The sequence below is a fragment of the Chenopodium album genome, chromosome 14, assembly GCF_948465745.1.
Source record: "Chenopodium album chromosome 14, dcCheAlbu1.1, whole genome shotgun sequence".
NCBI lineage: Eukaryota > Viridiplantae > Streptophyta > Magnoliopsida > Caryophyllales > Amaranthaceae > Chenopodium > Chenopodium album.
The window spans coordinates 53,637,591-53,695,493 of NC_137847.1; the positions used below are offsets into that span (position 1 = coordinate 53,637,591).

Consider the following 57,903-nt stretch of genomic DNA (forward strand, 5'->3'; position numbering starts at 1 on the left):
TTTTTTATTTTGAATACAACTAGAATAATGAAAAGCCAACTCAAGCCAAACACGATAGATCATCTAGATCTATTCATGCCATATTGCCATACCTTTGATCATCTCTAACGAGGGGACTTGTATCTCATTTGGAACATAACATCATAAAGGGCAATGATGCAACTAGCTAACAATCTAAAGGGGAAACTTATCCAAAAGTAAACTAAGCATGATGAAATTGATTTTATGAGTTGTGAGGTGAAATTCAAGCCATAAGAAATATTAAGAATTGTCCCAAGTAAAGCAAATTATATTAATGTTAGACCAAAATCAAGAAAGGTAAGGGAACCCACATTATCGTCAAAAAAAAAAAAAAAAAAAAAAAAAATGGAAAGAAAAAAAAACATGTCATGTTCACAAAACATTTACTTGCATTGCATGTGGGATCTATTTCCCATAAATATGGATCTTTCTTGCAACCCATAATTTGTATGATCATAAATCTACTTATTACTTGAGTGGCTAGGGAAGTTACACTGTACCATTATATTGTATATTCAATTTCTTAAAGCCTAATTAATTAGCTAGCTCAAATAAAAACATGAAATATTCATTAATTAAATTATAAGGAATATTACGTCATAAAGCATATTATGCATGATCAAGATTAATTCATGCATATAACCTAAAATTATAGATATCCATTGAATCTGAAGCAGCAGTAATTGATGGAAACATTGATGCATGCAATCCCTGTTGGTAGGACTATTTCTAAATGACAAAGCTAAGTGTTGATATATGACACGTCTACATCAATTTGTCAAGTACGTACTTCATGTTTAAGTTAATTGATAGAGCATAAAACATATTCCTATACCTCAACTATAAGATCGAATATGTTTTATACATACTATATCTTTATCATTAATTTGTGTTGATATAATTACATTAGCTTATAGATGCAAAGTGAAATTATTTTAGTACTTTAGCACGTCACTTTTCTCATCACCAATTACTCAACTAGTAGTGTTACGAATCTTAGGATATGAAGTTTTAATACGGATGGAGTACATGATTTGTTTTCATTATTGCCTTAAACTCTTTATTTTGTCTTCCACCCTTGACATTGGTTCTACTCCGATCCTTTTGTCCTAGTTCAATCCTTAAAGATAACATAAAATATTTAATTTTTTTTTAAAATGTCAATTTGTATTAATGTCACCTCTCGAGATGTGTAGGACAGTGTTTAAAGACATATTCCGTACTATGTACATATATGCTATTTGGGAAGGACTTTTTAGTAATTTTGTAGTTTGCCTCACTGCACCCAGTTCACCGGAGCTTAGCTATGATGACATCTAGATTCGACCAGGGTTGCATACCTGACTTATAGTGGGTGAGTCTCTCAACAAAAGTTTTCAGCATTCGGTGAAGCTCGAACTTGATCGAGACCTCCTTTAAGCAACATCATACAGTTTATCACTTGAGCCAACTCTTGTTGGTTTCTTTTTTAGTAAAATTCTAACAAATCTTTAGCAAAAGGTTGGAGCAATGTTGATTACCTATTTTGGACCAAAGGAAGAACATATAGACATATATACCTTATTCTTCAGTACTTGTGGTTTTTCCTTTGGAGAAACCATTATTCTTTATTAATGCATAACTTTAATTTGTTAAACAACTAAATACTACTATGATTACGTAAGTTGTTATGTTGCATCCAAGTTTAAGAGGTTCAAAAGAAATAAATAATCTTTAAGAATGAGTCACGTACGTCCATTGCATGATCTCAAGTGGAATGATAGAAAGTGACTCATCTAAGACTAGAAATCCAATACCCAAAAAAGAAAAGAAAAAAGAAGAAAAAAAGGAATCCTTGATCTTCAAGGAAACGTCTTTATTTTTTTTTTTTTTTTTGTAACTTTCTTTGTTCAGAAAGCAGATTTTAAACAGTTGATATATTTTCTCAATGCTTTGTCATAATCTTATACGAGTACTATTAACTATTATGAAGTTGTAATGAAACTTCAACTCGGTTGAAAGGGAATGATCAATAGGCATGTAAACGACGCACAATTCTCTTGAACATAACATTTACAAATTTTAGGAATATTGAGGAAGGCAGCTAGATCTATTAATGGATATAACATGGACACGAGTACGAGTATGATACAACTGTGTTTATTTATCTATCTCAATCAAGCCATACATGACAAAATATATATGGTACTCCGCACTTAAACAATTGCCATCAAATTCATACATCAATGCATCTTTTTATAATCAAGGTTTGTTATCGAATTGTCACATTATGTCTTCTTATGAACAATCGTCAACAGGTTATACATGCCAAAATTAGGTCCATATATACTACGTGATTCACAGACATTAGGGTTATGCCAAGCTAAGGTAATATGCCTTGATCTCTACCACATCACAATAGCTTATTAAAACCTAACTCTAGCTATGTACAACATTATTGAAGCATAGATTATCAACCATTGTGAGTACAAATAATTATTGACTCCATTAACTAACTGCTACGAGCTTTATTAAAACTTATGGCGACATCTATGTTTATTACTGGTAGTATCCTTCAATTATACTATATCGACCACAATTATATGAACCTTTTGAGAGTAGTTATACCGTACCATATTACCATGCATAAATTTTCATTTAATCACTTGGATGTATAACAACTATATGAGCATTGAGTCATGAGATTCACCTGTAGACCTGTAGTAAATGTTGAAAAGTACTTAATAGACTAAAATTAAGCACGAAGAGCTAACAGTAAAAATAAGAAAAGTACAAGTGCAAAGAATAAAATGAGACCAAGTATAGCCTGCCATAATAGTGGGTAAAACTTGGATCAAAAGTTTGATTGGTTGGTAAAAAATGTAAAAATTTCTGTCAAGTCAAAGAGGCCCATAGGAATGACCTAATTTTTGGTACAATGACTTCATGATGAAATGCCCATGGTTTTGCAATCCTAACAATTAAAAATAATTAAAACTCTAAATCACTATTTAATTAATTGAATATTCCTTAATTATAATATCAATTGATGATGACATTAAACCAAGATTTTGCAATTACAAGTATTTCTATAATTGAAAGTTCAAATAAAATGTGTGGTATTGAGGGGGAAGAGTATTTAATGATTTAATTATATATTTAGTATTGGTCCCATTGATTTTCATTGTTACAACCATATACAAAAGTATAATAAATCTTTGTCTCAAAAAAAAAAAAAAAAAAAAAAAAAAAAGTATAATAAATCTTGATGCATGCACACAAGAATTATAAATTTCAATGTCGTGAATGGTCTTATATCCATAATGACTTGTTCTCGATCTTCATTTGAAGAACTAAAGTAAAAATATACTAGTTGAAGCTTATAGTAGTATTTCGTTATATTTATTATTGGTTATGACTTACTCTCTTCGTTCTTTTCTATCCCCAACCCATAGTCCAAATAAACCTTTATATACTAGTATAATATTTCGTAATACCAATATTTCTAAACAACATTCAGATAATATAAACTCCTTAATTAGAGTGATTTCTATTGATCAATATTTATAGGGTTACATTGAGAAACCTAATCAAATTAGATGACTATAAGATATGTAAAGATATCATAAAGATAATCTTATACAAAATATATCCTAAACCTAGAGGAGAATATTCTATAATATTCTCTATCACACCCCCGCAGTCGGAGCGGGAGAAAATCGGATGCTCAGACTAGATCTTAATCATGCATCGAATGGTAAGGATAGTATGGTAACCCATGATCAAAAGAGAAGTAGTAGACGTGTGCCGATGATGACGATGAGAAGCAACAACCAAGATCTACGTACAGTAGAGATAAGCGGATGTTAGGTCGGAGGAGAAGGAGAAGAGCCGCGCATAGACTTGGGCCAAGTTGCAGATCTAGAGAATAATAAGCTAAGGGATCAAACCTTCATCGGAGAGAAGACATTTCTCTACTACGGGAAATCACAGTTGAAGAAAAACAAATAAAATTGCTCAAGAAGCTACTAAAATCCCACCACTTAACCACACTTGATACATTTACCTCTAAAAAAATGACCCACATAAGGAGATAAATCCCACCAAAAAAAAAAACCAAAGTTGCAGCTATGCACTTGTGACAAAAAAAAAAAAAAAAAAATGTTGCTAGTGCAAAAATAAACCAACACCTCCTCTTTAAGTTGTTAAACTGTAGTTGAATAAGGCTCAAACCAAAGAATATGACCTCCGCTGGGGAAGGGGGCTCGGAGTAAGCAAGACGACAACTAATTAAGGTGGTGGAGGGCGACTTTGATGGTGGTGTTGTTGTTGCTGAGGAAGATCCTACCAAGAACGACATCGAGAAAAAGACTAACAAAAGGGTAATTCATGAGTCTGGTTCAACCAAGACTACTATAAGTCATTGGAGACGGCAATATGTTATGCAAGCTCGCAATTCACTCACAGATTAGGCTAAAGAAGGACTATGAGTGAGCAAGGTGGCGTATTAGGTGGAGAACCAAGAGGTAGATTGAGGTGGACAAATCTTTTGTGTGTGGTGGGAAGTCGGAGCACAAGAGAGGTTGCCGGGCTGGTCAACCATCGTACTCCATAATTAAATCGCGGAAGCAAAAAAAGTGCGTGTTTTGTATAATTGTTTGTGAATCCCACCGATGGGTTTAATTTTCTCCACTGGCAGGGGAAGAGAAAATTTTAGATAAACCCAAGATCTAACCTAAGCTGTGATACCATGTCAAAGGACCAGTTCAACCAAAAGCTTAAGCTTATGGTTGAGGCCCACAAATATGTTTTATACTCTATCACGCCCCCTTATACGAGAGCCCGTTTGAGCTAGAACTGTGGATGCAGCATGGACCCTCTTCATACCTAAAGCTTTATATTCCACTTGAAAGTGGGGGTGGATGAGATTCGAACCTGTGACCTTTGTGTCACGCTGGCTCTGATACCATGTTAGATAATATAAACTCCTTAATCAGAGTGATTTCTATTGATCAATATTTATAGGCTTACATTGAGAAACCTAATCATATTAGATAACTATAAGATATGTAAAGATATCATAAAGATAATCTTATACAAAATATATCCTAAACCTAGAGGAGAATATTCTATAATATTCTCTATCATACTTATTACTTCATTTTATATCAAACACATAAATAGAAAGATTAAAAAAAGAACGGTATTATTATTGAATGGAAAAAATGATTTTATCTAGCACTTGTGTTTGTATATATAAAGTTACTCATATTTACTAATTGGAATAGATTTATATTGCTATTTAAAACTGATTTTTAGTAAGTATTTTTTTTAATAAAAATCAAGAAGATAGCTTAATTAGTTATTAGGGGATTTGAAATGAAGTTCAAAAGATTAAGAAATTAAATGATGACACACCTAACGCAAAAGGAGGAAATTTCTAAAGCTAAGGGCAATAACATAGAGTTAAGATAACAAATAGGATCCAACTTTTTGATAAATATTGTATTTGGGGTCCAACTTTTTTTTTCATTGTTTTTGGGGTCTAGGTTAGAAATTCTGGTGAGTTAACCTTAGTTTAACTCACCGTTAACCTTAGATAAAAAAGTTAGACTCTTATAAAAAAGTTAGACCCCTTATCTAATAAATTTATACCCTTAATGCATTTTATTATAGAAATAACTAATAAATTTTATACAAAGATTCCAAATTAATAATAAAAGTTAGTACAAAGTGGAATACATATACCACTTTTTCTAATTAATTTGGTTCTCTAAATTACTATGAATAATTTAGACGCTTTTACAAAAATGTTTTTTTTTTTTTAATTTGACAATAACACTTTTTTTTTATGGGTGACAAAAATTATCTGATTTATTTCAAACAATAAAATAATTTTATAATACTTCGTAAGACTTAGTAATTTATAAAAATAAATATTTTTCATAAAAAAAAAATTAATATCATAATTATTTATAAAATAATTTTTAATTTTTTGCTGTATCTGAATTCTCTAAAATAAGGGTGCGATAAAAATCTCCAAAAAAAATTTCACAATAAGGTCCTATTCACATCAGCTAATTCAGTTCTGTTCAGTTCACCTCCTAATTTCCTTTTCTCATAAAATAGTCATTTCAGTTCAGTTCAGTTTAGCTCAGCTCAGTAAATGTGAACAGGCCCTAATACGATATGTCAATTATGCATATTCTTTTTTTATTTAAATTTAAGTTTAATAAATAAGATTCATATTTTATTAAATTGTTTCAAATTTTAGTTATATTAAAAGATTTTACTATTAATTTAATTCTTAGTATTATTATCAATTTTACACTTTTAATTAGTGAAAAATTGTCTTAAAAAATTGTAAAATATAACAAAATTTATTGATTCTCTTCTTATTACATATTTATTGAAATGAAACATGAATTATTATTAAAGAACAAATTAGATAATTATGTATTTTGCTTACACTGCCCAAAAAAAAAAAAAAAAAAAAAAACCTACGTTAAATTATTATCAATAATAAAAAGTATCATATAGGAAATGATATCAGTATAATTAAAAAAAAATACTAGAAGGGTCCAAGTTTTCCAATTATTCTAATTGGTTGTTTTATTTTTTTGAAAAAAAAAAAAGAAAAGAAAGAATTTTTTTTTTATTGGTTAACTAGAAGGGTCCAAGTTTTTTAACTAAGGGTCTAACTTTTTTACACACAATTAATTAAATCTCATCGGAAAAACTATTATAAACCCCAAACACTAAGTAGAAAAAAGTTAAGACCCCAAATACAATATTTTCCAAAAAGTTGGACCCCAACTATGATCTTAACTCCAATAACATATGCTAACAAACTCTTTAACATCACCTTTAAAAAGGTTTTAGAAGTTCTACGAGTTAATTTAACTATTTCGCCGTTCCATTAGTGTACATAAATAGTTGTCCATTATCACACTATATTTAGCAATAACTTCTTTAAAAAAATCTGAAAGTCAAATCTAAGAAATTAACATTTTGTTCATAAATACGTACAAAAAATGAATACCTTAAAGAGGAAGAATAAGAAAATGGAACATATGAAAAAATGAAAACAAATTGATAGCATAAAAAAAGGAAGACAATTCAAAAATATATGAAGAAACATGTATAATGTATATGCATGAAAGTATGAAACAGCTCAAACACGTATATTATGGAAAATTAAATGGCTAGATATTCAACTATATGAAATGAGTTGTTATCCAATAATAACCATCGAGACAACTCAGGTACCAATTAATTACTTAAGATTGGAAATAAATGAGGATAAAACAAAAGTTTATGAAATCCTTACTAGTTTAATCCATTCGATCAAAATATTGTATGATCACACCAATTATAATCTATTAATCTCATTTTCCTATAAATTTAGTAGATTTTGAAAGGATATAATAAAATACAATATAGAAATTACACAAATTAGGAATAAATCAAAGAGAAGTTGAAAGCATTTTTATTTTTTTTTTCAAATAAACTTAAGTAAGACATGAGTCACACCCAACATAATCCTACATACGTAAACTGCTGGTGGTCTACAGTGATTAGGATATTTAAGAAAAATATAAAAATTACGCAATATTTAGGTATATTGATTAATGAAACTTCACTAACACAAAGGTACAAAACACATTTAACCCTATATTGAATACTTGAATGTACTTACAAACCGTACTCGAACTAATCGAATGTAAAGCTGGTGAATATATCGAACAAGAATAATCATTCAACCACCAGATAATCTCAGCCATACAAGTTTTAAGGGAGCCTTACTCCTGCAATAACAAAGACGGTATCTTGTACAAACGGATCAAGATATTGTTTGGTCCACTCCTTAAAAAAACATCAATAATCACATTCAACCATTAATTCCCATCACCTAAAGATGAAGAGAATGGCCCAGAAAGTAAATAGATTATTAAGGTGATGGACCAATATCTCACATTTCTTCCCCAAACAGTTAGCTGTTAAGTCTGTAATCAACTTGTAAAGCATGTAATCAACAAAATCTAACATAAATTTTAAAATACGAATCACTAGATTATCAATATATACTTCATGCTCCTGATGGCTACAAACAAGCACATATACTTTACAGTTATTGGAAGCAAGAATCATATGCTATATGCCTATATTATATGAGCGAAGATAAGGAAAGGAAAAAAAAAACAATGGAACAACAGTAAAAGAAAGACAGATATTGTTCATCTGAAAGATTATTATTTTCCTACATGTTTGTTTTCATCAGATTTATATTCCAAAGATCAGATATTAAGGACAGAAGAGTATGACAGCAGTCGAGTTGCAACTTATCGGTTCAACAATAAGAAGTGCCAAACCAGTATGACTCTGCATCTCACTATGGATATGGGACTTGTTATAATTCTACTTTGTCTAAGATAGCGAGCTCGAGTAACATAGCTTATAACTGACAAAAGGAGCAAGAGAATCAAAGAATCAGAAAATCCATCATAAAGATTTCATTGAATTGGATACCCATGTCTTTTTGTGTATCCTATGTGACTAAATAAAAGGAGAAATAGATATCTAGCATCAATTCGATCCTAATTATCTTTTAAACTAGGAAGGGTATCTTAGGCGGTCTAATTACTACCAAAGCAGCCCACTAAACAAGCAAAAATCCTTAAACAAATGCATTAAGATAGTATATAACTGATATGATGGATGGGAAAGCAGAAGTGGAATTCAACCCAATTATGTAAAGCTCCTAACCTCTGTTTGTCTTTCTACTGTCAAAAGAATAAAATCTAGGAGCCACAGTAATACATACAAGTATGATTGCAGTAATGATATGAATATAAACAAATTATTGACATTAAAGTGCAATTATTCTAACAAAACCAATGAGCAACACTAACCAAGTATAACCACATAAGAGGGAATAATATCAGTACAAGAAAAAAGCAACTTCGAAACAGGATGATAATTTAATAGGTAAAGGAGACTACATACTCCTTTCGTCCCAGAACTAAGTTGACATACTACTTTTGGTAAGTTATTCTCTCTCTTCTTGCCTACACCCACACACACTTTTTTAGTTTTTTCTCTCATACTCCTTGTCACTATTTAATCTCCGGGTCGTCAAGCAATGTTACCTTAGCTCTGGGATGGAGGAAATGATCAACATGATTACTTTTTTTGCAAGTACACAGTCAATTTAAGCAACACAAGCACCAAGTCTAGATAGAGGGGATAATCAGTTGCAGTCAAGTTGTAACACCAAACAAACGAAATTTACCTTACCTCCGGGGGAAGATGAGTTGCATGAACTTTGACAGTCTATGAAGAACCCTTTATACTTTTATAGGTGTACACACCATAATGACTATTCACAAGCAAGCAAAGAACCGAATACAGCAGCATTCAACATCTGAATTCTAGTGAGAGCAAGCATCTTCCTCAAAGTTATCATCTTTAGAAAACAAAGTATCCAGACAATAACAGAATTAAGATCTGAGTAACACATCTAAATACTCGTAGGAAGTAATACTGGCTGACTATTCAACCTGCAACTGCATTGCAGAACATCTGTCTGCCAGCAAATCTTGATTGATGAAATGGCGAGCTTGGCACTCATCATCAACAAACTCACCACAGTTATTTAAACACAATGCAACATTATTTTGTTGGCATGTTTGTCCTGCAATGAGTCATTCAAGAATCCTCAAAGCTATTAGCTTTATGTCTCCACTCACGTCGAAATCCAATAGGGTCAATACACTCAAAACTCAGTCAATAGGATACCATCTTTGAGAGAAAAATCAATACGAGCACCAATGAGATTACCGTCAGCCAATCAGGCACGGTTGCAAGAATCAAGAGAGTTCGGATTTGTAGAGAAACAAATGTGATAATAACACCCCATTACGGCCATGAGCTCAAAACAACATAGAGATGAAACTATATAAGGACTTGTAGCATTAGAACATTACTGAAGCATAAAACCCAAGGACTGAGACATTACGGATATGAAAAGTTTGGCACTCAAAAATTCAATATTAAGTTTAAGCAAGCCAAACAAATGAAGGAAAAAAAATTAATCTATCAATCAGAGGTTCTAACTTATGAAGATAATAACAAAAATGCTACATTTGTGTAACATAAGCATCATAAGCACATGTTATTCTGAAATCATCAACAGCCATCATATACTCTTGCTTTAGTACCCGAGCACCAATATTCGGCCCTGGATTATGCATTTGAAAAGGGGTGTAATCTACCCTGTCTTTACCTTGCTCTATAGGACACCCAGGTGATGATCTCAAGCTAGTGACATTTCTGACTTGCCTGGAAAACTGGAACGCTCATAATATATCTGCTTAAATCACGTTGCCTCAACTTGGACACCTGTTTCAGAAGACACAACTGCATTATCATCTTTCTTCTCCTCTCCTCCAGCTGCATCTCCATTGGAGCAATGATTGCTTGTAACTGTAGAAATGTCAGCTTCTGAAGCTCCTGCTAACTTAAAACGTTCAACAGCAGCATCGAGATTCTTTTTCCAATTGGCAACTTCCAATCTAAATTCAATTTGAGAGCGCTCAAATAGCATATTACCCCAGAAGAGATGAATTTGTGATCTCATTACAACTGCTTGCTCAGCCAATTCCTCAGGAGTAGGCTCACTAGGAATCTTACCTGAGGATTCGCCATCATTTCCTGATTTCTTTCTCCTTTTTAGCAACTCCTCCACCTTACTTGAATTTGGGTCTTTCAGTTCATTGGCTCTCTGCTCCTCTAACTTTTCCCACATTTCAGTAGCAGCTTTCATCTTCTCCTCTGCACTGTCAAAGAGTTCGAATGTCTCTGTTGAGTCCCAGCTTGAAAGATCCTCTTTCTTTGCCAGAGCATAAGACCAGTGAAGCTTTGCCATCTCAAATTGCTGCTGCCCCATAGCAAGTAACCCTTCATAAAAGTCTGGCTTGATCGAAAGTGCCTCCTCATACTTCTTCTTGGCTAAGGAGTACTTTTCCTTAACCCAGTGGTATGCTTTCTGCAGCTGTGCCGCCTTAACCTCCTGAGATGCATTCTCATCCACCGGGATCTTTTTCCTTGCAGCACACATATGAACATTTCCCCAGTTGAAGAAAGCCAATGCAGCAACCTCCTGAAACTTTAGAGCAGCCTTATCAAAGAGAAGTTGTGCCTCTTCACTTGTGACTGTCTCTTCAAGAGCCTCAGAACACAGTTCCATTCCAATCTCGTGCAGATCAACATGAGCATCAGGATCAATACCAACATTGTTTCGGAAAAGCTGAGCAAACTCAAACAACCAATCATCCATCTCCACCTCCTTACATTCTCCTTCTTCAACCTCTGGCTTTCCTTTATGGATTTCTATTGATGTCTTGTCATCTGTCTTGTCTGCCTCAGTCCCGATGGAATCCACTCCACAATCACCAATCGAAGAGTGAGAGCCATCATCTCCCTTGATTTCCTCGCTGTCCATAGGCTTCTCCTCTTCTTCTTCTTCTTCTTCTTCTACTACTGGTGGTTCTTGTTCAGGGTTCACTTCAACAATATGCAATCTTAACATTCCAAATGACTCTAACTTGTCACTTTCTGGATCTTTAGGCACAAGGTTGTCCACATAAGCTTCAGCCAACTTTAGCTCACTGGTACATGTTATAGTCACCAAATCACCATCGGAATCTTTGTACTTGATCAAAACAGATTTTGATGATGGAAATCGTTGCCCCACAATCTCCCTTAAAACTCTGAAGCTGCAATTCAGCGGCATTTGGGCTAGTCTTATATCATGATCATACACAAGCTTCAATTGCCTCCATTGAATGGCGGCCACTTGAGATGGCCGAGGAGCAGACATAGAAGTGGATGGTGCAGGTGCGTGCTCCTTTGAACTGCCCTTCAATTGCTTATCATTGGACTTAAAAGAACCAGTTGCAGGTTTCAAAACAACCTTTGGCATTTGTGTTTTGACATCAGGACCATTTTCTGTTGCTCCAATTTGTGGCTTTTCATTCTTGTTACTCGATGCACCATTGGTTCCCCCACCAACCCCTGCACCCTTCTTAGGTGGAGCCCTAGCAGGCAAACATGGGCCAAGGCCAGCAATAGGTGCACCTCTAACAGCAGAAGCCCCAAGAGCAGCAGGCGATGGGCGGCTCTGGAGATCCTGTTGAGCCTCCTGACGAGACCCAAGAGCCGTCCGAAGCCTACGGGCAATATCTAAAGCATCCCCATGATTAGGATCAGAACCCAAAAGAATTTGCACATCCGCCATAGCCATTTCATACTTCCCCACAGCCTCATAAGCCCGAGCCCTTCGCAGAAGAGCCCGAACAAACCGAGGTTGAACCTGAAGGGCCATAGTGCACTCAGATATGACACTGTCATAATCAATTGGTCTCATTTGCATCAAACAAGCAGCCCTATTGCTATGAAACACGGCCCTATCAGGGTGAGTTTTGGGGATTAGCTTAATAGCACTATCATATTGCTCAAGGGCACCCACATAATCTTTGGCCTGAAATCTCTTATTTCCTTCCTCTTTTAGCTCATGAGCTCTTTTCAGAAACACAGCTGAATCCAAATCTATGTTACCATTACTAGCAATGTTTGCATTGTTAGGAGCAGCATCACTAGCTACACCTTGGTTTCCTGCCCCCTTCTTTCTCCTACCCCCAGACTTCCCCATACAATTTCAAAATTATCCCAGAATTATACAAAAAAAACACTGAATTTCTGACAATTTTATCAAAAAGATTCAATCTTTACAATTATTTGAGCAATTGGGTGTTCTAAATTATGAATTTCGATACAAAAATAGATAATATTAAAGAGAAATAAAGACAACCCACTTACAAATAATGAAAGTTCTGACCTTTGATGATAGATTGGTGTTATCTGATAGCCCAGAAACGCCTTTGAGATAACCCAGAAAAATGGTGGAGATAGATTTGATGGAAATGATAAACACCCCTCGGATGAATGTTCTAGAAAGGGTGGGAGAGGTGTAAGATGGGGTTTATGGAAGAGTTTTCAGAAGAAAGAGAAAAGTGAAACCCTAAAAAAAAAAAAGGTAAAAATTGGGTTCAAGACCAAGTCATGAAGCTCAATCTCTTCTTTTTGCCCATTCCAAAAATGTATTTATCCTTTTTCCCTATTTCTTTTTTGGTACTAAAATATTTATTTTTTATATTCCATCCCCCACCTACTTTGGATTGAGTTGTCGATTAATCTCATTCACAATCTCTAATTTCATTAAGATTTTTGCTCTAAAATATTAAGATGATCTATGATTATATTGAAAATTAATTTTTCTCCCAAAAATAGAATACACCTATGAATGACGATGGGTTAGTCATTTAAGCCACAATGTTTAGATTCATGACGAATTTATATCTTGATTACTATTGACAGATCATTAATTCGATATAGTTTTGTTATACAAAATTACTTCATATAACTGTTGCAATGAACTTGACATCTTTTTACACTTTGACATCACAACTCTGAAATTGTCAATGAAAAGATAATGTGTTAATACTAAGGTCATAAATCTCATTACGTCAATGTTATGGTGGAATTCGAGGCTCTCATAACCATCGTTTTATTTGTTGCATAAAATTAGCTAGACCTTTTTCCTTTTCAAAAAGTAGTCTAATTGTCAATAATTGCATTATTAGTTTAGATTTTAGAAGACTTGTCCTTTTGATTAATCCATATAATAATAAATATACAGAGTACAAGAGAGAAAATAGAATTAAGAGCCAACAAGTTGCATTATTGGCTTTAAGTAAGAATTTGTATCACATACTAGTATTAGGCCCCGTTCTTTAGAGCTGCTCTACTGAAATCTGCTCTACTCTGCTCTGCTTAAAAATAATACTTAATATTGAATTATTATATAATAATTAATATTTAATAATAATAAATAAATTATATTTAATAATAATAATTAATATTGAATTATTATAATAATAATTAATATTTAATAATAATAAATAATTAATATTTAATAATAATAATAATATTAAAAATTAATATTTAATAATAATAATAATAAATAATTAATATTTAATAATAATAATAATATTATTAAAAATTAATATTTAATAATAATAAATAATTAATATTTAATAATTATAATAATAATTAATATTGAATTATAATAATAATTAATATTTAATAATAAATAAATAATATTTAATAATTATAATAATAATAGTAATAATAACAATGATAATAATAGTAATAATAATAAATACTTATTATTAATAATATTAATTATAATAATATTAATTATAATAATAATAATAATTGATTTTTTATAATAAAAATTAATATTTAAAGATAATAACTAATATTTACAGATAATACTAATTATTAATTTTTAATAATAATAATAAAAATAATAATTATTAATATTTAATAATAATAATTAAATAATATTTAATAATAATTAAATAATATTTAATAATAATAATTAATATTTATAATAATAAATAATCAATATTTAATAATAATAATAATTATAATAATAACTAATATTTAATAATAATATTTAATGATTAAAATTAGTAGTTTGCTCTGCTTGGCTCGGCTCAACTTTGCTTTAATCTGCTCTGCTGATAGCTGCTCTGCCTAAAAGCTCAAAAGAACAGGGCCTTAGGGATTTAAGGGTGTATAGTAAACAAAAATAAATGCTCACAAGTCATTGATGATAGGTGAAATCACAATACAAGGGTTGCTAAATTTTGAAAAAGGAATTAAATAAAAGTTAAATCAGTAGCATTAGTTTAACTCAAGATTTGTATAAGATATGTGTATTGGCTTGTATCACGTATGGGTAATAAGAAGCCATTAAGAATAGGTGACAACTGTGATATTTTCTTATAAATAAGAAAATGTCTAATCACAATGTGAAGGTCGTTAAGTCTCAAAATCTATTATGAAGAACCATCTTCTTAATACGGAGTACTCTGTACTTTGTAATGCATAGAACTAATATATTTTTTAATATATATTTTTTAATTTTTTTTTAAAAAAAAAATTCAAGGAATGATGAGGGCATAATAGTAAATAACGCAACACAAACTAGGGTTACAAAACTTAGTAACCGCCTTCCTATAAAACCTGACTTTCAATTTGTATTGTTCCATCTTCACTCATTTTAGCTTCATCGTTTTCATTTTATTAGCAGTAGCATTTCGAATCTCAATCTTCCTTTAATTTAGTTAAAGTTTATTCTAAGTTATGTCAATTTTAATTCCATAAATTTTGGAATTAAGCCTCAATTCGTATAATCAGAGGAAAGATAAATTATAATTATCTTTCATCAATCGAAAAAGAAGGCAAAAATGAAGACGAGCTATCGTTTCAGTCGTCATCTTGTACATTTTTTTATCTATTGACGATTCGATTGTTGACTCGCCTACATATTTAATCTGTTTTCTAGGGTTTATGATTTTTTTTTTTTTTTTTTTTTTTTTTTTTTTTTTTTTTTTATGAAGTTGATGTTAAATTAATGTTAATTAGAGCGCATATGATGGTTCATATAATGCAGAAATTTGACACGAATGGAAAATTTGAATCTTTTCCTTGTGGACAACTTTATTTTGCTGATGCGTTTTTAAGTTATAAGTTTTCGATTTTAAAACTGTTTGTGATTTGATTTGAAATTATTTTGATGAGAATTTTTTCGAAAGATTTGTTGATAAAATTTGTATGATATGTTAGTTATGCTTATATATAAATGGGTTTCTCGAATGATTATTTTTATCCCGACAGATTTGGGGACTGTATTGTTAACTGATTGATCTCGAACTGTATCGGAAATTGATTGTGCTTGAACTACTGATTGAGCTCGAACTGAAAGCTGATCGAACTCAAAACTGTAACGGACACTGATTGAGTTCGAATTACTGATTGAGCTCAAACTGTATCGGAAATAAATTCACCTAAAACTAATGCATATCAACAATTGACTGAATCCGATCTATGGACAAATGTGGATTTATGGAGTTCTTGGAATAATTTGGAAGATTTACAACTATTAAGGATACTTTCAATTGTGCAAAAAAATGTGCATAATTTGATCTTTGTTACTGTCAGAGAGGATACTGCATTACTGCATCACACAAACAATAAAAAAAAAGACTAAACCTGTATCCGGAACGTTATATGGAATTTGTACAGTGACTAGCAGCTGAATGCAACCCTGATATAAGAATGCTGGAGGGATTTGTTATTTACTCTTTGAGCATGAAAATTGCATTGGAGTGTTTTTCAAGCTCGAAATGTCGAATGTCTCCACAAATCTCTGATCGGATATCCTAGATTTCACTCCGGCAAACCTCTGGTACTCGTCAAAGATTGAGGATAGGCACCATTTCTGCAGCTTCCTTAAGCATCCCACAAGACATCCTGTTCGGTGCTGCATACATAACATAGATGGTTTACCTGACTGCTACTGCTTGAAACAATGCGACTGCTATAATATAAAAGCAAGAAACACAGATGAAAATCATACCTTACCACGCTTGCAGTGTATAAGAACAGGCTGGTTTTTTGCATCTGCGTGACACAGGGGAGGAGAAAAGGGTGTAGGACAAGTGAAACTGAAACTGTAATCTGAATGTAAATTTATGGTTTAACATACCTAGAGCAGTTTTCAGAGCTTCACGTACCCTATCTTCAGGAATATTAACAAATGGTTCCTGCATTAATTGTACACAAGATTGAGGGTAAAAAAGATTTACTACATTGATGCCAATCTTCGAGTTCAAACTTTGATGATTACATGTTAGCTAATGCCAACCCATTATGTATATTGTATACACGCTAACAAGTGTAATCAAAGAGTAGTGGTGCATAAAATTGATTAATTAGCTTGCATAAGAGTTGCCCTGATGTCAAATGAGTCTACACTATCAACAGTATCAAAGTTCAAACATAGAGATATCGGAGAATAAAATGAAACAGAGCAAAGACAATATATGCCATGTCTAGAATCAACTTACATAGTCTCTACTCTTAAGGAAAGCAGCAGTCTCTAGTTGGGCTATCAAGAAGACTAACACGAGCTATATCTAACAAACAAAACTCACAAATCATGTTTATATATCTAGTGATTTTAAAAGCTAGCTCTAAGCCTCCAACAAGGTGAAAACCTTCAAATCCTGAAAACACTCAATTTGCCAAACATCAACTTCATAGTACCCCTATGAAGTTCAGGGCACCAACAACCCTTTTATTTCCCTGCAATCCAAAACAAGGTTGCTCATGGCACATGAGAATATGGACAGAATGATAACGTAGCTTGTACAATGCAAATAGTGGTTCCAAACCCTCATTTATCATTTCCTCTTAACACATTTTCAGCAGTTTAGTTTGAAAAATTTAGGTGCTCAGTTAACAATATCATCCGAGCAGATAAGAAGAATGATAGATTTCATGCCAGTTAGCAGTGAGCTTAAACATGAATTGAGTTTGAATAACGTTCTCAAAGTAACTTGACAATCACAGTTACCTACTACTCCATTCTATAACACAGAAAACAGCAGCAACAACCATCGCCTCGTGCAGAATCCAATTTCAACAAGTTATCAATTAAAGAGTCCAACTTTATGAAATTCCAAAAGAACATATTTTTACGCCTTCAAAAAGCCGGTTGGTGTACTTGCCATATATCTCATGCAAGTTTAATTCAATAAAAAAAAAAATTCTCCTACAAATTTCTACAATTGTTGCTAAATAATCTTCTTTAGTCTTTATTCTTAATTCCTTATTCTTAAATCTTGATTCTTCTTTTCCACAATAAGCAACTTAATCATTTTTCAGTGAATAGAAACCAAATCCAAGTCAATTCATCCACAAATTCACGATAAGAAGTCCCAAAACCACCAACAAGTGTTTGTATCAACCAAAAGAATCCTTCCTCCTATTAGATTCTAATCCGGCTTAAAGGCTCTAAATAATCAGGTATATTATAAAAAATTTAAAAAGGTGACAAAAATAACTTTAATGAATTTACTTTAATTATATCCATATTAAATTTATATATTTTGCTCACAATGTCACTCCATATTACATTGACTATATGCTTAACATTCATTTGACCAATTCAAATTCAAAGCCTTAAAATAATGATCAAACTTTCCAAAAATCAAACCTTGCTCATCTCAATGCCAAATTGAAAGAGATGAATCCCATTTTCTTTCAAGAACTCCGCGATTGCCTCCGGATATGGCTCTGGACACAAACATCTACAAAATCACATCATTAAAAAATAAAAAAAATAAAAAAATTGAATCAATATTTTTAAAATATAATGTAAAAATCAGTAAAAAAAAAAAAAAAAATTTTAAATTAAAAATTGAGGTGAAAAAAAGAGAGGAGAGAGAATTACATGACTGATCGGAGGCCTAGGGTTTGCAAAAACTGTAAATTAGAAGTGTCGGGAAATCCAGACCTGAAAATGCCATTATCAACCATTGCAAAATTCAATGGCGGAACGTACGACAGCTCTTCGCTGTCGCTGACGCCGCCATTAACGCCGCCGATTGTCGAGAAGAAGGAGAGATACCCGTCGTCTTCTGTAGTTGAACTGTCGTTTTTCATGATTTTCGCGCCAAAAATCGGGAAACAAAAATCGTTGGATTTTTTTATATTATTATAAAAATATAAAATTTAATTTAGTTATTGTTGTTACGATATTTGTTGTTTTTATGGGATTTTTTAATACTGGGAATTTTATGCGGAAGTTGGAGAGGTGGAAGACAAAGAGAATCAGGGAATCATGGAGGATATTTGATGATCTCTACTTTTTATTATGGTTGGATGTATGAAGTGTATTGTGTTGATATTAAAAAACAAGTGTATGTGGAGTCCTGGAGAGCAAGCAATATCAACCAGAATAGTCGAGTAGTCAACTATGTAACCATGTAGGCCGTGTTTGAAACGTGTTCAGAAATAGTTGTGTTGATCTATTATAAATGAAGCTCATGCATGACCCTCGACCCATATTAATGTGTCATGGCCCGACATAATAAATTTAATAGTTTAAGAAACTGAATAAACATAATCAGGTTGATAATATTTTAAATTTGCTTTTCAAAATATTCATATAAATTAATTTCACCTAAAATAAGTAAGTCAAGCAAGAAATGAGCTAAATCAAGCAAAAGTTCAACAAAATTAAGCTAATTACAGCAAAAATAAGTTATATTCTTGTTCTCTTCAGTTTGCGAGTCTGATTAAAGGTTTTCATGCAATACCAGATCTAGCCAATAAATCAACTTCGTAACGAGAGGCCACAGAGCGCAGTTGCAACGCATATATTATTTGCAGACATTAACCCAAATACAGCCAATTGGTAGCACACAAAATTTCAACCACTTCAAAAGATATGAGCAAGTATATAAGAAGCGACTATTCATTGATTATGAGCAAGTAGTGGCAGTCATAGGAAAAGTGTACTAAGCAGTCATGGAAACGACTGTCAAAAGTGCGGGGTGTTGAGAACTAAATCACTGCAGAGTGCAGGCAGCCAACAATGTAAGTAGTATAGGATATAGGATATAGGATATAGCTTGAAGAATATCTCATCATTACCGGTCAACAACCATCAGGCTAGAACTCTAGATAGCCATATAGATTGATTCAAGCTTTTTTCTATGATCATATCTGCTCTCAACCACAAGGAAGGAGCAAATCAAACAGTTACACGATTCCTTTCGATAATGAACTCCTAAAACTGACTATATACACAAAAGGAATCAGCTAGAAAGAAGTTACAAGAACTTTCCATGATATATCTACCTCTGTAACTTGTTTCAGGTAGCAAGAGCAAGTAGTTTGACATTTCCTTGACTGTTAGCAGCCATAATCATGGGGCTGTCACTCTTCCAGCAAACTGCACTGATAAAGTGTGATCCTCGATCATCATCAGCATCATACAGTTCTGATGAATTGAACTTGTACCGAGCAACAGGCTTAGAAATAGCCTGCAAGTGATAGAAAAATTGAATTGACCATAGAATTACAAAAGATATAGCATTTGCAATACAAGTAGTTTCCATGTCCTATTTTCTGTAAGGACTGTATTGATTAATTTAAACACTTTCTATAATCAAATGAGAGGAAGTTACAAGTGTTTGCATTGTCCTATTTTTTTGGGGTCATTTGCATACCTTATGATAAACAAAGACTTCGTTTGATTCACTGCCACAAGCAAGGTATTCGCTATTTGCAGTGAGGCCTACAAAATTCTTTTCATTCGTATGACCTCTATACACCTGAAGCTGCAATGTAGTGGAAAAATAAATGAGCTAACGGATGTGATTGAATAAGCAATCTTTTTGAAAAAATGAACATAATATTTCCAATTAATGTAAATCATGAGCCCCACTTTCAACTAGATTATGAATAAACGAAATACCACCACTCCTGAAACTTAGGTGAGCATAAGCCCCACAAGTAACTAGTTTCTACAGAATAGATACTTTAAATATTACCAACTTATTTTCCTGGACATCCCACAAGCGCAAAGTGCTATCAGTTGATGCAGAAGCAAGTTCGTTGGCAGATAAAAAATGAACATAAGAAACAGCTTTTCTATGACCAGAAAAGACATGAACCGGCTGGCTTGTATTTCTTAAGTCATAATAGTGAACATTATGATCTGCAGAACCCACCTGCGCAAGATAACATCCAGCATGAAAAGTTGAAGTAATCAAAGACGCTGAAGAAGACATAGAATAATACTCTTCTTCCAAAATTAATTCACATTGTCCCAAGCCCTCATAATTAAGGATATGAATTGATTAAACAAAAAAATACCTCTTCCATACTTGGGTCACCACTATGGGCTTAATGATGAATATTTAACCATAAACTAACACTAAATTATGAAAGTGACAACCTTTTTTGGACATCCTAGCCTCCTAGGTGCGTAAATATATATTCTAAACAGAGGGAATACTTCAAAATAGAAAAAGATTCTACAGTGATGCGTACATGACAGTGGGGTGAATACCACAAAAGTTTGAAATAAATTAGAAGAAACAGTCACGTAACTATATCTCACAAGACATCAAAAAATTACAGAATTGAATTTGAAGAAGAGGATTACACTTCACAGAGCATATATTTGCATTCAAGTCAATATTCAGAGCACTCTTTTCCTGTTTGGTGCACCAAACTTTAACCTGTTGAAAAGCACCCAAAATGCAATGGATCCATAATGAGCTGTCAATCTGGAGTGCTTTAAAATATTTCACTAACTAGGATATTAGCCTCCTTTCAAAGACATGCCTGCAACTAATTTCATCACAGATTCCTTCATCCTTTTTCTTTGGTGTGAGTGTGTGGGTTTTGGTTTTGGGGGTGGGGGGTGGCGGCGATCCCCAAGGGATCACCACATATGATAATTTAAATGACTTAGATCAAGTTCACTTCAAGAAACAGTTGTCTAAGTTCCATCTCCCAATTTCTTTCCCATCATAAATTTCTGTTCGCTATTTCTTACTAGTAGAATTCACCATGATCATCAAGTTTATTTCCAGAAACAGTTCTCAATGTTTCATCTCCCATTTTCTTTTCTATCATTTATTACTGTTGTGCTATTTCCTACTAGTAAACCTAAGCTTTTACACTGAGGCCAATCTGAGAAGAGATCTGCCACGAGAGAATTCAAGCTTTTAACATGGTACACCATCACCAGATTCAACACCACTCAATAAGGATATCGCTGCAGGATGGGTCAGTACAGCCCTGCCAGGTGATGACATGTAGCCTCGTCACTTGTACTTATAAGAAAAGATGGTGTTCGTCAATGACAACCTCCAAATAGTTAAACATAAAGACAGGTCCAAAATCATATACCGTAAAAATATGCATTATAAGATATGAGAAGGATGGTTATTCAGTTTGACCTCAAAGAACATATGTATGATCTTCAGGTTAGATAAATCCCACCACTTATCCCTAAAAGCTTTCATTCAATTTCTTGTGAAAAGGGAACCCTATGTATGTAAGATACATATACAGTATCTTGATAAGTATAGCCCAAAAGACGGCTAAGCTCCATATACCTTGCAGTCATCCCCACCAGATACCAACAGCGAAGGTTCAGTACGCGAAAAGTCCACACTCCAAGCCCGTTTTTCATGCTCCTCATATTCTCCAATACTCTAACAAAGGAAGTTAGCATTATTGACATTAGTCAAAGTACAACCAAACCAGTAGCCTAAGAATGTAGAACAAGCTTAATGGAACAAAACAGCTTATTAGTACTATTAATACCACCTGATTAGTAGCAACATCCCAAACATTTACAATCCCCTCATAATCACTGCTGGCAATACAATGCTTGGTATACTTATTCCAACTCAAACAGCTTAGTTTAGATCGTGTAGCAATGTCAACAACAGCACAGTGCACTTCTGCAGGTTCATCAATCACCTGGAGATCAATTTGTTCCCAAGGTTAAGTACTCAAGTAACAATTAGAGCAAAAGATCTTGTGAAAATGAGCGTGAACCCTTCACATTCATTTAAAGTGTTTACTCTCCAAACTTTTAATCATTCATTTTGTTTCTTCTTCATTTATTTTGTGTGTGTGTGTGGGGGGGGGGGGGGGTGCGGTGCTAGGGAAATAAAATACTAAGATGAAAGATGTTGAAGTAGTGTACATCCTTCTCTTGAGCATGAAATGACTTACTGAGGAAAATTCAAAAACTTTAATCCGCTTGGAGACACCAGCAGTAGCAAACAATTCATGATCTCTGTCAAATTCTATGCTGCAAAAGGAGAACCACATATCAAAGGTGGTGAAGAAGCAATTCAGAATAAATCAAGTTGTAACTTGATCGTCAATTAAGGATAAAATAAGATAACAAACAAAAAGATAGAATGAGCAACATGATGCAAAGGTAAAAGCTAGTTCTAATAAAAAAAATCATTCAAATTTAGCCCTCTCTACCACTGAATTGAAGCAAATTTCACGGGCAAATCATACACTAACAAACCATTTACAACCAGGATGACCAGGACTTATTCTAACAAAGGATTATACAGAATGAACTGAACAATTCTAGCTACCACACATAGACTTGCAGATACTACCTCCATTTCATATTATTTCCAACGATTTGACATAAAGTGTGAGTAGAAAATGTCTAATCGTAGCAAATAATATGAAACAGAGGTAGTATATAAGATGCAAGGAAAGTTAAAAAAGGATAGATAGCAAGACACTGAGAAAGTAGCTAGTCCCATTTCTTCAATAAAAGTTTCCATAAGCAGATACACTCTCCACATAGCATAATAGTGCGTCCATAGCATGTCCATCACTAACCAAATTCATAAACATTGTATTTTAGAAGATGTCACTAAACTGTAAAGCCAGCAAAGAATGACACACTGCAGTGAATTTATTAAAACAGAAGAAGCTTCTAGCTTAGTGGCTAATGACCATAATCAAGCAAAATATCTACAACCAATACTAAGCATATAAACAGGTACAAGTGAGCCTCTCATCATAAAAAATTACATATAAAAGTTAACAGTATATCAATGACATGGAGCACAGTCACTCAAAAGAATAAAGATTTTAAAGAAAAGACCCACCTAGAAATGATATTGGCAGAGTGAAAAACGTTGCCAAGCCTCAACTCAGAAATAGGCCTCAACTGGCTGTACAATTCCACCAAAAAAAAAAAACAAAAGAAATTGAACATCTCAATAATCCAACTATGGGAGTTTAAAGCAATAATTGCAAATAACAGATACGATATACACGGATATACCTGTATCGAGTACAGGAAGTAAGCACAGACTGAAAATCCTCAAGTCCTGCATGATAGCCTCTATTTGTATGATTCACATCTCTTCCTTCTGCTGGTTTCTTCTGTTTGGCCCAGTTTCTCCTTTTTTGAAGGTAACACTCTTGCAGTTCAGTGAACTGCAGAAAATTAATTGATAACAAATTAATAAGTTTCAATGCTCAACTGAATCTATTGTAATGAAGCTTCAATTTAGCCAACTTTTTGACCTATTTAACTATATAGCTAAGAGTCATCATGCATAACTTCAATATGCAGCTTAAAAACTACTGACGTACTTCTTTCATATACATGCAGACTTCAACTGAATTCAAGAGAAGGTACTACAGTTAAATAGTTAATTATTAAGCCACCGTCAAGAAGTTGCAAGACCTAACATTATGACATCATATGAAAGCTGAATGTGAATTATGGGTGTATGCTGGTCAGTTAATCTTCACTTAACAAAACATAACAGCTCACAAATGTAAATTATGTAAAGTTTAATAGAAGTGCTTCTGGACTTCTTAAAAAAAACACTACAACATATAAATTACAGCGATTATCAGAATTTTAGAAAATACAACCTGTGTCTCAACCTGCCTTTTTCTTGCTTTAAATTTTTCCGTTGGAACCTTCTGTTGCAATTCTGAGCCTGGACAAACATCATTTTCTAAATGTTCTTGAGAGCATGGAGCACCTAACTTGCCTCCTTTACATTGAAGATTTCCTGTAAATGTCTCTTGCTGTGTACCAGAACCACCAGCCACAGGCATCTGTACTTTATCACAAAAACCTTTTGTATCAAAGTCATCCCCTCTCAGTCTCAATCTAGCTGTATGACTCTTGTTTACATTCCACAATTCTGTTTTGTACTTTTGAACAGCATCTATGTCTTCTTTGATGTACAGGAGATCATTTTGTATCTATACGAACACCATGAGATAGATTTAAAATACTATTTTCTGTTAGAGTTGAAGCTTAATATACTAGGACAGTAAAGAAGTACAACTACATAGGACAATAAAGAAGTACAAATACACCTAAAAAAAGTTATAGATGCAGCTCACATGTGACGAGGAGGAGGGACCGAAGGATGATAAGTCAAAACATAGTATTAGATAAAGTACATCAAACTATAAAAGTATCAAACTAGCTTTAAGAGGAGCCCAAAAAAAAAAGGTAATGCTACAGGTCTAATACAACAGCAGCAGCAGCAGCAGCAACAAAGCCTTAGCCCCAAAATGATTTGGTGTCACTACTGTGTCGGCTAACAAGAATCATCATAAGGAACTCATCCCCAAAGAAAAAAAGTTATAAAGAAAGAAAAGTGATAAAATGAAAGTGAGCAAAAAACATAGTGAGCAAAAAACGGGGCAGTATAGACTCTGTAAAGTAAAAACAAAAAACAGGAAATACAAATAAAATTTGAGAAAGTTTGATTAAAGGGGTCAAGGGGAGATAAAAAGAAAGGAAAAGCATGGAAGTAAAAACACAAGAAAGTTTGAGAAAACCTACTTGGTATATTAAATAAATAAATAAAATAAAAATAAAAACTTGCTAAAAAAATCTAGCAATATAGATATAATTTTGACCTCTTTTTGGCTATACCACCACAATTAATAGATACCCTATAAAGAAGCGATAGAAGTTTTAATCAACCTTGTCACTAAGGGTGTAAAAATGTGTATTTATATATTTTTTTTTTATTCCACAAGCAGTAAGTTAAGATACTTTAATTTACTAAGCATTCAACCAAAGATTTTTCCATCACAACTAAGAAATAAATACGTTTTACCATCAGTAGAGGTCAAAGAAAAACAAGAGCATCCAATAAGGCTTTACATTGTTAACAGAATGACGCAAAGCACACTCAGATGACTTTTATTAGTTTCTTATGCAATACAGGCTATAGATCAAGGGCCTTACAGGATTACACTACCTTTTATTCCAATGCAACCATTTCCTACTCAACTTCAACTGTATAAACAATAATATTAGGATGTATTACCTACAAAGCACTAACTCTTACAGGAGAAATAAAATGCATCAAACATCACACGGATAATTCGAATTTAGTTGAACACACCTGACTAAGCTCTTCCAATTTTCTTTTTCTTAAGCAGACCAAAAACTCAAGAAGAACTTGCAAGTTTGTCTCAGCCTCCTCTTGCTCCATCTTTCTTTTCTTTTCCGCAAGTAGAGACAAAAGGCAGTCAAGATCCTTCACAGACACGTCACAATCCTGTCTACAGGTTATATCAAAGAGTGAATTCCAAATTAAAAAGAATAGGTTATATCAAAGAGTGAATTCCAAATTAAAAAGAATTAAAGCCACAATAAAAGCATACAATTAAGTACATGGAGAAATATTCTAACAATTCGCTTCACTCACGCCAATTTGATTTATTTTAAGAATTCAGACCAATACCAGTGGGAAGGGAAATATTACAGGAATAATCAGTTAAGAAAAAACTTGCCTATGTTTGGTATTATTGTTTGATAAATTTTGTTAGTTTCCGGTGAAAATTTCAATTTATTCACTTCCAAAGCAACATAGGATCATAAACCTTAAATGTAAGATTACATTGGCTAATTATTATTAGATACTTTCTTTATAAGAATATAATGACTAGAATCATATTGAATTCAAAAGATTTTTGGACAAGGGTAAATGATAACATCCTAGCACAATATGATAAAGTCAATTTTGCAGGCTAGAGAGAGGATGAAATAACAGCAATTTATAGCTACTGTTTACGGAAGTCGACTAACCTGCTGCAGTGCTCGGCGAAGTTGTTCACTCGAAGAGGCATTTTTTGCAAATTGATAATCAGACATCCTCTTTAATATCTGTGGAATGAGACACATTGTTTAATTATAGATTGAATTTCAACATAAATTACAAACAGCTTATTTGATTAACTACCATGGAGTGGAGGAAAGGGAAGGAGTCTACTTGCATTATTCCCTCCCAAAGTCCAAATTCCCTAATATAATACTTGTTCGAAGTAAAATATACTGTTCGTGTTAACAATAATACCAAACTGGAGAAAGAGAGAAAGCAAGAGAGGAAACAAAAATACACTATATGCCAATAAAACACCATACACCAATCACAACCCACAATGTCCCCGCATGTGACACACCCGATACCTAAAAAGATAGAGAATTCCTGGTATTCTTCCCATATCACGGCGATTGAGGCTATTAACTACTTAGATTAGATTCATGGAAGACAAGGATAAAACTCGACGCTAATGGTATCCTCATCATATAGCCAGATAACTTGTACTTCAAACTGAGATTCTGCAAAAGTGAGACCCACAACCATTGATTCACATAAACAAGATATGCACCACAAGTTATAAACTTTTGATCACCCTTGCTCCCTCAAAGGACAAGAAAAAGAAAGTAAAACAGAGAAAGATCCCAAAACTTATAATCCTATAACCTGAACTATCTCATAACCACAAATTTATCTCCCAAAATCTCAATTCCTATCAAATTAACACACTCTATAACACTTATTTCACTCAATTATGAAATATTATACACAAGTCTATCAAATTCGACACCGAAAATTACGGAAAAAATCACTTCAACAGCCAAGAACTAAGCTGCTATGTCACGCGCTTATGCTTAAACTCAACATAGACGAATTCTGAATTCATGAAACATTTCTGTCAACCTTAACCTAATAGTACAAAATGATCGCAATTCAACACCAAAAAAACCTACAAAAATCACAGTTATACATCAAAATAATTTGAATTTAGCTCAACATAACACAATTAAACAGCAAAATGCATATAATCAATCTCAAAACTCAAGATACATTGCACTCAAAAACAACGAAAATTCAAAATTAGACAATCAAATTCAACACAAGAAACCTCAAACATAATCAACAAAAACAGAGAGAAGATCAAATTAAAGCGACGAACCTTATCAAGGGCAAAATTAGGGAAAATAAGCTTAGGAGTGAGGAAACGACCACAACAAGGGCAATCAGACTTGTTCAGAAGATGAGTGAAGATACACATATAACAGTAACTATGACCGCAAGCACTGAGAAAAGCGTCTTTGATAATCTGCATGCAAATAGGGCAGAGAAAATCCTTATCGCAGGCGACGGAATCGCCATCGCCGCCGTCAACGGCGGTATCATGCGGAGGAGAATCGGATTTGACATAAGGAACTAAAGCTCCTTCTCCAATGGAGGTTTCCGCCATTGTTGAGGTTTTCCGATTTGTTCGAGGTTTGAAGGAGGAGAGAGAAAGTAGGGGAAGTTTCAGAGAAGAGAGAGAGAGAGAGAGAGAGAGGAGATTGACGTGTCAGAGAAGAAAGGAGAAGGAAATTTAAGAGAGAGAGAAAGAGGGAAGAATGAATATGAGGGTGGAAACTGACCACGTTAATATGGCGGGTGAGTTTGTCCTTTGAAGAACAAGCATTGTATTCAATCATATCAAGATATTTTTTTGAGGGAGGAACCGAGGAAGATAGGAGTTTTGTATTTTCAGGTGCTTTTTATGTGTTTTTGTATTTCATTTTTTTTTTTGGGTATCTTAGCCTTTTATGGTATTATATTTTCTCAGTTTTTACTACGGAGTACTCCCTCCGTTCCTTAATACAAAGTCTCTTTATCTTTATTATGTGAGTAATAAATGCTAAAAAGAGGTTTTGTATTAAGGGACGAAAGGAGTATTATTTTTTAACAGTAAGATACAGTGGTCTAGGGATCCCCGTTATAAGGGTGTGTTCTGTTCATTTTTTTTTATATATTTTTTTTTATTGCAGGTTCAAATAAGTTCAATTCAGGAAAAATAAGTTCTGATAATGATTACAAATTACAACTAAAATAAGTTTTAATAAGTTCCGATAAATGAAAATCAGGTGGATAGAGCACATAATTCCATCATAAGAGGGGAATATGGTATCGTAGATATGTAAAAATGTAGAATGATGGTTTGTATCTTCCTACCTCATCCATCTTGAAAAATTACAATTATTTTGAGAAATATGAACAATCTATTGGATCATTCGAACAATAGAAAAAAAATTGAGGATTTTTTATTTATTTATTTTAAATTTCATTGTTATTTTTATGTGTGATTTTGTATTTCATTTCCGTTGCGGTATTTTAGCTTTATGTGGTATGGTACAAATGCAGAATGATGCTTTGTATCTTCCTACCTCATCCGTCTCGAAAAAGTTACGATTATTGTAAGAAATTTGATGAATAATTTATTGGATCACTCAAAAAATAGAAAAATAATGTAATGATCATAAAAAAATGGAACGAATTTTAATAATCAAGCAGCAAATTCATAAATAATTAAATCAACAAGCTTAGCTTTCATTAAATTTTGGTTTTATATTTGTTGATTTTATTATGAAAATATCGTGTGACTTGATAAATTTGTTAATTTATTTGTGAAAATGCTACTTGATTAACAATTTTTGTTTGTCCCTGATATAAATTGGGGCTTCCTCCTAGAAATAATATGTTATTTATAAAAAATAGTGGATGTAGCTAAAAGGGTAACATATGTTATTTATCGGTAGCCTTCTTTTTGTTTTTTGGGTTTTATTCGATCTATAGGTGATTCAACAAAACATATGTACCTTTCTTGTTCAAACATTCATCACCCCTACAAATCAATCATAGTTTTGATCTCATTTGAAGAAGTAACTCAAGGGCAAGTCATTTTTAAGCTTAGTATGTGTTGTGCAAAGGGTTCAACATTCAAATGACTCTAGTTGCTTATGTTGCTTTAGTTTCTTGTACTATGCAAAATCTTCTTTAAGTTTAATGATGGCTTTATGTCAAAAAAAAACACAAAAGAGAAAAAAAAAAGAGCATGATATGGGTGGGGATGAATGGAAAGGTGGAAAGGGGATTGAACTATTGAAGGAAGAAATTAAAGATCAAAATAGACAAGGAGTGGATATGTTAAATTAAAATCATTTTAGGATGGATTTTTTGACAATTATCACCCACAATCTATCTATAATCTATAATTAATACTAAAGTAGTAACCGCTTACATCATCCTTTTCTAAAACTAGACACATGTCATATTGTCATTAAAAATTTTCCCTCCACAACTATAAATGATGTCATCATGATTTTTTATTTGATTTAATTAAAATTCTGATAAGCTATTTTATTATTAGTATCAATTTTCGAAAATAGTCTATCCATCTAATAATAATAATTTAATTTTTCTTCCTCGCATAGCCCTTTTATTATTCAATTTGTATATGAACTCTAAATTTTATTTTTAATATTTGATGCATTATTTATTTCGGGAATTTTTTTTTTTTTTTGTTTTTACTTTTGGTATGAAAAAATAAACAAATTTTTTTAAAAATTTATTTGTTCCAATCGTGCATCGCACGAGACTAATCTAGTTAATATTAAAATAACAACCGCTGACATTATCTTTTTTTAAAAAAAAAATTATACACGTGTCAGCTTCTCCTTAAATTTTTTCCCGCCTAAACTTTTTTTTTCTCTTCCAATTTTCTTTATTTATTTTATTTTTTATTTAATTTTTATTTATTTTGGAAAAGCTAAATATTGACTGCAAAATACTTTTATCTTAAGTTACATATAGCTAATCTTAAGGAAAACAAATATTCACCCTGTATACATGTGATTACTTCGTCTAATTACAAATTCCACTGAATTTGGTTGTAAACATGAATTTTTTTTTCATTATACAGAGTACTATTTTAATTTTTGTAGTTTGGTCTTGATTAATACAAAGGTTTTACATATTTTGAGTGATAATATGACTTGAAAATGCATGTATACAATTATAAATTCTTTTTATTATATCCGTGCATCACACGGGAGCTAATCTAGTTGTTACTATTTTAGGAATTACCACTTACAATTTTTTTTTTTATTGAAATTTACGACCTACATTTTATGAAAATGATAAAACTTCCCATCATTTTAAAAGGTGACGTCATTGTGGGGCCCACAAATGGTCTTCCTCTTATTTTCCCTTCTTTTCCTTTCTCTCTCTTTCGATACTCAGCCTCTTCTTCATCTCCTTTTAAATTTTTGCACAAATACTAAAATCAAATTGCTAAAACAAAAAATTAGGACTTCAAAATTCATTGTTCTTGCTTCAAATCTTCAAAAATTAGGGTTTCTAGTAATTCAATTTCAAGCTATGCCTCAAGTTAGATGGAAGTAGAAGAAGAGGGAAGCGAGAATCGAGTGAAAAAGAAAGAAAACTAAGGGAAATAGCTTGAATGACATTATCTTTGAGGGGTTGGTGAAAGTGGTAGGAAATTTTAGTGTTTTGGAAAAATATAGGTGGTAAATTTCAATAAAAAAAAACTGTAGGTAGTAATTTCTAAGACAGCTGCAATTATAGGTGGCAATTATCAAAAATTTCTTTTAGGATACATATTATTGATTCTATCTAGAGTGATTTTAAAAAAAAAATCTTCCCATCCACGAAAAAATCTTCCTCTTTGAAAAGTAATGGTTGACACTACATTCGGATATGTATAAAAACTTGTAAATTTAATCATTGAATTAAAAAAACTATGAAATTATCTTTTGAAAAAAAATAGTTAGATCAAATAATCAAATCGGCCAACTCTAATTAAATGCTAGTAAAACTACGAGTAATTCTCATTTTTAGATGGCAATTATTTTTGAACAAAAGGACAAAATTAAAAATAGTTTAAAGTCATATCTCGGATGTTTTTTATGAGCGGGGTAGGATTAGCAATATTTTTGCCTACTAATCATAGAGTATAAGGTTAATGATAATTAATGATAGTTTAATATCCAACCACAAAAGTAGCTTACAATCTCACAATCACTCATTAATTCGTACATTAATGGTTGAATAGACTTGACAATAATAGAGTTAATATCTTCCCATCATCGAGCTCCAACCACCTTTGATACATCCATGGTAGACAATTGAAAGAATAACGGTTGATTGAACATAAATGGTGACTTACTGACTTGACATGCAAGGTTAGTAAGACACAAATCCTTCAAGAAGATGTCAATGATTAAGGTGACAAAATTAGTGAGGTGTGGCTTCCAACCTGTTCATCATCACATTTTTTTTTTCAACGGCAGGGAGAAGGACTTGGATCAAACCTCAACCCTCACAGTTTTTTTTATCATTCATCATCACACTATGTTATGCAAAGTTAATGTAATTTGTTAAGAAACTCCACAATGACTGGAATATGAGTTTGGCATTCCAAATCTTTAGCTTTGGTACCCTCCAATCTCCATTTGTAGGTATATCATCAGGAAAAAAAAAAAAAGGTGTTATCACAATGAGAGTGTCAAAATCAATTCGTTTAGTGACGCCAAGGCATGCACAATATGTGTGGCATGTAAGCATTTCCACTGAGGCCATCTGTATCACGCATTCATGCAGCATGCATGACACTTGACACACACAGAAGTCACAGATGGGCACACCAGATGTTGCCCATTCGCCCAAATGTATTTAGCCAAGGAGTATAACAGCATGTAACTTGAAGTTTCATTATGGATTTGTGGAGCTTGGATCCTTAGGTCTCTGCATTCTTACAATTTGCTAATATGAGTCTTATCAAATATAACAATAAAAAAAGATTGCAGAGGAATTAATCATAGGCCAATTCGAGTTCTTAAAAAAAAAAAATTAACCGGCCACGCCAAGGTGCTTTGTTATACGCCACACTTCAACACGTAAATACGTCTCTAGGCAATATAATCAAGCCAAACCATATTAAACAGACCTAGTACACAAGCATGAAGGTAACACTTCAACTAATCCGTATTTATAAAACTTTATGGAGCACATAAATTTAGCAGTCTCAAACTCTCAAATTTACCTTATACTCTGAAAACACTAGTCCCATTATCATAACTTCGTCACCAATCAAACATTGACACCTCTTGTGAACCACATACAACAGTTTATAGTTAGGGTAACTCAGTTGGTAGCTATCCTATGGTGTTAGTTGTTACGAAGTCGGACCGAGATCGAGTCATGAGAAGGGATAAGGTGTAGGCAGAAAGAGCAAGATACCCCAAAAGGGTTGTTTGCCCAGACTTTGATAACTAATGAGGCCCGCAGTTAACCATCTTAAAAATCCTTAAAAAGGTTTAGTCACTCTCACTCCACTAGTTTTGTGCCCCACTAGTTGGTGAATAGGTGCAAAAGAGATGAGAATAAATCTTGAATCAATGTATTGTACACTCCACTAGAAACTTATCACAAACTAATCTTGATAATATCAGCTATTATGGATGTAGCGATCGACTTCCTCAATTATAATTGAACTTAACAGGAAACACATCCTCCCTGAACCCCCCAAACAATCGAAAGACAGAACCGAACAGTTCAGCTGAAAGTACACACATCAACCATCACATTGTGCCTCCTCTAGGCATCCACTGGCCTGGGTATCCAACAGGCGCAAGCACCATTCATAATGTCCATACTTTCATAACAACTGTTGTCGTCATCTTCATCCACGATTTTTTGTTCACTTTCTCTCTATACTTTGTCCGTCTCTATTAATTTGAGCCCACAAGAAACTTTACATAAGTAGCTGAAAATATCCACTCATGTGGTCCTGTGGAAACCCTTCAACATTCCAAATGATCCCTTATCGACATGCATTGCATTAACATCGGCCACAACCTGGACCAAACGGTTCCTCCAGGAGATCAAAAAGAGCTCCACAGAGGGGATGGAGACAAATAACAACCCACATTGCTTGGCATTATGTGTTATGAGGCTAAATCTCATAACATTCTAGCAAAGTCGAAAATATGCAGTAAACAATGTGCTATGTTATTTCAGTCCAGTAATTTCTAAGCTAGACCTGTATCAATAACATTTACTAATATGACAAATAAATTTTACCAGAGAAACTTGATAATTATTGGAGTTGATCCTTCCACTACAGGACAAACCCAAGAGAAACTGGGACACCGAATATAACACGACTGATGTGTAAGTGTGTGTATAACATAAGTGCACTAGCATGCATGGTCTTATCACATAACACATAAAAAGTAATCATAACTAACAAGCTTAATTGCAAATCACCCAACCACCTAAGCAAGATATGATAGGCTAATATCAACACACTTGCCCAAAGGTGTTGTGACCAGACACATGTAATACCTACAAGGCAGATGCAACGTACCTTCCCTCCAGTCTCCAATTTTTGTTTCGGTAACGAAATTTTTTGTTGCTTTAGCTGTTGTAACTCTTAGTCTTAGATGATTATGCAGTACAAAATACGTCATAAATCATAATAGTACTACTGCTAATAATATTAGCAATCATAAATGTGTTCATGTCTATTAAAATAACAGTATCAATATCTAGCCATCACAAGATTTCAAACAATCACAACACAAAGTATTAATCTATTGTGTGCTCTAGTAGAGGATGCTAAGGGTGTGGCCTTACCACGCCATAAGAAAAAAATATATATACTGCATGCTCTAGTGGACGCAATGTTCAATAGAGAAGCTAACACGTTAAGGATTCGCATAGCAGATTCAATACTGTAGAGTGAGTTTCAAGAAAATAACAGACAACTTAAGAGTGGGACTTGCAAAGAATGATAGATTCATATATTTATGGAAGGGAACTCCATACAAACTACTGAGAAAGGGAAACTTTCTGCCTCAAGGAGAGTGTATATGAGAAGACGGGGGGGAGGGGGGGGGGGGGGGAAATAAGAAATCACTAGAGTCAGAGCAACTATCTGGTCAAGCGGTTTAGGGCGAAATCCAATTTTTTGCTAGTAATAGAATTATAAAAATAAAAAAGACAAGACAGAAAATCCATGAGTAACGGTAAGGTCTGTAACATATAGCACCACAGAGAAGTAATTAAAGCTACCCCTCCATCAAACTGCAACATCCTTCAGATCCCATGATAAGTTTCTGATGCAACCCCAAAGGACCGGAGAAAAAAAAAATGGGTCTACAAAGGACTGCAGTAGATTAACATACTAATGAGCCTGTATTATTATTACATTCTTACGTGCCTGTAACATTTATAGATTTTACCCTAACCATGAAATGCAGGCATCCAAATTCTAGGGTAGATGAAAAATCAAACAGCACTATGCCACAGAAGAAAAAAAAATTCCATTAAAAAAACTTTTTTTATTGCATTAAATGATTTCAGTGGCTAATTTTCTATCACTGTGATAAGTTCTGTTATACATGTATATTATCCTGTGTAATATTTTACTTACTCTTCTCAGGAGAAGTTGTAACTGATTTCTTTATACAATCTACTAGGCCTTCACAATCTTGAGACAAAACACATCCAGAATCATCAATATCTTCTGTAGAGTGAGGAGAGCGGAGGTTCCCATGAGTTTGACAAGCCCTCATTGTCTTACAATGTTCAGCTTCGTCATCTCTGATATTTAGGAACACATCATACAAGTTTTCTGCAATGACAGCCAATAATAAGATAAAGCAGGCTATTATTAATATGCCATGTTGAAAAACTTAAAAGCAGGCTAGAATGAAGAATATGCAATTCAGTTCATATCGTACATAACTGCATACCATAGAAATGCACAAAATTACAATTTTAATTTGCATTTTAGGAATTGGAAGACACAACAACAGGCAATACTGCAGCAACATAGTCATGTTGGGAAATGCTCAATGTCATACTCCTTGAACATCCTCGCTGCCTCCCCAACCCCACTAAAATGGTTTAGCCAAATACAGCCCTTAGGATTACGAAACTCTGGATTAATCATAAGCATTACAAAATCATAAATAATTCCTGAAATGGAAGTTGGAAATTTATGAAACATTATGCATTGTTTAGTCATTTTGGGACTAAGGCTTCCTATCTATAGCCTTTGGGACTGCGTTTATCATTTTAAGATATCAAGAAAAAAACAAAAAATAAAAGAGGGGGGGGGGGGGGGGGGATTGCTCCTGCAAGTAATATTATTCTCAATTTAAAGGGGCTAAAGCCACTTTTGTTTTATAGCAAGACAATAGCAATAAGCAATAACTTCAAACAAGGAATGACTTCCAAAGGATTCTCTAGCAATTAACTTTGTCTAGCTTATTTACTAATTTTCACCAAGAGCGAATTGATACAGCAAAAGGTTGACATTTTCTTCAATTTTAGAAAATAAGCTAATCCCATTTCATTCATAAACTTGCAGCAATATTTATACTATCCACCCGTCTATATAGAAGTTATGACCCATAATACTCGGACTTGGATACAGGTTTCAAACTCGAAACATATCCAAGAGTGTAACATGAAAAAAGCTCAACTGAAGGAGTGGAGGATACTTTTAAAATTGATAGTGTCTAAAAATACTAAATGGTCACGGATACATGGTACACAGTTAATGCCATTAAGATAACCAACCAGTTTTCTAAGGTTTTAATAGAATGATTGTTAAAACTTAAAGTCAAGTATGATGCAAGAAAAAAAGGCAAATCCAGAAATTACCTATTTTTGGTCTTCGAGAACAGGGAACTCTGGAGGTTTGAAATTCGTCTGTGAATATAAATAGCTACAGTGATCAGAATACTATATACTTTGGGCAAAGTAACCTGATATGGAATCAACTGACTTACCAAACAAGTACAAGTCACCTCCGGTATAGTACTTCACAGCCACATCCGGCGCAGGCAACTTCTTCAATTCATCTACACAAGAACAAGAGAATAATATCAACATTTACTACAGAAACAATCAATTGTGAATCAGCATAAGGGAAAATGCATAAACAAGGTCATTCATTGTATAATCACTACAACTTTAGAAACTGCCAAATGAACACAACTAGAGAATAAGATGCAGATGCAGGGAAAAGAGTGGAAAACAATATTTTGCACCAGCCAAACTTAAAAGCAAAAGTTGACTAACTCACCTCCTTGAACCTTGATAAACTTGTCATAAGTTTCAAATGCATGATTCTCGACACATTCAGAGAAATGATCTGCATAAAGTACCCACATTAGATACATAAGTTGTAATAAAAACCAACTTTCAAATAAAGTAAGGTATAAAAGCCCAATGCTTATCACCACAACCTTTATTATTAAGAAGCAACGAGAAGTTAGAGTGATATAGATAAAAGTTAATAATAATGCACCACCGCAGAAGGACCTAAATACTTACAAGCCATTCTCGGGCTGATAATATACATGCCAACCGTCATAAAGTAATAAAAGACAGCGATATGCTGAGCAAGAAAACGGTCAAACCACCAAGCATTTCCCCCCAATTCCTGCATTAACAAAAAAGAATTCCGTAAAAAAGAATATTTCAGATAAAAATTAACTTTCGACAACAAGAACAAGAACAACAACAACAAAAAAGAATTTTTGAAAGAGCCAATAAAGCTTTAAAGACATCAATCAATCTCTCTGAAGGCTTGGACACTAGAGATGACACAAGCATGTCATCCACACTTTTCAAGCCATTTCCCCCTACATTAAATCCAAGAATTTTACTCCAAGCATATGATGGAGTGTAAGCAATCTTTGCGTATTTGGAGGTTAAGTACAAGGATAAAAAATTAAAAAAAATCCAAATTCTACATACAGAACTAGGATACATGCATCAGTTATAATGCACAAATATGGTGTGACTCAAAAGCTTTGATTGAGCTTCCACATGACATCACCAACTACCTTAATGACTGCAACTGAGCAGACACGATTCCAGGCCATTTATGGAAGACCGTAGCACTTTAATATAGTAACACCAACCAGTCGGGATACTATTCATACTACAGTAAGAAGCATATAGACATTCAAGACAACTCTAGCGCACAAACACATATAAGAACAAAACAGAAGAAGACTATTTCTGGTAAGAAGGTCAAACAAAAGCCTGACTGTGAAAGTGAAACTGCTACAATCTCTCCTACATGTTTAAACTATGCAAAAGCCTGAATGTGAAACTGCCACAATTTCTCCTACTACATTAAACACAGGCCATATTAAACGGCCACAATATCTCCTAGTTCTTACAAGTGAAGATAGGCCATGTACCCACAGGCTAGTGCATACAAGTGAAGATAGGCAAGCTAGCAGATGTACAGATATCACAGCCACTCACTGTATGTGTAACCAAGCAAAATCCCAGAAGAACCTACCTCCATGATCAGAAGATGGTGCATTTCATTCCAGCTCTCAGCAAAATGGACTTTCAAGTAATCAGCTCTTCTCCACCAACCAAAGCTTTCATACAGATGAAGCACAGATATAAATGCTGCCAAGAGAACAGTCATTTTTCAAAACGTATAGTGAATTGTAAATAAGTACGAAGTATATGATTGACAATGGGAAAGAGGACTTTTAAAAAAAAATAGGAATGGAGATTTATTAAAGCTTATTTAACCAAAAAGTGTATACAAACAATTTTAAACACAAAAAAAAATCCACCCCCATATCAGGAGAAGAACAGAGCATCACATTTACCAATTTATAAAATAAAAGCTTCAAGGCAACATAGCTTTACTAGATTTTTTTTATTATTATATTGGTACTAATCAATTTCTAAAAATAAGTGAAACAAATTCAATAATAGGGTGTGAAGGCAGTAATTCCTTCAATGGGACAATCAAGTCTCAAAATTAAGTTCCCCTATTTTTACTAGTCTATGCATATATGGTTATTAGGTATACTAAGCATGCTCGGAGTGTTTCACATGAGATAAAAACTTCTCAAGTTTTCTATCATTGATTTGCAATATATTTAGGGAATTATCTTCAAAATATGCAAGAAATGGCCAAGTTGCCTTTCAGATTTGTTCATCACGCTATACTAAGAAAACAGTATGCTTGCAGGATGCACAATCTAAATAATTGATTTCCGTGTAATAAGGCATGTAGAAATAACAGTTACACAAAGAAACGAGAGGCCTCACCGAAATACGGAACTCTTGCAACAGTTTCCAGGACAAAGAACCTTGCATAATCTCTGTCACGATATAAAGCATCTAGTATCTTTATCACTGAATCCTGCAACAATTATAGAATTCAAGTTACAATTAAAAGGAAAAAAGGTTGAACTGTCCTCAACAAAATCCAAAACAATGTCTAATAGGGATTCATTATAGAGCTAAAGAAGCCCTAGTGCAACAACGGGTGGAAGAGTAATCGTAAAACAAAGTTAATAAAAAACCAAAAGAGAGTGGTAAGGGACTCTGGGTAATACTGGCAATGCTGTGCGTTATTGGCATGTAAATATCAGATGACATTCAGTGTGTGTGTGTGTGTGTGTGTGTGTGTGTACAGAGAGAAAGAGAGCCAGTGTGTGTGTGTGTGTGTGTGTGTATACAGAGAGAGAGAGAGAGAGTGTAGAAGACTCTCATCCCAGATGGCAGTAACATAAAAATAAACATGCAGAAAAGAACAGTTTAAAATTGCAATGAAACCTCTTATTCGAAAAGGCAGTTGTATTTTCCTTCAAAAAAAGAAAAGGCAGTAGTATTTAGATAAAACTAACAAGGAAAAAAGGATACCGTGAGGGTGATATTAATAGACTGCTCTAACTTGATGATCCATCTCTCAAAACCATTGGGTGTTGAATCTTTCAACGGCATTGCCTCACTGTTTCCCATCTCTTCATTATCTGCTAAGGTCTTTGGTAGAAAAGACTCCTCTACTTCTACTTTCTCCTCATCATCTTGCAAAATTGTAGCTTGGACGTGTAATTTGGAAAAATTGCTACACATGTCACAAGTAGCATATTAGAGGAGAATGTATAGTTGGAAAGATACTGATCCTACAAGACAGTAATTAAGTAACCAAAAAATAACCCTCCAAAATTTGAATGAATAGCACAAGGGTTTCTTTTACAACTGATAAAAAGATAGACAAATGAATGTAAAGATACTTGAATGAGGATTGCATCCTAAAGTTAAGGATCTCCAACCTTACTTGCCACAAGACTAAGATAAGTTATAAGATTAGGAGCTCCAAACAATTGAGAATAGAACCACAGACAACTTATGTAAAATATCTCAAACTTAAATAAAGACAACCAGGCATAAATAACGGCATGTTGGAAAACTTATGATGCGAAATATAATACTTGGTTCAATCTTCAATTGGAAAAAAATGAAACTGATTTACAATTAAGCAATAACTATAGCCCTAAGGACTAATGCTTTATACCCATTAAACCTTGTACCAGGTACTTCCTAACTGAAGGATTTGCACTTGAACGTAAGTACTTAAGACAGTTCATCTCACTACTCCTAATACAATCATTCTTTGTTCAATAAATTAGTTACTACAAGCATACTAAGCAAAGCTTTTACCCCAACAAACTAAGAAACAAGCTTCCATTCATCATGCTACAAGACCAAGTCATCACTTCGATCACTAAAGGAGAACTTCAGGTAAACTGGTAAACAAAGGAGGTCTCATAGCATATATGATATATGAAATACTACATATGAACTATTAATGAATAATTGGCCACAATGGAAGATAGTGAAATTACAAATCAGGACCCCTATTTTTGGGGTGCGGGACAACCTACTTCAGCATTGAAATACGAAATCCATGGACCAATTTAACCCTTCAGCCCGATTCAATAAGTTCAGCTAAATATTGAAATCTAATTAAATCTTTCATCCAAAGTTAGGACTTTGGACAGGTTTGAATCCGATGTCCAATTAACCAATTATGTAAAATTTTGTTATACTAATAAGAAAACTTCAGAATCCTATGATAATTTCATTTCACATAGGTGCAAGATATTCAATTGAATACCAATATCCCAATAGATCATGTGAAATTTTAGCTTGAAGATGATGGCTTTCAATCAAATTCCATGATGAGTTCATGATCCCACTTAAGTCACCTTGTTTAATACTTTATACCCATTACCATATTTCTGGACACCGACAAAGGTTAGACAAATCTTCTATAGTTGATAAGAAGTATTGGCTCAAAAGTCTAAAAATGTTGGTTGTATAAGCAACTACAGATCCTAGTTGTTAGGCATAGACGCATAGTAGGGAATTACATGTACAAAAGTTCCAGAAAAACCTACCTTAAAGTTCCAATTTTCTAAGTGCACATCGAACAAATGCTTACCAGCTGAAAGTCGGAAAGTGAGAGCTGTCAGCTGTGCATAAAGGTCAATTTAAGCTTCTTCTAAAATTATGTTCCATGTATTATAACATTCTCAGCTGTACACTTTCTTTAGTCTTTACTAATACTATTCCATATAATCTAATCTCTTTAAAGTCCCAATTCTCCCAAACACCTCCTAAATCATTACCTTGCCTACAACTAGACTTCCAGAGTATACAATAACTTTCAATTTACTATCGTCATTTCACGATAAATTTCCTGTAGCCAACACTGTATTCCCTAATGGACTGATGTAGCAAACACTCTCCTTAGTTGCCAATTATCGAAATCAGAACCTTACAAAGCAAACTATGAAAGATGACTGCATCAAAATTATGTTATACTTCGTATCTATTTTTATTTTTATTTTTATTTTTATTTTTTTACCTATTATTAACCTAACAAACTACTAGTACATATAGTATTTACTTAATCCAAAAACATTCAATGATAAGATTTTCCTAAAACAAATAGCTTAATATAACATTTATCATCAATCTAGTAACAACAGAAAATCAAAGTTCATCCAACAAAATCAAAAACAGAAAATTCAACTTCAACTTCTTACATCGTCACACTTGTAACACCAGAAAGTCTAATTTTATCCTTTAAAATCAACAACAAAAAACTGCAACATAAAAATGACAATAACAATTACAAAATCTTACATAATTACACTTTAACCGAAGAAAATTCAAGTTTATCCTTTAAAATCAACTAAAAATTGCAACAACATCCTTCAAAAATTGACAACAGAAAAATTGTGAAACAAAAAATTAAATAAAAATAACGATAAACAATGACAAAATCTTACAGCACAAAATTTGAGTTTGTTAAGAAAAAGTTGCAACACCAAAATAATGACAATAAACGATCACAAAATCAATTTAACATGCAAAATCCACTCAATATTACAAAAATTGAACGCGAAATTAAGAAATACCTAGAAATTAATCGACGAGAAGAAAGACGAGTGGAATTGAGAGAATTAAATCTGCGTAAAGGAATTAAGGAGCTAAAAATGGCGGAATTTCCAGAAATTCTAGATGATTTTACAAAGGTTGTTGCAGAAATTGAAGGAAGAGGGAGAAATGCCGCCATTTCTCTCTCCTCGATGAGATTATTTGAGGAATAAAATAAAAATGGAATGTTTCTGGGTTTTAATTACGGATTAAATAGAAGAAAGGCGGTAAACGACGGTGTTTTGATTGATGATTACTCAATTTGACGTCGTTTTACGGTGGTTTTGGCGGCGTTGTTGAAATTTCCGGTTTTATTTTCGCAAGAAAATTAGTGAGCTACGTGTTTGAATTTGAGATTGTTAGAATATTCTTTTTTTTTTTTAAGGGGTTGGGCCTATGGTTTCGTCATGAAAATTAGGCCTATGCGAAGTATGGGCTCATTTTGGAAGTGGGAATCCAATCGTTATCCAATTTCTTGAGTTTTACTCGTTTACTAAGTTAAATCTCGTCCAATAAATATACTGTTGTTAAATAATTATAATGAATATCAAATTATAAAATTGGTATAATAATATAAGGATTTCACACATCAATTATTCAACTATGAAGTATATAACCACATGTAATAGTCATAATAAATAATTAAATACTTTTGAAAGCTTATTTTAGATTTTATGTAAAACAAATGTCTTAGATACAATACTTAGTTATGGCAAGAATACTTTTTCTTAAGAAAATATTTTTGGAGGAAATTTTTTTAATATGACACTATCAGCTTGTTAGTTGTCCTTCTTTATAAATTCTTAAATGAACGTGGTTCACACTAATTTATTGTGAACCACCAACAGTAGAGACAATATGATTGTTTTATTAATAAAAAAAAAGTCATTATATTAAAATAAAGGTTATTATGTTGAAATAAAAGTTAGTGTGACATTAAAAGTTATAAGAGGTTAATTATCTTAATGAAATTTTTAATATAATGGTTGATATGAATTATAAAGACCACTATGTTAAAATTTGGTCAGGATTCAATATAATGTCATACTTTAAGTTCATAATAACAGTAACGGTCACACAAGTTTTAAAAAAGGAAACTATGTTTAAAATAAGGTTAATATATTAAAATTAGTGGTCATTATGAATATAATGCCAGTTATATGTGTATAAACTTTAAATCCACAATAATATTATTGTGGATCAGGTCCACGCAAGATTTTCCGGTCCTTCTTATTCGCCTTTAATAGTATGTAATAGATAGATTGTAGCTATAAAAATTAAGAAAAAATAAAATCAATGGGAAAACTATTCTGCGTGAATGATTTTATGTTAAGGAGAAAGAGGGGGACAATAAGGGATTAATAAGATACGATGTGTTATTATGATGGCCTCCGCGGGTGGCTCCGCCTTTTTGAGGATTTTAAAGAAACATAAACTACTAAATTTATATGAGGTATTTATCAATAATTACACCTACTTGTTCGTTGCCTATTTTAAGATATACGAAGTGTATTAAGTTTACAAGATTTTGAATTTTGAGAGATGTGTGCAGTTATACCTCTCTTATGCCAGAACCTGACTAAGATGAATCAAACTCTTAAAAATCAAGATTTTGATGTTTCTATATACAATACACTTTAAATACATTTAATTCCTCGATTTTAAAAAAAATATTGTAAGTCTTGGAAAAAAAAAACTTAATATCATAAAGACTTACGCACTTGTCTATTAAAATTGTCACAAAATATTAAGAATTAATGTTTTGACAATGTTAGTATACCACTTTTTTCACGATTTGTTTAAATTTTAAACCGTCTTTTAACAATTTGATTTAATTTAATTTAAGTATCAAACCACCCCAAATTAGATTGCGAACAATCTTAGCCTTGACCAGCGGCTCACGAGATCTCATCAATAGATTTAAAAAAGGTTAGGAAATAGAGAGTGAGGGATAGACTAGCTTAAGTGGTTAAAGCTTCTTTTCCAACTCTAAGAGATTATGGGCTCTTGTGGCTCTATTAAAAAAAAAAAATGTAATTAAATAATAAAACATTGTTATTACAATTGCATTTTAATCATAGGATCTTATTGCCTTAATTTCCTTGGTCTTGATGTGACTTGTGTATTCTACGTTTAAGACACTTGAGTTTTTTTTGTCGTCACAGAATTTTCTACCATCTTTGTGGTTTCTTTGCACTGGATTAAAGTTGCAATTAAATATTTAGATTAAATATAGTAAAAGGGACTAGTTGTACAATTTGCAAAATAAACATCATTAACAACTTGTTTCAACCAACTAAGATTTTAGTCAACCTTTTGTTTTATTTTAATTCTTAGATTAAATAAACTGTTGCACATAAAAAACATAAACGTTTGATTAAACATATTAACATCTTACATACTTCATATTATAGAAGGAATAATATAGAAGTAATATAGTACCAGTACAATAATAATATACTTTAAATCTATCCTATTACAGAATAGTTGTTTAAGTCAGATTTTGTTAAATTCGATGTATGTTTTAACAAACATTTCATTTATTTATATAAGAATTTGTTTCATTCTAATTATCTGATTAAAATTTGGAATTCATCCACAAAAATTTCGATTGTTAATGTATACGGAATTACCGAGTAATATATTGCTGTGGAGTATTATCAGACTACTTGTAGTATCTTACCTGTAGGCTCGTAGCATCCTTAACTAGCATTTGCTGATGTAAAAATAAGTATAAAAAACACATTAATTTTAGCTGACAAAGATTTTTATACCAACTCAATTAATCGATTCTTTCCATTGGATGAATGGTGCAACTAGAATGAAAGAAGACTAGTTTTACAATTTGCAAGCTAAACATCATTAACAACTGGTTCCAAACTTTCAAATACTAAAGTTTTAGTCAACGATTTGTTTTACTACGTACGTACTTTTGTTCTAAATAAACTCATGTAAATAGTATTTGAGGGATCATAGATTGATTTAAAATAAAACGACTATTATTTCATTTTTTAATTTAGAGTGCTCCTATTCTGATCTATTCGACTTATTGTGTTTAATTATTTAAGATTATTTATCCTTATTTATATTTATTTAAAATGAAATGAAAGTTGTAAAATCGATGTCATAATTATTTGTGTAAATTTTTTAAAACTTATTTTGTTTGACATTAGTCAAAATAAATTGAATATAAGAAGGTATTAGAGTGACACAGCATACTATCAACTTTCTTAATTAGAGGCCGCTGGAAGTTCATTTTAATTACCCCGTATTATTATCAATGCATAGGCTTGCACATCCAAAGGAATGTTGTATGCATGTGAGGCATGAGTACACGCAGGCGCGTTGTCGTGCACAGCTTAGGCACACCCAATTGGATATGAAAAAAAAATGTATGCTTAGCTTTACATGCGTTACTCCACTCGTCATTAAGAAAATCCCAGTTGGATTTAATGTAGGATATAGAAAATCGTAAAATAAAAAATCGACAACTTACAAACTTAATTAGCTCAAGATTTAATTTTTTATACATATCATTAAATACTAAAAACTTATGTACGTACTAATTGACATCGACATCTTACATGAACAATTAAACATCCTATTAGATCAGTTTATTATATGCTTCTACTTTCACCACTTGACATTAAGATAATCCCAATAAAAATTAACATCAATATATACAAAATCCGAAAATAAAGACATAGACAGCTACCAAACTTAAAATTAAATATCATGTCATATTATTATTAAAATATTTAAACTTGACATCAACATCTTATATCCTAATATATACTATAGTTAACCATACATGCATGATGCTATCCTTTTTAATTTAGGTAGAACAACTTCTAATCAAAGTACCATGCACTTGAAGTAACACGTTATTTATTAAGGTATATATGAAGCCATCTGTATATCTCAAAGCTTCAACCTTACTTTGTTGAACTTTCACGAGTTATATACACAAATATGGTTGGAATTATAAAGTTTTTACATAAATATTTGGTCATACCTTTTTTCAATAGGTGCCAAGATATAAGTGTAACTAGTACTTCTCAACTTTAGAATTCTACACACCGAAAGCTGTGATTAAGCTGTATAGTATAAATCTCACATGAATTGGCTTGGCTGCTATGTATTCTCATCAACTAATTGACTGCTCAATTAGGTAACACAACATCACCATCGATCGAGAGAGAGCTATCTCATTGAAGAAGCTAGTACGCTTTTCGGTGATGATTTACATCCTCCTTTTATTTATTTTTTTTGAACGGTTATTTGAAGTCTACGTTCACTAATGCATAAATTATACACTCCATAAGTATTATAAATATTATAAGTGGTAAAAGTTGTTTAAAGTTGATATACAAAATATATATATTGAGATAAATTTAATAAAATCTCTAGACTATAATTTTTCTTATTAAAAAGAATTCTTGGGCTAATTAATTTGATTTTCATGTGATGTAGTTCAATCTAAATCAAAAAAATGATTGAAGAAAAAAAATGTAAATATTTTATATCATGGTTGCACTATTTTCAAAGATAATACTCCATACAAGTATTACAACTAAGAGGTTAAGAAGACATATTTTCTCATAAATTGGCCACTTATTATGTTGATTGGGTTATGAAATCATCAAATAGCTAACATTTGTAACCTAGCCAATGATCATGAAGCAAGTATTTTTCAACAATACTATAATATAAATTAGATAAAGCATCTTCAACTCCAATACTTTTGTAACAAGTGTGTCCCTACTTGTGGCTATAAAAACAAGAAATATCATCTTTGTATTTGATTCAAGACATAACTTTTGGCTGTAAAAGAAAAAAAGACATAAAATTAATACGCATGGTTCACATATTGATATGTATTTTTAACAACTAAAGACATCAGATATAGATAGGTCATTAAACTTTACTAAATTACTAATTATAGATTTGCAGTAAAATTTGCCCTCTTACCTCTACCACGTATCAAGCGAGCTAATAGGTCCCACGGTCGTCCAGCTCACGAGAAAGACAACAACAAGGTCAACAGCTTTGTAGTCCATGTACTAAAACATTGCAAAATCTAATATCATATTGGTCTCTTTATGCCGGAATAGTCTGTACCATCTAATATTTTGACATGGATATTAATTAGTTTAATTAATTTTAGTTATTTAAAAAATTATAATATAAACAAATAATAATAATTTTGACGTCAGTTGTTATATTATTGAGAGGCTACTTGAATTGAATTGTTATATTGATGGGTGGCTTATAATATATAGTTATATGCCTTGTTATATTGTTGAAAAATGAATATTAATTTCAACTAAGATTAGTTGTTTTTTTTACTTAAATTAGTTAAGAGTAATATACATAGCTAGCACAAAAACTTTGTTAGCAATACATCCTCCCAAGGCTATTTACAAGATCGATTAATAAACATGATAATACGGAGTACTTTTTAAAATTAATTATTATTCAATATCTCATGTTAATTGATTGATTGCTGGTTAATCAACTTATTTTGACTTATTTCATACAAAATAAGTTTAGATTAATTCAAATAAATTCAATTAGTTTAAAAAGTTCAGATAATATACTAAGTAAGTTAAATCAAATATCACCTAAGTTCCTACTTCATTAGAAGAAGCGAAATATAAAAAGCGAAAACGACACATGTTTTCACCAAAATAAAAAAATTTACATAAACTCTTCGTATAAATACTTCATATGAGTATATAAATAACGTATAAATCTTCAGTATAAGGTGAGTTGATAGCAAATTATCAATCAATTCAGATATCAAACAATGGTATTCTAGTAACTTTCCAAAATCCCATACAGAAATGGAAAACGAAGAGAGAGAAAATCATAACCTTCATCAAAATCAACATATTCTTCATCAAAATCTACTATCACCAAAATCACATAAACAAACCTTACAATATGAAGATGATGAATTAAAAAGTCTAAGACTTTTTCTAACATGGGCTTGTGTTGATCAATCAAACCCTTGGAAAACAAGCCTTTCTTGGTCCGTTTTCTTCTTGTTTTGTATTGGTGTTCCAATTTTGTCCCATTTTGTATTATATTGTTCAACTTGTAAAGATGAAGATCATCTTCAACCCTTTGATTCCATTGTTGAGCTTTCGCTTTCGGCCATTTCTATTCTTTCTTTTCTTAACCTTACCAAATTTGCTAGAAAACTTGGTCTTAGGAGGTTCCTTTTCCTTGATAAGCTCTATGAAGAGAGTGATCGGGTTCGGTTCGGGTACTCCATACAACTTCAGGTACGTTCTCAATCATTTAGTCTTATTAATTCTGTTTAATCCCCTGTTTTTTTGAACAGGGGATTTGAGAATATTTGATATGATATAAAATATACTTTTTTTTTTTAATTACACATGCAAAATAATACAAAGTCGGTATTTATTCTTCATTACACAGATTTTATATTGATATATTAAAGTTGGGGATATGAATATGATCATCATAATTTTTATTCCTTTTTGTCCAAGAATTTTGGTTTTATATTTTTGATCAAATTTAATTTTTGTTTATCACAATATGAATGATAAGAGAGTGTGATTTAAACAAGTGTTTAATTTATATGAAAGTTAATTATTTTTATGTTCTTAAAGATTGTCATGGTTATTGATTAATGCGATATAGTCTTATGATTGATGAATAAGATATTGCAACTGTTTGATTTTTTGATATTATGACTTTGCTTTTGATTAAGATTATATGATCGAAGTTTATCTGAATTTGATACGTGATTATTTTTAATTTTCTACCTGGTGGTCGGTGGTATTCCTCCGAAAACTCTGGGTCTTAAGTTGGAAATCAAAGTTGTTAGTGTGTATTTGAAGGAATTGAGTCATATTTTGCCATTGAAAATTTAGACCGATTGATAACATAGTGACTAATTTTGATTGCATTTCAACCACATAAGATGGTTTTTAGGTAAGGAGAATATCAAGCGATAAAGATTGACACTATTAATAATGAACAAATCCAAATTAACTAGAGTTTCTAATCTAGAGCAATCAAAATTGAGTAATACTTCGTTCGTAATAAAATAATGCATTCAATTTTCATATTATGGAGTATTTTGTTTAAAGTTGATCGAATGCTGCACAAGTTTTGCCACTCATATTTTTTTTTTTATCTATAAATTCGTGGGGACATGGAAGGTCACTTTCAACACCCCTTAAAAGTAAGAGATATTTTAGAGTGAAAAAGGGAAATAGTTTACTCTCTACTCCGTATATTCAATCCGTGTATGCTTCCCCAGATTTCTATAAGATTGAACACAAGTCACATACACTACTCACATGAGGTCACGAGTTCGAGCCCTACTGACTACAATATCCTTGGGAGTGGGAGGATTCCCTTACCTCCCTCCTCTACTCTCAAGCAATGACCTACGGGGCTGAATTGGCTAAATCTATGAGAGGTGCCGGTTCAGTAGGGTCCTTCATACTTGGCCATGTCGGCTTAATGTTTGCATGGACGAGATGTTGTGCGACTTTTTTTTTTTTTTTTTAAATAAAGTTGTGTCACATTATTAGAACGTATACATTCGACTGATTCGAGATCATGTAAGAAATTGCCTTCTTGAGGAGGTAGTAGAAGGATCATGGGTATATAGTAGTTTTCGGCAACTTCAGCGCATTAAAGTAAGGGTTTTTTTTCTAGCAAAAGCAATATGCAAAAGAGTTGAGAACAAAGCATCTTAATTAAATCGTGCCTTTGTCGTTTATGTTTATCATCATTCCATCAATTTCATTGTTTCAATTGATAGCAGGAAATATAGAAATTAAAGAATGCAACTTTTTAATCAAAGTCATTGTCATATCTAGGGGTGCTAATTGAGTTGAGCAGCTCGCGAGCAACTCTTACTCGACTCGGTCAACGCTCGGTCAAAACTCGACTCGAGTTAGCTCGACTCGAATTCGACTCGACTCGAGATGTTAACGAGCACGAGTTGAGCAAGCTCTAACTCGACTCGATAAGCTCGTGAGCAACTCGATAAAATATTATTAATATAAAATTTGCAAACAAAGTTACTATCTTTAAACAAATTTGACACTAATTAAGCCTTAATTTATATCATAAAAAAAGAAAGAGTAAATTTTTATTAATATCTATATATAATAAGGATTACAATATAAATTGAACAAAAAATAAATAAAGACATATAATAATAGAAGTACCAAAATTTTAACGAGCAGATTGTGAGCTACTCGACTCGACTCGAAACTTTAACGAGCACGAGTCGAGCATGTTTTATTTGCTCGAAACTTTAGCGAGCACGAGTTGAGCACATGTAAAAAGTTTTCGAGTTGAGTCGAGCACCCCTCAACTTGTGATCGACTCGCTCGATAAGCACCCCTAGTCATATCCATCCAAAACGAACTACTATTTTGATTAGCTAGGTAGATATTTTTTCTTCTTCTTCTTCTCTTAGGTTTAATAGCTTTTTTTTTTTTCTTTTTCCTTTTAATTTGCTAATTATACTACCTAATGCACTAATTTTATATTACAAATATTAGTTTCTAGTGGTACAATAGTAGTCCGTTTAAAATTAATATTCAAACTTGACACAGTTATAATTGAATCGACTTAATTTGACTCGAGCTACTCGAATGTACTACAAAAGCTTAATGAGTCTAGTTGAGTAAATAGTAAATTTATTTCATCTCAAACATTGTTGTTTTGTTTAATTTCCATATGTCAGCTTCCTACAAAAACGTAAATTTCATTGACACGTAAAAACCATAATGAAAACTTGATAAGTCTTTAGAGTTTTGAACTATTGACTTTAAATAATATCATTTTGAATAAAAATTGAGCTATCATCCATCATAATTTATATCAATGTTAATTATGGCCTAATTTCCTTCATATAAACCATTGATTAACTAACATATTGCATGTTAAAAATGATCAGAAATTGAATTAATTAGCATTATTGAATCTTTTGTTATTTTTTGCAGAGATCAGTCAAAATCCTCTGTATGTTCGTGGTACCCTGTTTCATTGCTGATACAGCCTACAAAATCTGGTGGTACGCCACAGGAGGACCTAAAATCCCTCACTTTGGCAACCTAATATTGAGCCACACCATTGCCTGCTTCTTGGAGCAATGCTCTTGGCTTTATCGAACCTCGATCTTCTTCCTAGCTTGTGTGCTCTACCGCGTTAGCTGCTACCTTCAGATCCTTAGGCTCGAGGATTTCGCTCAGGTGTTTCAGCTCGAAACGGATGTTGCAATGGTTTTACTAGAGCATTTAAGGATCAGAAAGACTCTGAGGATCATTAGCCATCGATTTCGAACATTCATTTTGTTTACCTTGTTACTTGTCACTGCTAGCCAGTTTGCTTCTTTGCTGGTCATTACTAAGTCTGATGGTGGTAAAGTTGATGTCTACACTGCTGGAGAAGTCGCGGTAATTATCTATTCTTTAATTTGCTACGTACATACTTTCTCTGTTTTTTTTATTTGTTTATTTATGATAGTGGACCATCTCAATCAAAAGAAGCTTAAGCGGATGGTCATGACCTTTGTATCACGCTGACTCTAATACCATGTTAGTGAACCATCTCAACCAAAAACTTAAGCTGATGATTGAAGCCTAAGAATATGTTTTATAATTTATTTACTTGCAACACGTGCGTTCCTTTTAGGGAAATGTTATGTTACTTATTATTACTACGGCTTCTGGCCGGCTTCTAAATGTGTAGCTCTGCTCGGTAACCCTAGTAACTGGAGTGTGCATATGCCTAAGAAGTGCAGCAAAGATCACACATAAGGCGCAGGCCATTACCTCATTGGCTGCTAAATGGCATATTTGTGCTACGATAGACTCTTTCGACGCTGTCGAAGGTCAAACAACTCCAATCACTCGATCATTCTCACCTCTTACATTTCCCTACTGTACACATACTGAGTCTGACGAGGAGGAGGGAGACGGTGACGACGACCTTGATAACACTAAGATGGTTCCTGTTTTTGCAAACACTATTTCCTACCAAAAGAGGCAAGCCTTAGGTAAGAATACTTTTAATTACTTGTATTGTTGTACATACACTATGATCATAACTAAGCAAGCTTGGTAGAGATGGTGGGGTTGTGACTTTTGAGGTCACGAATTTTAGTCCTACCAACTACATTTGCTTGATAGTAGAGGGATTCCCTTACCATCTTATGTATAGATAAAGTTGTTAATTTTTTTTTTTTTTGTACCATCGGATTTTAGCTAGAAATGTTAGTTATAATGTTTTCGTATTTTGCAGTGACTTATTTAGAGAATAATAGAGCTGGGATTACAGTGTATGGATTCATGTTGGATAGATCATACCTCCATACTATTTTTGGAGTTGAATTATCCTTGGTACTTTGGTTGCTAAGCAAGACAGTGGGCATTTCATAATTAAGAAGTATGAAGAGAAATTAAAGAGTAATAAACACAGATTTCCTCTTGATTGGTCACTCAGATTTGATTTCTATTCCTTGTATAGAATTTTATGTCCAATGGCTTATTGAAATGGTACATATCTACATAATATGGTTTATTTTTTACATTGATGTACTATTGGGGGGAGAATTTTGTATGTTTGATTTTTTATTTGGTACGATATTAGTTGTTATTATAGAAAATTGTACGTTTAATGTAATTTGTATTAGAATAGATCAGAGTTACGGAGTCTATTGCTTTGTTTCAATATGATAAACTCAGAAGGAGAAAAAACATATGTACGGAAGTACTAATTTTGTAAGGCACAGCAAAATTTATTAGATGCAACATGTAACATAGATGTCTATTTGCACCATATCTCCTAATTTTTATTTTTGTTGGTTTAGATCAAAACTTGATAGTTTAAGGTGATGCTTCAAATCTTGTATGCATAGCATCTCAGTCATGACAGTCGCACTTTAAATCCAGCATTTGGGAATATTTGGAACATACATATATATTATAACATCATGGTTGTTTGAAAAATGAAAGTTCAAACACTACCCCATAATACTAAGACCATCTCCAATGGTGAGACTTAAGTTTTAGTATTGATATATAAAATGAGTTGTTTTTCACCTCCAATGGTGATACCATACCCACTTCTCAATTTGGCAACTCATGTAAAGTCTAATTTTTCAATGGTGAGACTCTCTAAAAATATACAAATGTCACTTTTAATTTATGGTCCACCAAATCCATTTCTTTTTTAATATCAAATATTATAAGATTAAAAAAAAAAAAGTAAAACTTAAATAAATTACAAAATATATTAGAATATTGACAAAAAGCCCACACTTTTTGTCAAATGAGACTCAAAATTGAGTATCTAAACTTAGCAACTTTCTTTTGGAATTGCTAAGTTTAGGTACTAACTTATTGGTATACATTGCAAAAAAAATACTCTTTCCCTTCTAAAAATACTCACTTGAGTCTCACTATTGAAGAGGGTCCACTCGTACTTGGTATGGGATATAATTATTTTTTCATTAGTTATAATGATGTGTTTGTATCAAAAGAAAAAAGAAAAGGAAAAAGACAACAAAATGACAAACTAAAATAAATTTCTATTAATTATGTGTTAATTAAAAAAAATGTGACTAACTAATTGTTAAATATGTTTTGAATCGGGGTATTCAATATGATGTATATATATTTTGTTCGTGGTCGTCCTTCGTGCACGTGATTGGGAAAGGTTGCCCGGTCAGAGCGAGTAGATGGGGGGTTTTATTAAGGTTTTCCTTATATTATAAAATGATCCCATTTGGTGTCTAGGTGATCAATTAAATCATACCTCAGAGAGCCTTAAATTTAAAACCAATATCTATTCTTCCTCCAGCAAATTCCGAAATTACCTTTTATTTTCATTAACTTACCAAAGACAAGTAGGATGTTATTGGGTTCACCTAAATGTATATAAAGTATTCTACGGAGTAATTTATTTTTTCTATAAAATTTTACTCCCTAATTACATATATTAATAACCAAAAAAATAGTACTTACAGAAGTACGCATGTCTATCAGTCTATACCAAAGTGATGTAAGTAATCCGTTTACTTTATCTATTCCATAACACAAATATCTATATGTAGCAAGCCACACTTTATAAGTAACCTCAGAATAAGTAACCTAGTAACCTTTATAAGTAACCCAAGCCGACTGAAAAAACCCCTGACCAACTGAGTAAACCCTATAAATAATCCATAACCGACTGAGTAACTAGGGGTGGCAATTCGGGTCAGCAGGTCGGGTTTCGGATCAAATTTCGGGTTATGCTTAGAAACAATAAAAAATAGTGTAAAACTTAATATTAATACGAAATATGAAATTTTGGTCAAATCGGATCGAATTCGGGTTGTTCGGGTTCGGGTTGGGTTTCTCTCAGTAACTTTGGGTCGGGTTCGGTCGGGTTATTGGGTTGGGTCAGAGATTGCCAGCTCTATGAGTAACTCATGTAACTAACCCCTGACTTACTGAGTAAACCCTATAAGTAATCCCTAATCGACTGAGTAAACTTTGTAAGTAACACCTTAAGTGATCCCTAACCGACTAAGTAATTCCTATAAGTAACCCCTAACCGACTAAGTAACTCCTGTCCGACTATGTAATTCCTGAATAAATAACCCCTGTCCGACTGAGTAACCCCTAAATAAGTAGCCCTGGACACACGGTATGGTCAGTCACCTAGAAAAAGCACGATTTCATATTACTGAATACTATGTTTAACTTTTTTTCTGAAGTTTGACTGTCTTGAAAGTCGAGTGTGTCAATTAGTCCGTATTAGAAGAATTAGGGCTTGTTCACTTCATCTTAATTTCAGTTCAGCTCCAATCAGTTTAGTTCAGCTCCTAATTTCCTTCTCTCATATAATATTCATTTCATCTCAGTTCGGTTCAGCTTAGTTCAGTAAATGTGAACAGACCTTTGGTTAGGGCTGTTCATTGGTCCAAGACCGGATCGGACCGAAAATTAGAATTTTAAGAATCGCAGACCGGATCGATTAAGCTAGGACCAAACCCGGACTGGATAAAAAGAATCGGTCCAAAATCCGGACCGGATCTCTAGCTTTGGACCGATTTAAGAACTTTTTAAAAAGAATTCTAATTTTTCATTAATTTTATGGAGAACTCGAAAAAAGTAAAGGAAAATCTACACTTTAACGTCTTTTTTTTTTTTTGTATATTTAGTATAAAAAAGCTCATAAATTTAAAGTTTTCTAAGCTTATTAAGGATAATCTTACGCATTATTAAAGGTTTCACGCATATTTTTAATAAAAAAATTGGTCCGATTCAAGATCGGTTTTTATAGGGTTTTGGAGCGAACCAAAGACCGGAAAAATAATTTCTAGACCCGAAAATCGGACCGATTAATTCAATCCGGTCCGGTCCATTTTTTCGGTCTGCACCGATTTATGAACACCTCTACCCTTGGTAGTTGAAATTAGGGGTGAGCATGGGATGGGTACCCGTATCATTAGTACTAACGGTTTGGGTACCCGATAACCAAAACCCCTAAAAGTGATATCCATAACCCGAACCGATAAGTTCAGTGTAACACCCCCAAATTTCCCTCTACGGAAATACTAGTATAATACGTATAACTATATCGTAGAGATAGACTTAGGCGTATTACCGCCGCATGATTACGCAAGGCTACTCAAACTTACTAAATAAACCAATACTTTGCAGCGGAAACTTCAAAACTCTTCTTTATTTAATAATAGACTAAAAATAGTAACCATTGTCATGAGTACTCAAAAATAAATACAAGAACCAACATATCCTAATCTAGGTGAACCATTCACGGGACTCCAAATGCTCATTTATGACTTCACCTGAAATTAGTCAACACTGCTTACCATTAAGGTAAACTGGGCGAACCAAAACAAAATAAGAAATACGGATTAGCAAAATATGCTAAGTACGATAAGTGTGAGATAATTAAACTCAATTTATTCATAAACATGCTTTCGAAATCAATTCCATCCATTCTAATAATTAAATCAATAATTCCAACTCAAAATTCCAAAACCAATCTCAATAACCAATATTAATATCCAATAAATTCAATTCCACTTATTTCAAAACCAATTCCAATTATTCAAAAACCAATTCCAATTATTCCTCTCCCAAATGTGCACACCCCCCAAGCTAGTCTCCTTATGTTACAAGGCTATTCTTGAGGAAAGACTTGGTCATACAAAGTCCAAAGTCTTATCACATAAACCAAATCCGCATAGTGGGATTACTAACATGCTTTAAAGCTTTAATAATAATATTTCAATAAATCCTCTTTAAATCCAATACTTTCAACTTTTAATATTCCAAAACTTCTTTTTATTAAATTCAACATGCTTTCAAAATAAAACCCTTTTAAACATGAATAATAATTAATTCATTTAAAACATGATATAAAATCAATACTCCAATTTATTTATTAAAACCAATTTATTTAAACATACTTTTATTTCATAATCATAATTCGATTCAATTTAATGCAATCATCACAAGAAAATCATTTAAACATGCTCATTCAAATCAATCTTTTTCAAGGTATTTAACCACTTAACGTACATTGATCCTTGCTTAGCAAAATCACACACAAAGAACCTCAAGAATCTTGATCGAACACCCTTCAAATAAATATAACCTTAATCAATATAAGGTTAACAAGTAATCACAATTATTAAATTAAAGACCCCAACTATATGTACATGAACCTTTTAAATTAATTTTCATAAACATCATTGAAAATATGATTTTATATAATTAAAACTACTCATAATAATTTTTATAAATCCCCCATAATAATAATAATTGAATAAAAGAAGAGAAGAAGAAAAGATAAGGAACTAAGGAAAAGAGAAAAATTGAATTTGCGTTGGAAAGAACAGGCAGAACTTGCAGTGGCTGTAACTCCTTTGATATAACTCCGACCGGATTTTTCGAGAGGAATAATCTTCTGTGAAACGTCAATACCCCAAAAACTGACCAAAAGTGCACAAAAATTGGCTTCAAAGATAAACGGGATGATCTGTGTAAAAAGAGGAGAAGAAAAGAAGAGAATTGGTGTGAAGAATGTGAGAGATATGGAGAGGTATTTATAGGCCAGCTCATGCAAGAATTATAGCAAGAGAATGTGGGAAGAATTATGACAAGTAGGGTTTAAGAGATTACTTGGAGAAGTGAGTAGAAGAATTAAGGAAAGTTTGGATATTAAGGTGATTGTGTATAATTGAATATGGAATGTATGTATGTCATGAAAAATAATAAGGAAATTGGAATTACTTGGGGAATAATTAAGAAGAATGAATGGCAAGAAAATATGATGATTAGATATTAAAAAGATGGAGAAATAGAATTAAGGAAAATAAGAGATTTTGGGAGATAATTAAAAATACAATTTTACCAAATAAATTCCCCCAAAATAATTCAAAAGGGCCGAAAAAATTGAGCTTACCATAGCTCAAATTTTCGGATTCCTCTAGATATATTTAGGAAGATTTTGCTCGGTTTTTAAGGAATAAAATAATTGTATAAATAATATAGAATAAATAAATAATTAATTAATTAATTAAATACCAATTATTCACCAATAAATAACCAAGAAAAATCAGATTTTCCATACATGGAAAATCTGAAATCCCTAGCTAATTATTGGGAATTTTCGGCCATATTAAATAATTAATAAAATATTAATTTTCTTTAATTAAAATATTCAAAATATGTAAATAATCCAATTTTTAAAATAAGATAAATGGATAATAAATCTTATCCAAAATAATGATTAGTTTTCAAAATACTTTTGGCGCCAAAATTCAAATATTATTTTGGCTCCAAATAATAAATTTACTAAAATACCCTTTTTATAAAATAATTCCTAATTAATTAATTAGAAAATACGTATGAAAATACGGGGT

At 32.6% G+C, this 57,903-nt stretch overlaps 5 protein-coding genes and 1 non-coding gene across 9 annotated transcripts; 2 read left to right on the plus strand and 4 right to left on the minus strand.

Annotated features, from left to right (window-relative positions):
- Positions 1 to 10,076: 10,076 nt before the first annotated feature.
- LOC145577566 (protein CLMP1-like) lies at positions 10,077 to 13,220 on the minus strand. Its single transcript, XM_081635057.1, has one exon. It carries the CDS (start codon positions 12,710 to 12,712, stop codon positions 10,379 to 10,381), a length of 2,334 nt encoding a protein of 777 aa, XP_081491183.1. The 5' UTR covers positions 12,713 to 13,220; the 3' UTR covers positions 10,077 to 10,378.
- Positions 13,221 to 15,319: 2,099 nt separating this feature from the next.
- LOC145580532 (small nucleolar RNA snoR111) lies at positions 15,320 to 15,457 on the plus strand. Its single transcript, XR_014099554.1, has one exon. It is a non-coding gene; the product is annotated as a small nucleolar RNA snoR111 (small nucleolar RNA).
- A 596-nt stretch (positions 15,458 to 16,053) lies between these two features.
- On the minus strand, positions 16,054 to 19,217 carry LOC145577569 (inositol diphosphatase DSP1-like). Its single transcript, XM_081635062.1, has 5 exons — positions 18,428 to 19,217; positions 18,191 to 18,284; positions 16,679 to 16,736; positions 16,550 to 16,593; positions 16,054 to 16,453 (listed from the first exon to the last, which is right to left on the minus strand). Exons 1-5 carry the CDS (start codon positions 18,637 to 18,639, stop codon positions 16,265 to 16,267), a joined length of 597 nt encoding a protein of 198 aa, XP_081491188.1. The 5' UTR covers positions 18,640 to 19,217; the 3' UTR covers positions 16,054 to 16,264.
- Positions 19,218 to 19,474: 257 nt separating this feature from the next.
- On the minus strand, positions 19,475 to 28,193 carry LOC145577567 (E3 ubiquitin-protein ligase COP1-like). Of its 4 annotated transcripts, none has more exons than XM_081635058.1 (12): positions 27,790 to 28,193; positions 26,618 to 26,695; positions 25,932 to 26,087; positions 24,430 to 24,768; positions 23,828 to 23,982; positions 23,649 to 23,714; positions 22,741 to 22,819; positions 22,327 to 22,482; positions 22,113 to 22,211; positions 20,535 to 20,714; positions 20,211 to 20,321; positions 19,475 to 20,024 (listed from the first exon to the last, which is right to left on the minus strand). In XM_081635058.1, exons 1-12 carry the CDS (start codon positions 28,075 to 28,077, stop codon positions 19,854 to 19,856), a joined length of 1,878 nt encoding a protein of 625 aa, XP_081491184.1. In that variant the 5' UTR covers positions 28,078 to 28,193; the 3' UTR covers positions 19,475 to 19,853. The 4 variants fall into 4 exon arrangements, with proteins under 4 accessions (XP_081491184.1, XP_081491185.1, XP_081491187.1 ...); XM_081635059.1 differs by having other exon boundaries at positions 25,932 to 26,091; positions 27,790 to 27,928; XM_081635061.1 differs by lacking the exons at positions 19,475 to 20,024; positions 20,211 to 20,321 and adding an exon at positions 21,152 to 21,227 and having other exon boundaries at positions 20,554 to 20,714.
- A 6,795-nt stretch (positions 28,194 to 34,988) lies between these two features.
- On the minus strand, positions 34,989 to 42,164 carry LOC145577571 (ubiquinol oxidase 4, chloroplastic/chromoplastic-like). Its single transcript, XM_081635064.1, has 9 exons — positions 41,942 to 42,164; positions 39,375 to 39,579; positions 38,778 to 38,871; positions 38,005 to 38,120; positions 37,023 to 37,131; positions 36,772 to 36,840; positions 36,476 to 36,547; positions 36,348 to 36,395; positions 34,989 to 35,310 (listed from the first exon to the last, which is right to left on the minus strand). The coding sequence occupies exons 1-9, from the start codon at positions 42,097 to 42,099 to the stop codon at positions 35,102 to 35,104; spliced, it is 1,080 nt and encodes a 359-aa protein (XP_081491190.1). The 5' UTR covers positions 42,100 to 42,164; the 3' UTR covers positions 34,989 to 35,101.
- Positions 42,165 to 47,689: 5,525 nt separating this feature from the next.
- LOC145577570 (uncharacterized) lies at positions 47,690 to 52,672 on the plus strand. Its single transcript, XM_081635063.1, has 4 exons — positions 47,690 to 48,250; positions 50,963 to 51,415; positions 51,711 to 52,017; positions 52,263 to 52,672. Exons 1-4 carry the CDS (start codon positions 47,807 to 47,809, stop codon positions 52,397 to 52,399), a joined length of 1,341 nt encoding a protein of 446 aa, XP_081491189.1. The 5' UTR covers positions 47,690 to 47,806; the 3' UTR covers positions 52,400 to 52,672.
- The last annotated feature ends 5,231 nt before the right edge of the window (positions 52,673 to 57,903 follow it).

Bases quoted from the DNA above. Each gene is read 5' to 3' on its own strand.
- LOC145577567 (XM_081635058.1), bottom strand. From the start codon at position 28,077: ATGGCGGAAACCTCCATTGGAGAAGGAGCTTTAGTTCCTTATGTCAAA. The intron at 22,212-22,326 runs GTGGTATTAATA...TTCCTTTGTTAG, and splicing joins GGGATGTTGCTACTAATCAG to AGTATTGGAGAATATGAGGA. The intron at 20,322-20,534 runs GTAATATTTAAA...ACTACATTGCAG, and splicing joins ATGTCCAGGAAAATAAGTTG to CTTCAGGTGTATAGAGGTCA.
- LOC145577571 (XM_081635064.1), bottom strand. From the start codon at position 42,099: ATGGCGGCATTTCTCCCTCTTCCTTCAATTTCTGCAACAACCTTTGTA. The intron at 36,841-37,022 runs GTAAGTATTTAG...TACTTTATGCAG, and splicing joins TATCAGCCCGAGAATGGCTT to ATCATTTCTCTGAATGTGTC. The intron at 35,311-36,347 runs GTAATTTCTGGA...CTGTCATTGCAG, and splicing joins TTCTCGAAGACCAAAAATAG to AAAACTTGTATGATGTGTTC.
- LOC145577569 (XM_081635062.1), bottom strand. From the start codon at position 18,639: ATGAAAAACGACAGTTCAACTACAGAAGACGACGGGTATCTCTCCTTC. The intron at 18,285-18,427 runs GTAATTCTCTCT...GTGATTTTGTAG, and splicing joins CTAGGCCTCCGATCAGTCAT to ATGTTTGTGTCCAGAGCCAT. The intron at 16,737-18,190 runs GTTTGATTTTTG...CAATTAATGCAG, and splicing joins TTGGCATTGAGATGAGCAAG to GAACCATTTGTTAATATTCC.
- LOC145577566 (XM_081635057.1), bottom strand. From the start codon at position 12,712: ATGGGGAAGTCTGGGGGTAGGAGAAAGAAGGGGGCAGGAAACCAAGGT.
- LOC145577570 (XM_081635063.1), top strand. From the start codon at position 47,807: ATGGAAAACGAAGAGAGAGAAAATCATAACCTTCATCAAAATCAACAT. The intron at 51,416-51,710 runs GTAATTATCTAT...CTAAATGTGTAG, and splicing joins ACACTGCTGGAGAAGTCGCG to CTCTGCTCGGTAACCCTAGT. The intron at 52,018-52,262 runs GTAAGAATACTT...CGTATTTTGCAG, and splicing joins CCAAAAGAGGCAAGCCTTAG to TGACTTATTTAGAGAATAAT.